At 41.1% G+C, this 72,089-nt stretch overlaps 2 protein-coding genes and 1 long non-coding RNA gene across 3 annotated transcripts; all 3 read right to left on the bottom strand.

Annotated features, from left to right (window-relative positions):
- Window positions 1–752: 752 nt before the first annotated feature.
- trpm2 (transient receptor potential cation channel, subfamily M, member 2) lies at window positions 753–25,086 on the bottom strand. Its single transcript, XM_042065324.1, has 34 exons — window positions 24,940–25,086; window positions 22,230–22,324; window positions 21,431–21,504; window positions 19,072–19,240; window positions 18,568–18,748; window positions 17,269–17,435; window positions 16,838–17,018; window positions 16,169–16,230; window positions 15,704–15,904; window positions 13,632–13,734; window positions 12,809–12,930; window positions 11,953–12,312; window positions 11,659–11,736; window positions 11,017–11,152; window positions 9,966–10,111; window positions 9,657–9,769; window positions 9,079–9,183; window positions 8,688–8,913; window positions 8,367–8,485; window positions 8,150–8,282; window positions 7,861–8,032; window positions 7,516–7,696; window positions 7,090–7,271; window positions 6,659–6,791; window positions 6,088–6,169; window positions 3,883–3,970; window positions 3,627–3,772; window positions 2,860–2,912; window positions 2,729–2,758; window positions 2,563–2,649; window positions 2,333–2,411; window positions 2,046–2,156; window positions 1,614–1,730; window positions 753–1,424 (listed from the first exon to the last, which is right to left on the bottom strand). The coding sequence occupies exons 1-34, from the start codon at window positions 24,974–24,976 to the stop codon at window positions 1,299–1,301; spliced, it is 4,395 nt and encodes a 1,464-aa protein (XP_041921258.1). The 5' UTR covers window positions 24,977–25,086; the 3' UTR covers window positions 753–1,298.
- A 10,841-nt stretch (window positions 25,087–35,927) lies between these two features.
- LOC121685096 lies at window positions 35,928–36,260 on the bottom strand. The gene is made up of 2 exons (XR_006023261.1): window positions 36,164–36,260; window positions 35,928–36,063 (listed from the first exon to the last, which is right to left on the bottom strand). It is a non-coding gene; the product is annotated as an uncharacterized LOC121685096 (long non-coding RNA).
- Window positions 36,261–47,086: 10,826 nt separating this feature from the next.
- LOC121685069 (transient receptor potential cation channel subfamily M member 2-like) lies at window positions 47,087–68,615 on the bottom strand. The gene is made up of 26 exons (XM_042065346.1): window positions 68,333–68,615; window positions 67,128–67,201; window positions 66,331–66,404; window positions 65,609–65,777; window positions 64,124–64,304; window positions 63,306–63,472; window positions 61,358–61,553; window positions 61,173–61,234; window positions 60,746–60,937; window positions 59,557–59,659; window positions 58,058–58,179; window positions 57,213–57,533; window positions 56,715–56,792; window positions 56,077–56,212; window positions 55,462–55,610; window positions 55,145–55,257; window positions 54,833–54,916; window positions 52,500–52,725; window positions 52,213–52,313; window positions 51,975–52,107; window positions 51,688–51,859; window positions 51,283–51,463; window positions 49,120–49,289; window positions 48,378–48,511; window positions 48,147–48,234; window positions 47,087–48,038 (listed from the first exon to the last, which is right to left on the bottom strand). Exons 2-26 carry the CDS (start codon window positions 67,197–67,199, stop codon window positions 47,902–47,904), a joined length of 3,561 nt encoding a protein of 1,186 aa, XP_041921280.1. The 5' UTR covers window positions 67,200–67,201; window positions 68,333–68,615; the 3' UTR covers window positions 47,087–47,901.
- Between the last annotated feature and the right edge of the window lie 3,474 nt (window positions 68,616–72,089).

The raw sequence follows: 72,089 nt of genomic DNA, 5'->3' as shown, positions 1-72,089 counted from the left end.
AATATTAAATAATTTTTTGTCCCACAAAATTCCGTCATTGGTGTTACTCTACACAAAACACTTTTATTTTGACATAATGCACAGACTCTTTGAAATTTCTCAAGAAGTGCAGTGGACAAAGGCATAATGTTTGTGAGATGCCTTACTTCATTTGTTTAAAATATCATGATTTGTTTTAGAATTTTAAGCGTGGCTTTTTATAGCTGTGTGGGTGTGAAAAAATATATATTAAAAAAGTATGTTTAATAATTAAGTGATTTTTATATTTCTGATGACAGGAGGTCTGTCACATGGCAGCCATTTTTGTAAAAAAAATCATTTTTTTTCTCGAAATTGTCATTGGTGTTACCGTCATTGATGTTACTTTCTGATCGGTAGCCTAATTAGAAAATAATACAAAAAATGATATAAATGAATTAAGCTCTACTTTTTGTGGATTCATCAATTTTACAAGTTAATTAATGCTATTAAACAAGTTTTGGGTATGTTTAAAGAAATAAAATTTTCAGGATTTTCATCACCCAAATTCCACCTTTTCTGTAGAATGACCCAGGTAGGCTATAGCTAATAATTACCAATTTTCCCCAAGTGTGAGTCTACAAGATGCTACTGGCCTACACCTTGTGAATGATTAGGCTATGTTATATAGAGGCCAATCCTAGATATCATAGGCTAGACTCATCCATTCTAAATCTGTAATCTTGTCACACGGATTTAGGCCACTATTTAAAAGAGAAAATGTAGACAAACAGTTTAGACCCTTTTTTATATGTACCTTTAATTGGATATAGGCTACAGGAGTATGCTGGAATTTAGGCCTATGACATCGACCAACAGAGAAAGACTATTGCCTTTGTGCTATCTAAGGTCGATATGTGTGTCCAAAAAGTAGGTTGTGCACACTGTGTAGGCAGGTTTATGCTGATTGTTACGCCAAGGGATGGCCTAAAAAAGTAAGGTATCTTTAAGCCTGGATGTTTTGTACGAACAGCCTTCATCTGTGTAAGCAAAGTGGCCTGAAGCATATATTATGTGTCTCATTTAATATTTGCTTTATCCTGCTCTCTGTACATCAGAGTTTCTAAAAACATGTATGCATATTCACATGATCCACAATATACATTCAGCATTTCTACATGATACTGTGTAAATGTACAAAATATAATGTTCTTTTTGTGTGGAGGACACAGCATTGGCTTTGTTACTGCAGTACAAATGTTTCAGCAGTGCTCTCCATAAGCAAAGTCAATAGTGCTTGTGATTGTCTTAAAATGTTCCATATTTTGGGCTTGTGCAAATCAGAACTGAGTCTGGTGGAGCTTGGCAACTAATCGGAGAGCTTCTCTTTGGTAAGTGTATACTGGTGTCTTGCTACTGACTTCCCTCCACTGAATCCGTTCGGATAACATTTGACTGGTGGCTACCTGGTGGATTGAAGGACAGGAAAAGGAGTCAGTTATGTCTGTCACAAAATGTTTCAGACATTGTGTGTTTTTGTGTGTGTGAAACTGAGTGAGAAAGAGAAAAATGGCAATGTTTGTCTACCATTCCAGATCATTACAAGTCATCTGCAGTAAGTGTATAACTGGTTAAAAAAAAAAAAAATAATGTACCATGCGGTTCAGTTCATTCATGAGGGACCCAGTACTGTCCAAGTGAATGTTGAGAACAGTGGTTTCAATCCAAGCATTGTCTGTGTTCCTAGGGTCATCAGCATATCCTTCATATACCTGGACAACACAAGAAGGAAAAGGTCCAATTTGGTCATATGGACAAATTAAGCTCCCAGACCCTAACCCAGTCCATTACTTCTTGACACATGTCTCACATTGCACCTTTGGCCTGACCAGGCCAGCCTTTATCGCTTGCTAAACTAATTATAATTTTTATCTGTTTTTAGTTAGTGGAGGGGGCAAAAACACAGCAAGAACAATCACACAGTCACACATTTGAAATCCATTTTTGCCCACACAATAATTGGCAAAAACATTCACATGGCCGTTATCATACAATAACTTTGCTAATATAGTAATTGGTTACTTTACTGTGTTATGCCGGCTGCCATCTCCTAGCTTGGCTTTGATTCTCTGATAGAGCTTATCCCCGAGGAGGTTTTTCAGCCTGCTTGGGAGGGGCTCCCCTGGTTTTAAAGCACCCTGTAAGAAGATATACACAGTATGAAGCATTGACTCCCCCAGTAGAACTTTCCAAACAGAAAGATACAGTATATTTACTTAAACTATTCAACACAGAATACTTTATTCCCCAGGGTGTAGCACAGTGATAATTAATGAGTTTGAATTGTCTAGTAAAGAGTTCAAAATGATCTTACCCCTGGCATAGACCAGCATCCTTCAACCTCATTCCAGACAGCTAGGAACTGAAGAACTGAATGGTCTTTGTCTTGCCAGCTACAGAAATACACAGTGTGTAAATAAATTACTCAAAGTACTTCCTCAAGTCCTATATAACCCGAACACCTCAATCTAATAAAAAATAATCTAGTATCTCAGTTATGATCTCAGTTATGGGATTAGCGTGTTATTCATTTGTTGAACTCACTGAGTTAGAACCGGGTCAAGGATGGGATTTGGGCCCAGACTCTGCAGGACTCCTCTCCCTCTTATCCCTGTGCGCCCACCTGGGTTCCTGTCAAATAAATTGGTGATGTGTGAACACGCTGGGGAACGGGACATGAAAGGAACAGAAAAAAGTGACATCTACTCACTTGTAATTGTCTAAGGTCAACTGTTCTGCTCTGTGAAAGAGAAAAGGCATACCAAAAAAGGGATGTCAAGCAAATATTTGTTATTTGTTAGCTTTGAAATATGGGTGAATTAAGACTCATTTTGAACCTACTCATTGATTGGCTCTGCACTGTAGACTTCAGCTATGTATGGGGTGAAGTCAACCTGGAAAGAGAGATACAGGATAATCACAAGCATCAGCATGAAGATGCCATTCATAAAATGGCATTTTCACATTCAGGAAAAGGTCAGATGTTGTCATGTTCCACAGAACCTCAATTTAAATGTTAATATCTAACCAGATGAGTTTTTCAAAAGGTTACAATGTAAATTATAGTCCTATTCCAGTCATATAACTGTTATCATTTATTCTAAACCTGATAGTTCCGGTCCTTGATTGTGATTGGCTGAATCACATTCGATGCCGTTGTAAAATCCAGCACAAACATACACCTTGCCCGCATCCATTCTACATTACTGCGCTACCTTAACTTGATACAAAAGTTAAAGTAGCTGTGTCTTAACGTTGCTTGGCAATCATTCAGATAGAGGAAATATATTTCTTGGCGGAAGAATGATTATCTATTAATAAATCGTTATATTTCTCGTTGCTTTGCCTTTACTTTATGAAACTTTGCCAGGTATTTATAGCAAGTTTTAGAAAAGCAATAAGCCACTCGAGTCCGTAGATTACACTGATTCTACAACAGCTAAGGGGGGTTTTATATAGGCACTCCACTAGCGAGTTGTGCCTAACAACGCCCCTTAGCTGTTGTAGAATCAGTGTAACCTACGGCCTCTCGGGGCTTATTGCTTAAATATAAATGCCTAGCTCAGGTGTCATAACCTTTATAGTGTTATGGAATGTTAATCAGGCACCTCCCAAGGCACTTTTTCCTCAGGTACAGGGAAGCGCTTCTTGTTGGTACCAGTGTAGAGGAAACTGCGGGCGTGGAAGTGGTACTGTCTCTTCTCTGTCTCTCCGTCAATCTCATGCTCATCCCCTTCACTCTCTGTGCTCCTAGCTGTGGATGTGACAGAGAGGATGCTGATGAGGAGAGGAACTTTACTTACTGACCCCAGTTAATCATGTAGTTGATTTGGGAAGAAGGCAGTCTAAAGCCACTTCACTTACACATGGAAGGCGGCTCTTCTTTAGATTGGTAACCTTGGGCTTTTAGGGTGTCCATGATCCATTGTAGTGCTTTAGCAGACTGGGAGACCTGCAATACAAGGAACATTGGAAAGTTGGAACACAATTCATGCCTGTGGGAACATGCATTATTCACATGGGCGTAGATTTAGGGTGGGACGCTCATGACTAGTCCTAACCAATATTTTAAGATGACAAAATTTTCCCCACCAATATTTTAGCGAACTCATTTGTGCTGCTGATCATTCCGACAGCCAGCACGACAGTACAAGAAACGTCGTCGTTTGATTGGCTGAAAAACCGAGGGGGAGGGGGAAGGGTTATCTGACACGCATGCTGCACACACATTGCTTTATTCTTGCACTGATAGTCAAGCGAGCGGGTGTGTCAACCATAGACATAATATACATAGACGCCGCATCGACCGCTACTCCTTACTAGCGCTGACGAGATGTGGAGCCGCCATCTTGGACCGGTCATCCACTCCACTCAGTGTAATCTGTTTGGCCGGTGAGATGAGCTGTCAGCGCACTTAATTAATCATATCTCACTGAATACCGAACAGGTTCTCACGTGGTTTTTTTTGCTGCAAAGGTCATACATGTAGCTATGATACAGGACACATGATTTAGCGTATTTTAATATTCATAGTGGGTTTAACAGTAATAGAATATTCTGATATATGATATAAAGTGACCTGACGTCCGATATCAAAACTGGGAACATAATCCATGTTTGACAGCATAGACAAAACTAGTTTGATACAAGTTTAATGAGTTAAATATAGTTCACAGTTGACAGAAAAGTTCCATCAACAGCATTATTCACAGTCCACAGACAGGTTCCATAAACATTTAAGTGAGATCAGTGACATTCAGACATCTGCGGGGTATTCCAAGTAGGCCTATGTGGTTTAGCGGCCGCATTTCTTGTTTCCAGCAGCCAATGCGGCGTCTATGTATATTATGTCTATGGTGTCAACGACAACGGTAAGTTACCAGGGCTGTCTGTCAATACATAGGCCTACCCAGAAAATGACGGGCTCTGGCCTACCCCATAAAAGGCCAGAGTGAAACATTTTGATATTCCCTTTTCCCTTCAGCATACATACAAACCCCTTTTTGTGGTGTGTAGATCAGCTATGCCACCCAAGAAGAAGAAAGGGGACATACGAAGCTTTTTCATAAAGCAGAGTGTAAGTAAGCAAAATAACTAGCCACACAAGCTAGCAGTGGTAGTGACCAGGCTTTCAAATTATGCAGATTCTATTATGTGGAAAAATAGTATTAACTGGTGATAGCATATGTTACCCAAGATATTGTTAAAGATAAACCTAGCTTCTGTAATCTTTCAACCAAGAAGTCGCGCTATCACAATTACCAAGTCACTGAATGTTAATTAGCCTACCTTAAGTTAGAATCTTGGAAGTCACAATAAATATTGGATCTGGACATTTTTCGTTTCTATTCTGTTTATGTTATGTATTTCTGAGTGTAGCCTACACAATGCAGAGAAATAAAAGGGAGACCCAAATTCGTTTGAAGGACTGTCATTGCATTGTTATGACACATGCTGTAAAAACGTGTTGGCAATGTGAATAAGTTAACACTGTTGGTTATTCAAATATAATGAATCATTATTTGATGAATAATATCCAAATAACACTATCATATACAATATGGTAGGAGGGTTAAACTCGCTAGCCAAAGGATAGGCTACAAAATGAATGAACCACTTTGTATGCAGGAAAGACAGCATCAAACCACTACAGATGGATGGCAGGTTGAGGAAACAGCATAAGGGCTTCAGGTGAGGTTCTAATTATTAGCCTATGTCAAATTGTCAATTCAGTTGGAGTCAGCAGCATGGAGTAGATTCACTTCTGTATTGTGATATTCTGTATTGCCAACAGTCTAAAATAACAAAGGAAATCGCCATGAAGGCAATGGTATCTTACAGCAAAAGAATTCCAATTACAGTTAAGCAAATACAAATATAATTTAGAGTCGCATAATTGCATAGACATATTCAATCCTAAACTATGGTGCATTTCCGTACTCAGTAACATAAATAAAATATTTATGTCCCCACCAAAGCTGAGACCAAACCTACGCCCTTGATTATTCACCCTTTTGTTCGGTTATTTATTTATTCTAAGGAAATAGAACAGAAACGACAGCTCTGAACCTGTTCCTCCAGCTGAACCAGCCGCTTTGCCGTGGTGCCCCGGTCATGCTCTCTCTCCAGCACCTCTGACATTGAGCCAACCCTGTGGAGCAAACCACAACAATTCAGAGGGCTGCTGGGCGTTTACTAAAAGACTGAGTCATTTATCCTTGTGTCCTTGCACAAAGTGAGTACACATTAAACTTCTGTCGTTAAGGTGCAATAGGAGATTAAACGAGGGATGCTCTGTAGGATCTGCAATAGCAGTTTTTTATACCAAGAAAGTCCTTCTGTAATGTCTATCAGATTTGTCACATGTTGTTAGACAGACAGACACATACACAGGCTTACAAACACACCCATACACACTTTCCCATTCTCCCTTCCCTGACAGGGTGATCACACACATATGTACACATACACACACACATGCATAAAACACACACCTGTCTGGTGTTTGATGTTTTGACCAAGTGGCATGAATAATTTATTAAATACGACTAATAAAAAAAATAGCACTATCTCTCTGTTGTCCATGTGGATTACCGGTGTCCAGAAAACATTTCTCATCTTGGTTCTGTGAGAGCCTTACCGGTCAGCCGTGTCCTGGATGCGACGCTCCATGCTCTCACTCTTCTCCTGACGCTGGGTGGACACGTAATTCTCTCTCATGAAAGTCTCCCATGACATCAACTCCTCCTCCTCAGTTTTAGACAACCGCTGCCCTGTACAGAAGCAGACCCAAGTCAGCCTTTCTGTATTGAACGTGTTCATGCTCAGTTGGTAATGGCTTTGGTATAGTCCTTGATTTTAGGTATGCATGGATGCTAAAGTAGAAAATTACTTCCAAAATGGTTTGGGTCATAAAAAAGAGGGCTTTAAAGAGTTAAGAGTAATAAGATAAATTAGCCTGGTTTGCTGCCAAAATAACATTGTTTTTTTAGCTGAAGTACATCACTCTACTAGCTGTGCATAAAAGCATCTGATTGGTTGATAAAGTTATCAGGTGACCATTGCACTCACTGAACTGCTTGTGCTTCTGGGGGCGTTGGCGCATAATGAAGCGCCTGAGCAGAAGGTAGATGTGGCTGAGGAGGATGAAGGGAGGGGGCGCAGCCGGGCGACTGTGGTATTCCTTAATCAGCTCGTATCTCTGGAACTTCCAGATTGTGTCAGTGTTGTCCTGCACCTCCTGAAATGTGTAGCTGTTGAAGCAGAAACAGTAAAAAAAAAACTGTGATTTTGTGTGAGGCAGCGATGTACGAAATATACTTACAGAAATATACAGTATATATCATTACATCAATACAATGGTTTAATTAAATCTCCCAAGGAAATGATATCACAGGCTGTGCAGAGCCTACCAACAGAGAAAGTGTGTAGTGCATGCAGTGTGGTTCAGGTCAAGAAGTGGGAAGCAGATGCTTCTTATGAGAAGAGTGAACTCACTTGAAGATGGCAATGAGGAGGTTGAGGAGCAGGATGTTGGCAAATAGAAGGTAAACACACAGCATGATGATAGTCAGCCACTCAGGAAAGGCTGGCATTTGGTTGGCATTGAGCATAGGGCATTTTGGTCGCATAGGGTCAGTGCCATTCACAGTGCAGGTGGATATGTCAAACTCAGCATCTAGATGGTTTGGGCACAATTGTACATGTAGTAATTTCACTGGATGAATATCCGTATAGAAATATACAGCCTAGCTATGTATATACTTTATCTATTTCTTTGCATACGCTGTTTGCAACCCTCTCCTTTACTGTGTGTTTAAATAACATCTGAATATGACTCACTGTCGATGTTGGTTGGGACATTGCCGAATATGATGAGGTAGGGCTCATACACAGCTCCTCTGATGATCCAGTCCAGTCTCTCCTCGTTGTGGATCAGAATGCCCTGTTTAGCCACCCCGTAGGCCACCACCCAGATACTGAGCAGGAACATGAAGAAGAACAGGTCCATCATCTGGAGAGAGGGACAAACCAGTGCACATAAGCCATCTGCTGTCGCTCATAGAGACAGAAACAGATTGAGATGGGATGCCTTGTCGATTGTATATTTTAAGCTAGGTATGCAACCCACCATCCTTTTGACAATGATGATTTTTGGGCCCAGGGTTCGGCTGATGGTGAAGATGGCCATCAGTCGCAGACAGAAGATGATGAAGTCGATACAGAGGATGACCTTTCCCGCATAAAACGTACTGCTGGTCCACCTGCAGGGGAGAGCAAAGAATTATGGGTAGTGACAGAGATGATACCTAGTGACTTTTAAAGGTATTATTACTGAATAATCGAACCTGCAGGCAAGACCAATGATGAAGAGCAGGATGGAAGCCACGTCTAAAATGTTCCACAAGTCATTAATATACATCCTGGCTTTCCTTCGGAACCCAAATCCATCCGGATCATCAAAAAGCTAAAGCGCATATAGGAAGATTGAGAAGAGTAGAGAAAATGAATCAATAACGGGACTTATACACAGGTACACAGTACACAGGGAAATTAATCATTCACAATATTGGCTGTTTATATGTTTGAGTGCATGCTGTCATTGTATTTACTCATAAAGAGGAGCAAGAAACAACCAGAGAGAAAGAAACAACTTGGTTACGTCTTACCTGTCTGACCTCTTCAAACACTAAAGAGGTCAACCAGATGTAGAGCAGATACTCCCTCCATGACGGCGTGGACTGGAAGTCGATCATCAGCACGATGGAGAAGAGAAACAGGAACCCAAAGTAGGAGGCGATGTTCCAGAAGAACTTCACCTGTGGGGCTGCGTAGAAGCTCCCCAGTCTGGCTCGGCAGCTCAGCGGCTTCAGCTCGTCACTGTCCTGAGGATCGCTGGAGGAGCAGATCTCTCTCAGTAAAGTTGTTACAGACAAACGGTCTCCAGTAGCAAACAGCACAAAGCATCAGCCCCACCACATGAGAGCGTAGATTAGTTCCCACGTGAGTGCATTTGATTGGACACTGAATATGTGGCTCTGTGGCTCATCTTGTTCTCACCTGAATATAGTCTTCATCCTGGCATCGCCCGAGCTTCCCGTCACAGACTCCATGGCCACCATCTCCTCTTTCCTCAGGGCCTCCCTCTCAATGTCCTCGTCACGTCTGGAAACAGAGAGGCCTCATCAGTTCATAACCAGGGTTTCAGGTTGTATTTTCAGTTTTGATCTAATTTATCCAGTCATAATATAAATAGTTGCTGCAATCTCATCTGGACATAGTTATTATGTGTTTAACAAACAACACATCACAACACAAGTTGTGTTATTTTTAACACATTAGTTGTAAGAGTGTACACAGTATAACAAAAGCTATGTGTTAGAAACCACGCAAATTGTGTTGTCCCTCTCTGGACATAGATATGTGTTAAAAACAACACAAGTTGTGTTATTTTCAGCACATTTGTTTTAAGAGTGTGGGTTTGCCATACTAGGTTGTAATAAGAAAAAGGTTGATCACAATAAGGAGAAAAGTACACATATGTGAATACAGACTGTCTTTAATTAACCACTGTAGCTTGGCAAGATGTGTGATGCGGTTTTATCCAGATGTATAGAAAAGCTTTCCTTTAAGTGTACCTATAGGTTATGAAGCCTGTGTAGACGAGTGGGGAGAACAGCATGCAGAGGAGTATCTTCCACGGAGGGGTGTCTACAGCCAGCTCTCCATACCAGATCTGGGTGAGGAGAGCCTGAGGCAGAAATACAACCTTATGTCAGATCAGCAGGCCACAGAAAACCAAGGAATTACAAGCCATACTTTCTTAAAGTAAAGGTCTCATGATATCCTTCAATGAAAAAAACAGTAAAACTCTGTTAAGAGCCATGGTTTAAATATTTCATTCACCCCTAACAGAGAGACAGAGGGAGAGAGACAGACAGACAGACCTGAACCCCTGAGTGTGCCACAAAGCTCTTGTCGTTCGCCTCCAGTGCCAAGCGCAGACATGTGGTTTTGCCCCAAGATGGTGAGATTCGGATCAGAAGTCTCTGGGCTCGCTGGTCATCCCAGCTATGGCACTCACTAAACACACCTGGGATATCAGTGTGTATGTGTGTGTGTGTGTGTGTGTGTGTGTGTGTGTGTGTGTGTGTGTTTGTGACAGAGAGAGACAAGATGACAAGAAATAGAGAGAATGAGAGAAGAGAATGGAATAACCATCTATCTAACAGAAATAGGAGAATTACTGCTATTCTATATTTAGCAGACATTATCTACATTCACTGATTAGAAAAGCATCCTCTGTAGAAAGAAGAAATAATGTTTAAAATGAGCTGAGTCATGTTGCTCATTCAAATTAGCGAGACATCTTTTTTTGTTTCAGAATTTGGCTCCTTTAAAGTGACAGTTGGCAAGATTTATTTTTAATCATATTTACTGAAACCAACACTATGCTCCGACAGAACAACATAAATCAGCCGGTTTTAGAAAAAAACCCGCACTTCTACCTCCACCTAGAGCCTATTATTTGTTTTGCAAAAATCCACAGCTCCCGGTTCTTCTGGTCCAATCAGAGCAGGGCTGTGTGAGATCTGACTGTCAATCACAGTCTGGTGCAGCCTGGTGCGCACTGACGAGCACAAACTCGATGAGAGGGTGTTCGGTAGTACTGGGGGAGGGGCATGAGAGTTGTAAACATTCAAAACATTTGGCTAAGTCCCCTCAATCTGTCAGACTTGACAACTGCAGCTTTGAGAAATATCAATGAACTGCATTGAAGAGGCCCCTTGAACCACATTGAACCATATTGTTTACATTAGTCATACATTTCATATCTAAAAAGAAACATGCAGCTCAGAGCGACTTCTGCATCAAGAGCTCCCGAAAGAGCAATGCGCGTGTAGGACTAGCACAGTGCTAAAGTGGGTAAAGTGGGCATGAAGCATGGGTTCACCAGCATGAAAGTCAGAAGACTGAAAACATTGCTTAGGGCTTTACCAATGGCCTGTTTCTCATAGTGGTTGGCAAGTTCTCTCATGTCGTTGGCATCTTCTTCGTCATCATTCTCAGACTCCTGTGCCAGCTTTTTCAGAATTTTGCTGGCTGCCAAAGCAGCAGCCGTGCTGTCTCTACACTGTCAAAACAGCACAACATTTCCATTAATAACGTGACAAACATGAACATTGGTTTTGAAACACTTGCTCAAGTGATTTATGGAAATGAAACATGCAGGTGATAAAGATAGCACGGATAGTTTATAGTTGAGTCAGTATGCTGCATAAACTGCATTTCCTGTGTTGATGCTATGAAGCATGTCTGCCATGTGCATTTCCAGTTTAATTATTAAAATACCTGCCTATGAGGGTTATGAAAATATATGAGCCAATTAAAAAAAATGCTGATATCTATGTATGCTGGATGAATCTGAAACAAATTCCCCTTTCAGTATGTCCATTTCAGTCCACCAAACGCATATATGTGACTCACTTTATCACAAGTCAATTTCCCAGTGTTCATGTGAATTGTTTCAATGGTTTAAATTGTTATGATAGTGGAAGACAGGGGGAGTACTGCAGTTGTAGGTGTTGCATTCAACCCATTCTCTTATAGAACACAGTGGTGTTTTCTGTTGTCCTGTACCTGTTCCCAGGCAATCTGGGCCAGCTCTCTGTTATTCTGCAGAACGGCCCACAGGAAGAAGTCTCTCCCAGGGTCTCTCTGAGGGATGAGACAGTTAACAGTTTTTTTGACAGTTTCTGGTGCACATCAGTTTCTTTTACCAGATATTTGCTCACCAGAAACTTTTTTTTATGCAAATGTCCCTTTAGGGGCTCCATAACAAACTTCTATTCATACACTCTTCATCCATTATCTAGATCAATGACACTTATTTTTTAATTTATGTCATAATTTATGCATACACTTCAGACTTACAATCACAGTGTTGTCAAGGTTCTCGTCGGCCATCTTGATGAGCTCATGCGAGGGCGGCAACGAGTAAATGGGCTGGGTAAAGCTGCCCAATAGCTGGCGCACCACTTCGGCCACAGTGGCTAACGACACCTGTCTCCGCTGGCACGGGCTGGCCAGCGAGCGCCGGCCCTTGTCACCCTGCAGCCGCTTGACCAGCTTGCGCAGGAAGAGGCAGCTGGGCATGGTGGTGTAGAGCTCGCACAGTGTCTCCTCTTCAGACAGGAACTGGGGGATGCTGACGCCGTTCTCCAGCAGCAGCCGCACAAACTCCGACTTGTGGCCCACCAGGGCCGAGAACATGGCCTTGTGCAGGTCGCCCGACTGCAGAGAGAAAGAGAGGAACAAACAATCCATGGGGCCATGCTGACTCTATATTGTCAGGACAGCTGCTTCACAAGTTCATATTGTCATGAGATCACTAAAGTATTTGGAGGGGAGAGGAACAAAAAATGCATGGAGCCCTCGAGGCTCCTTTAAAAAAAAAAAAGAAAGTGTATTCTGATCAAAATAATGTTATGCTGTTTCAGGATGTTGAAGAATATTATGTGAGAGGGAGCGGACATGTAGAATAAATTGCACCTTTCCACTGCTGTGACCTCGGATAGAGCTTTTTTTTATTACAGTAATTGATTTAAATATAAACATGGGTTGAACATGACAAACATAATGCAAATGTTTAAGGCTAAAAGACTGAAAGGCATCTTAAAAATAGTAAAGGTGAAATGTAAATAGTGTTTAACAGGCACTCCTCTACAACTGCTTCAAGCATTGCAAAAATGGCCTTATTAGCATGCATCCAACTGTGGTGAATGCCAACCTGCCACTGGCTCTCCTCTGTGAAGATTTCGCTCTCAGCAATGTCCACACGGTTCCAGGCCACGGCCAGCTCCAGCTGCCTCTCCCAGCCCCTCTGCCCTGCGTTCTCCTCACTCCTGGACGCTAATGGGGCACTCACGTTATATACACATTGTACATAAAAGGACAAACACCTCTACATTAGCGTTACAGTGGGCCTGCAATTAATCACCTCTCTATTTAACTCATTTGAGCAATTTAAACAAACAACCTAATGAAACAACAATTAACTGGCTACTAATCTATGTCGGCAATATCAATGTTTGTTTGAACGATTTAAACAATGACCTCTCCAGTCATGAATGTTTGTGCGTGAGAAACACAAAAATGCAGTCAAAAATGATGATGACTCTGCAAGACGTTTGCGAAGTTGAAAGATCAATAACAAATCTAATCATGTAGAAAGTGATGACGGAGAGTGGGTTGGCTCGACTGAGGGATGTTCACAGTAATGGGTATCTGTTGTGATGCTTTTCAGTTCCGCCTCAACTAAGTCTGGATCACTAACCATCATGTAATTCAGTTTGAGGATAGAAGCCACAATGGATGATACATTAGGCAAGTCACAGTAGCTTTACACTAAAACTCTTTCTAATACTTTCTAATACTTAGTCTCTAAGTGCATCATCTATTACTGCTAAAGTGACTTAATAGTATTTCAGTTTATATTAAAGTATAGGATTCCAAATTGAAATGCACTGAGTTGTTGACTTGTGGGATAAAAATACACATCTGAGTCAGGCGTGAGGTCTTAGGCTGGCACAGAGTGAGATGGGGATGGGCACCTTTCAGGAAGGCCTGGAGGATGGCCACATCTACATCGCTGTTCTTGTCCTCGTCCATACGGAACACAGTCAGGAGATGTGGCATCCTGATGATGTCCTGGATCTGTGAAACAGTTTCAGAGTTAGGTGTGTGTACTTACATATGCATACTGTATTAGATTAGATTAGATTAGATTCAACTTTATTGTCATTTAGCAGAGTACAGGTACAGAGCCAATGAAATGCAGTTGACATCCAACCAGAAGTGCAAAGAAGCACCAAGTGCAGGTAGAGTATGGCTGTGTAGACAATAGAGATTAATAATGTACAGTGTATAGTTGGATAAATACAGGTTTCCAGATGACAGATGACTCTATAAATAGAGTATATATGTTGAGTATAAATAGACATTCTATATATATATATATATATATATATATATATATACATACAAATATATATATATATATATATATATATATATATATATATATATATATATATATATATATATATATATATATATATATATATATACATACATGTAATATATGTACAGTATATTGCTCAGTTTATGGACAGGCTATGGAATAAATATGTGTATGTATATATATATAATAAATATAATGTAAATGCTAGACAGAAGGTAAAGTGTTGTTCAACAGTGCTACAGCCTCTGGAAAGAAGCTGTACCTGAGCCTGCTGGTGCGGGAGCGCAGGCTCCTCTATCGACTAGACTGAAAAGACCATGGTTTGGGTGGGTGGCATCCTTGACAATGGATTTGGCTTTGTTTTTACAGCGTTTATGATATGTGTCGTGGATGGAGGGGAGTTGGGAGCCAATAGTCCTTTGAGCAGATTTCACTACTCTTTGTAGTGCAATCAGCAGCGTTGCAGTTGCCGTACCATACAGAGATGCAGTTAGTGAGTATGCTCTCAATGGTACAATGGTAGAAGTCTGTTAGGATCCTAGGACATAGGTGTGCTTTCTTCAGGGTTCGTAGAAAGAGAAGGCGCTGATGTGCCTTCTTCACCAGACTGGAGGAGTTGAGAGACCAAGAAAGATTTTCAGTGATGTGGACCCCAAGGAACTTAAAGCTAGACACACGTTCCACCTCAGCACCGCTGATGTGGAGGGGGATGTGTGCCCTGCTCTTGGCTCTCCTAAAAATTCCACAATGATCACCTTGGTCTTCTGGGTATTGAGTGCCAGGTTTTTGTCTTTGCACCACAAAGCTAGGTGCTGAACCTCATCTCTATATGCTGTTTCATCCTCTTCTCTGATCAGGCCCATTCCTTCCTGCAAGGACTTTTACAGGCTTTTCCCAAATCACGGAAGAAACGTCGACGCAGCGGTATAGTAGCAGATAATCAGGCAAGTCTTATTTAAATAAACTCCTGGTGCACTTACAAACTTTCTAATGCCTCGTTATTTGACTAAAGGTCATAGTTGCACTACTGCAGAAGTTTTGTACCATTCAGGGCATTATTAGTGGGGTAATTTACGAGATAAAAGTTGGTTCCATCACGACTGCAGAACGTCATTAGTTTCTGACAGCGCTACTCGACCAGGGTTCGATCAAGGGAAAAAAGGTACTGGGAGGGTGTTTGGCTCGGGGTCATGGTGCAAAGGACCCTAGGGTGAAATTACTCCGAACCATCGCTTTAAATTGGTGCATTAAACTTACTACCAAATTGTTTCAGAAGTGCAGCAATCAAATCTTTCTTGTTAACGAAGGTTTTAAATGCAGTTGCAAACAAAATACACATCCATTAACCCTGTCGCCATCAGCATAGCCATTGCTTGTGTTGGATGCACTGCTCTATCTATCATATAAAACCCGCCCCATGCTGGATAAGCCATTGTGATTGGTGCCTGGGTTTTTGGAACATTTAAAGTGGGTGTCAATGGCCTCCTTGCCAGGCTGACCTGCAGAGCAAATTCAAATTTCAACAGGTTCATCTGCATTCTCCCAGGCTATATCCACCAATAACAAACATGCACAAACTTGTATCATCATGCAGCAATAACTAAATGACCACCAACAACACAGAGATAACCACCCCTATAACTCTAGACTCTTCTATATTACCTTTTTGGCCCACTCGATGACCTTGATCTCAGAAAAGCTTTCGTACTCCTGTCCAAAGAACCTCTTCATGTGCCTCTGGATCAGAGCCAGGGTGACCTGTGATACGGGCTTCCCGGCCACGTTAGCGATCACGTCTGCCATCCGGCCAGATCCCTCCAGAACCACACACGGGGTGCCGTTCAGCATGGCACTGTAGATGGTCTGTTGGGACACAGAGATGGACACACTCTAAACAGTCAACTCTGACGGTCAATAAAAATGATAATTATTAACATAACTTACTTAAAACTACTTACATTACACATTAAAATGTATTTACTTATAAATAAATTGCTAAAAATAAATTGCTTATAAATAGGAACTCATGGTATTGTAGATGCTGTTAGGACACACAATGGACTCGCAGCAATATGCTAGATTCCCCTACGAGGTAAATTAACTCCATTGGCAAACAGAAGCTCTTACATTCAAAGTGCCCTGCCCTCCGTCCAACACCACACACACTACAGGGATCTTCACATGACTCTCTGGAAGAGGTACGAGATGCAGTCAAACACACACAGGTTACTTCTTTATTTGTGTCCACAATTCAGAATAAATATTACATAAGGACAACAATTTGACGAGGACAATAATTGCTCACACAAGGTTCAGTCATGTGATTCTGTTGACAATAACAAAGCAGCAGCAGAGCATAATGTTATGGATACACACAACAACTCCTCCAAAATATGAGACTTTTACACACACACACACACACACACACACACTATAAGCAAAGATTTGCAACCATTTGCCTGATATCAGTGTTTAGTATGTTGGGGAGAGGTTATAATGTTATTTATTCCACTCCGCTTCGTGTCGGGGCCGTTTTACAACCTCGACCGTGCATTAACTTCTGTGAACAGACCACCGTGTCGTCCATTATCCCTTACGTATTTTGTCAATCACTTTGGAGAATAGTGTTCACCAAATGCATTAAGTTAGGTAACTTTAAAATTAACTTTAACATTAAGTTATTAATACCTCGCAATAAGTAAGTCATAAGCAAATAACTATATACAGTATTTAATAGTATATAGTCATATATGTCTAAATTGTCCATACAGTGAGTGTGTGTGTGAAACAGCTGACCTCGGTTTCCCAGGGGCTTCTCTCCGATGAGCTTCTCCAGGCAACTGCGCAGGCCGATCTCCACGCCGTACTGGCCGTGCGTGCCGTCGTCCACCAGCAGGAAGTGCGAGTGGTTGCTGTCCAGGCAGGAGAGCCGGCCCTGGCTCTGCTCATCCAGTGTGTAGTTGGCAGGGAAACAGCCCTAAAGAAAGACGGGCATAAACAAACAAACAAATAGACAAACAAACAGACAGATAGACAGACAGACAGAGAGATAGACTGTGAGACAGATGGATGTGTGTGGCATGAAGTGGAACAGCATAGTTCAAATGTGATATATAAGGTTTACATTTTGTGTATGTACATACTCTATATGTATAGTATGCCTATGCATCTACAGTACACACACTGGTGCTGGTGCAAAAGCCATATTAGCACTTGTTCGTCCATACCTCAGGGTGTACGAGGGACTGGCGTTTGTGTACGATTCCCCAGGGGGCCACCCCGATGGCCACGATCTCCCCCCGGGCAGAGCTGCTACTGAGGGTGTAGTCACGCACGGCCATCCCCACATGCTTCATCACCCCAGTGTGGGTGCCCCCAGTGATGATCCAGGCACCTGCCCAACCACCAGTAATACTGATAATTATTACAACCATACCAGATACAGGATACAGGAAATATATATCTTTATAGTCCAACAGCAGAGAGTGGGAACATGGATATGTGCTTCTGATGGCAGTTCGGATGGAAATCATAAGTACTTTTAAATGTATAATTTCATTACTTAGATTTAGATTTAAATCGGTGTGCCGATATCAGCCGATATTGGATATTTGCAAATTTATCGGCCGATAATTATTTTTAAATTAAGTAGGCCTAAAAGAAAGCCAAACAATGATTCATCTAAATTTCCAGCCCAACTGTAAAATAATGTTAGCAATGGTTGAGTGACGGATGCTTGATTGTTTGTGTATTTGTGAAATATAAACGCGGTTATACTGAGTAACTTTACTCAGTAAAAACCTAATGTATTCTCTAACTGGGCCACGTTTCCAGCACGGTTCCAGCCGATACTGTGGCTGCTGTAACCTGTTATGATGGGTGCCAAAATGAAAATCAACACACAATGGAACCGTTCTGCAGACGCAATCATAAAGCATAAAGTAAATAATTTTAAAGTTATCGTAGCGTTGGTGTTTATCACAGATAAGAACAAAGACCTGACGCTTAGCTATTATTCATCATAATGATTTTTTGTATAAGAACCTTTCATTAGGATATCAGATAGTTAGGCCTATTTAAACACAATGTCCTACCTTGATCAGAACTTTTCAATATGCTAAATGAGTAAATGTTTACATTGTGTCTATTAAAAATGTTTATCGGCCGATTTATCAGTTTTTGGCTCTACTTGAATTACAAATTGTTTCTGCAAATGCAATTACAAAACTGCAACTTAAAAGGTGTAAATTATAATTTATTATCAAATATAAGTCATTTTAATGATGTCAGTACAGTAATGATATACGGTCATAATAACGAGTCTATTTCATGTGTAAGTAGGTATAACTATGGTCTTCAGGGATGCTGTCAAGGGCTCTTAATGCAGTGATTCTGTTTAAAGGTTAAGAGATTCAAACTTGTGTGTGACCCCTAGAAACTGGCACTGCATATAGCTATAGATATGTTGTCCTGCTGTGTTATTAAATGCTGTATTTGAGCTGCTGTTGATAACGAAGTGTGCTGACCTGTGCTCTGGGCGACTTTGATGAGTCCCCTGCGGAACTTCTGCTTCAGGTGTGTCCTCATGTAGAAGTTCTTGGCCCCACCTGTGACAGAGATGAGCAGGTTCGGGGGGCGGAGCTTCCAGTATTCCGTAATCAGGTGGTACAAAACATCGGAGGGGGTGTCTGAGGAGACACGCACATACTGCATGCACACACATACACACACACACACACACACATGCATACAGTACATGAATAATTGCTCAAATCAACAATACAAGTGCACAAGGTGACATGAATGGAGAGGTTTGTGTTCATTCATACATGCACCCACCAACCAGGGTTTGTGCATGCTACTTTGCACACAGATTTGCAAACATAAAACAAACTAGCACATATATTCAAACTATTATTTAGAATGAGTATGATATAAGGCAAATGAGAAAAGCGCAATCAAGCTATTTGTATTTAAGAATGCAAAAAAGGCGAATACAGCAGGCAGACGCGGCAGGCAGACGTGTTCACCTTTCCCATGTTTTGGCCGAGGCCTCCGAAGTCGATGTCTCCAAAGGCGTCGGTGGGAACCTCGCGCATGTGCTTCTCTCCCTCCCAGGACTGTCCCAGAAACCTCTCTGGCGCGATGGCCTCCTCCACATGGTAGTCTTTGGGGTAGCCACATTTACAAAAGCCCTCTCTGCCAAAGACCACAGTGACACAGTATGGGAAGAGAATGATACTATGTAGGGGTTTCTGACAAAATGAAAATGTGTGCTGCTGTCAAAATTAGACAGGTTTTTGAGTAAATCAATGTCCTAATAGTTGTTCAGATCATAGTACCGATAGTAACATTACTGCCCTGTCTCTTGTTTAAAAGTCTTTGCCTCTCAGCAGGGCTGCAACAGTGCTGACATCCTCTAAACTGTAGTAACTGTAGTCATCAAAGTCTATTTTGGGAATCTTACATAAATTACCCCCATCAGGACACTACAGAATACAATGACAATACAATCCTCACCCTCATATGACCTGATTCACACATTCATGCAAATAGACATGTCATCCCACACTCTTCCATCAGACACACACACACACACACACACACACACACACACACACACAAACACACACCCACAACCACACACATGCACACCAGGGATGGAAATTAAATATTTTTTCTACCTGCCACTGTGGCTGGTGGATTCCCAAATCTACCAGCCACTCAACTTTTTTACCAGCCACTAGAGAAACGGCATGAAAATGTGATATCATGATTATAGGCTACCCAAAATGATCACAGTAATCTGCATTATTGTGATATGACTAAAATGTGCTGAGTTTTGCCCTAAACCTGTCCTCCAAGCACAGTAGCAACAAAACTAAAGGTCAACAGAACCACATTCATATGCTATAGTGTCTTGTCATAAAAGTGGTGTGGCTCCTTTAAGACTCCGTTTGTGTGAGTTCTGGAGCATCCTATAATCCAACTCTTCAGTGTTTCTCAAACTTTTTCAGACCAAGGACCACTTAACCAGTAAAAAAAACATCACGGACCACCTAGCTAATAGACACAATAGGCCTACTCACTGAACCACCTTGCTAATTGTCTTTGCACCTTACTTATTGTGTCAGAGGATTTATATGATTTAAATTGGCATAGCTTACATAGGCAGTGTTGCAGAACTGTTTGGATTTACATACAAGTTGGTTCAATATTGCAAACAACTCATCTATATTATGTTTTACCACGTCTGCCCGCGGACCACTTGGGATAGCTTGCGGACCACACTTTGAGAAACACTGCTCTACTTGATCTAACTATAGTGTACATCATCTGATTTAAATATTTACAGGTATCAAGGCTATATTTAATATTTAGCATTTATTTTCTATTTGGCCCGTAATGAAATCATGCACTGAACAATTTAAGCACAGCTCAGCTTTAAGAAACGTAATATGCATGCTTAGCATTTTGTGAAACTACATTGGAAAAACTCTGGTTGTACAGTTATCTAGGCGATATTGTTAACATTTATTTTGTATTTGGCCATATCATATATGACAAAAGCCCAACGCTGGAGACCGTGTAGACATTTCCTTCAATTTCAAAACCGGATTACTCGGGAACGGCTATAACTTGTATAAGGGAATGCTTTACACCTTTGCGTTCGGTAAGTTCTGCTGTTTATTCTGATACGGTTTGTAATTTCTTTGAATGAAAAGTTTGTGAGATATTCCATCACGACGAATGGGTGTGGAGATGTCCGTCTGTCTGCCTCTAAATAGCAGCGTGTCGCGGGCCGTATTAAAATACCTAGGCCTACGGGCCAATTCAAAATATAACTACGTGAGAATATTAGCCTGTGAAGATATAACGCAGATCCACAGATCTCACTAGATTTATGTCTATGCAGTCATCCTGAAATAATCTAGCAGTGGCACATGAAAGCATAGTGACAGTTTCTTAATGGTAGTGAAGTGAAAGTGAAGCGTTGCACCAGTGCCTATAGGATATGCTGCGGTGGCGGCTCACTACAAGTTGTAGAACTTCAAATCAGCACGATTTACCCGGCTGGTAACGTTAGGCTACATGATCCCTACAGACACTTTCTTATTTTTAACCGTCAATAAGTATGAAAATTAGACCGGATCTGACTATTTGTGGTACGCTAGCTATACCCGCCACAGTGGCTGGTAAGTTGACCAAATTCACCCGCCAGCGCACAAAACTACCCGCATTTGGCGGGGGGCGGGTGGTTAATTTCCATCCCACAAATGCACACACATAAAACTTTATCAGACCCTGTTCCACCAAAACATATACAAGGTTAAACCCTGCACACCAGACAACACCAGAGCAGACAGACAGACGGACCCACAGACCCACCTCTCAGTCTGCACGTAGAAGCAGCACTCCTTCTTCTTGATATTCTCCTTAATCCAGGACTTGAGTGAGCAGCGCTGCAGGGAAGGGGAGAAAGTCAGGTACTTGGGGGTCTTGGCTATGCTGGCAGCCAGCTTCTGGACTAGAGTGGGTTCACTTACACCCTCCATGTTGAATAAGAGAGAAAAAAGAGACAGAGAGCGAGAGAGAGATGGAGAGAGGGAGCACGACAGGGCGGCGCCGCAGTAGGTTGCCGTGAGGTTGCTCAAAGCATCAGTGCCATCCGTTCTGTGTTCTGCTGTGCTGTACTGCAGCGTCAGTGATGTCACATAGAGGAGACGGTAGCACAGGGGCTGCCGCTGAGCTCGGCTGAAATCCAAGCAGCAGTGCGCGAGCACACACTCACTCACACTCTCTCTCTCTCTCTCTCTCTCTCTCTCACACACACACACACACACACACCTGCTAGCAATCTCTCATGGAACAGTCCTGTAATCCCCATTAAGCAGTGTACTGTATTTTATGAATTATATATTGCATATGTTTCTAAATGTGGCTATTGTATATATTCTCTATATTATGTTTTACTCTACTGGGGGGAACACTGTTATGCATACCTGAGGTGAACTTTTGGGTGACTCAAGGTCAAATTTTCTGATCTTTACTCCCAGTAAGAAAAGGGGTCATGAAGAGAACACGGACAAATATAATGGTATTTTCAAAGATCTCAAAGATCAGTTATATTGCATGTTTAGTAAGATGGAAGGCAAGATGAAAGATTGAATTAACCCCGTTGTCTTACCCTGAGGTTGGATAGGAGATTGCTTAGTCCAATTTGGCCCAGTTGGAAGATATCTGGCTCATCTGGGTGGACTTTCTCCGATCTAGACAGCATTTCTGGTAAAAGATTAACATTGATTTGAGATCAATTACCTTTAGTGACCAATGGTTGAAAACTATCCTTAATCATGCTGCAGATCAGATATTAAAGCTGCAGTTGGCAAGATTTTTTTAATCATATTCACTGAAACCGACACTGCTCCGACAGAACAACATAAATCAGCCGGTTTTAGAAAAAAACCCGGACTTCTACCTCCACCTAGAGCCTGTTATTTGTTTTGCAAAAATCCACAGCTCCCGGTTCTTCTGGTCCAATCAGAGCAGGGGTGTGTGAGATCTGATTGTCAATCACAGTCTGGCGCAGTCTGGTGCGCACTGACGAGCACGAACTCGATGAGAGGGTGCTCGGTGGTAGTGGGGGAGGGGCATGAGAGTTGTAAACATTCAACATTTTGGCTGTCCCCTCAATATACGTATCTATGCGTACCATAGCCTATGCATAGATAAGTATAATAGATAAGTATAATACTTATTCCCGCAGGCACCCTTTACCCATGAAATCCCTTATCAAATTTCCATGAACACAAAGCCTTTCACTTTCACAACATTGGCAGTAGACTAAAAGCTTAGTGTAGGCTACACATGGCCTGTGTGGGATCATAAAATATAGGCTGACGAAACATGGTAAAGTATCAGCATTGTTTTACTGAGCTACTTGTCATTAGGTCTTGTGCCTATCCTAAAAAAGGCTGTTCCAGTGGTCACTGCGCATAAAGCAATATATTGCTTGAGGTCTGGGAATTGCACTTGAAGTTACTCAGTTAGGCTGGGAGGGCTTACAGTGCAGCATGTGTGTCAAGCCATGTTGGTCGTGCCTGTTTTGTGGCTGTCATACTTTGAAATGGCTTTGCAAGAAGTACACAAAACATAACCAGTCTTCCATCTTCTTTAAGAACCTCTCCAAATACGTCCCATACTTTACCCTGAGGAGTGTCTGTTATTATTTTGAATACTCGTGTCTCCAGGTTCTCTACGTTACCGTCTCTTCATCGTTCTTTTACACAGGTAGCCTATGTGGCAAGTTTATGCTGCATCATTAAAGTCATTTAGGCAATGATATCATTGATAAGCAATTATGAGTTAAATATTGATTTTAGTCTTTTTGTAAGAATTTTTCAAAAAACATATTTAATTAATCTGAACTGACTCGCCTTCAAATGACCCGAATATCATTTAAAATGTTTTTTTTTATGACTCGTAACTGTGGGTAACCATGGTAATTTTGGGCAGTCCGCGCCACACTGATGAAAACATGTTCCATTAGTCTCTCTTTGTCATTGCTCAGAATGTATTACTTAATTTACACATACACATTAATTTCAAACCAAAGAAAACACATAATTATGGCATGACATAGCTATTTCATAGGCCAATGCCAGGGGTGGACAGTAGCTAAGTACATTTACTTGATTACTGTACGTAAGTATGATTTTTGCTGTATTTTACTTGAGTATTAATATTTCTGAACTTGTGACTTTTACTCTACATTTGAAAGGCAAATACTGTACTTTTGACTCCACGTTTGAAATATGAGCATGAAGTACTCTTTACTTTTAGCCACATTTGATTCTTTGAATGCAATAATGCCATAGTATCTTGAAGTTCATTCTTTTCAATAGTCCAATTTGAACTTGACTGAATTGATCTACTCATAATTCAGTTATATGGTTTTGTATTCGGCAGTTAAAATGTTTTAGATTTGTGAACAGAGAATGAATAATGATAAATTATATTACTGCATCCATCTGAACATTTGCAAAGTTATGAACATAGGTAAAAAGGTTTTTGTTGGATGTAAGGAACCAAAGATCTGTTCAAGTCCTATGACTGACCAAAGGATGTACAGTATACCCTATTAAAGACCAAATAAAAATGACATTCCAATACATTGAAAAGGACAAATACTTGTACTTCTAAATACTTAAGTATTAAAAGCAAGTAGCGGTACTTCTGTACTTCAACTTAAGTAAAAATCTGACTCAACAACTTTAACTTGTATTGGAGTAATATTTGACAAGGTGTATACTTTCACTTAACCCTCTGAGGTCGCGGTCCCCCTGGAAAGGAACTGTGTACTTCGTCCACCTCTGGCCATTACTACAAATGTAATTTTACATCACAAACATATTACTCAATTACCCATAGTTTCGGCTAAGGAAACAGTGCTTCTTCAACCCCTAATGAATGCACAATGACTGTAGAGGTAAACATCTCTCTATGATCAGTTTAATTGCACCATAATCCACACATATATCACTACACAACGTGCCAGGCTTTAAAGCAGAGTAGTAAAAAAAGCCATACCTACCATATGTCCTATTTATCTCCATAATTAGGTCTGTGTAGATGATCTCTTTCAGCCATCGTCCACTAAGTGGCACAGACTTCCTCTAACATATAACACACCAGAGGCTCCTCCTTCTCCTGCTAATTATACACCTAGCACTATCATGCAAAATGCTATGAGGCCCCCACTAAACAGGCTCTGTAAAAATTCTGGAACCCGAATGGTTCAAAGGTCAAATGCAGACTGAGTACAAGAGCACCCATACTGTTATCTGTAGGCGAGGTGAAGGGAGGAGGAGGTGGAAAGCGCTTTAGGTCTCACTTACTTGTCTTGAAGTCAATCTTTTTGATCTTCACCGGCATGTCTCATGTCATTTATTGTCCTTTATCCCAGGCGACGACTTAGACGTAGCTAAAGTTGGTGGCCTCATCACGATCCACCTTTCCTTGGGCAGTTTACAAAAGCCAACAGTGGAAAAGAAAGAAAATGGAATGCTTCCTTCAGGTGTTGGAGTTTGACATGTTTGTCTTCAAGTTTCCTTCCGACGCATGTGTTCCTTACTCCTAGATCAGTTGTCACGGTAATCGTTGCCAGGGCACACCTGGGGCAGGTGAGAGGTAATTAGGCACGAGGGGTCCAGTTTCACCCCATGGGCATACGTCCGCACGCCACTGTCACATGAGCTCTCCATCCCAGAGCTCTACTGTGCTCTCGTCACATGTGTGTGTTCATCAGTGATTTATCACAGGAGGCTGTCTGGGATCAGAAACTAAGTGAGATATTTGATTTGTCTAATCATGTAAGTGAAAAATGTCTACATTGACTACATTACTTTCCTGTGTTCAAAACTGGCCATGAAAGTCAATGACAGACGTCCATGAAAGATAATATGTAACACAAAATTAAAGAGTAAGACATCTGATATGTCTGATATGTGATCAATATATTTATATAGCCACTGCTCTGAATGTATTGATCCCTCTGATTAAGTATAAGTATATACTCTTTTGATCCCGTGAGGGAAATTTGGTCTTGGTGCCTGCATCAACACGGCGCTCAGGAAGCAGTGAGGGGTTAGGTGCCTTGCTCAAGGGCACTTCAGCCGTGCCTCCTGGTCGGGGTTCGAACTGGCAACCCTCCGGTTACAGGTCCAAAGTGCTAACCAGTAGGCCACGGCTGCCCCAGAGAGTTGGTACATGATTAATTACAGGGAGGTGGTCTTTCTGCTGAGCCTTAGGCCTGTCACTCCTCCAATGGTGCCTGTGGTGGACTGTGCATGGCAGGGGCGTCTTAACCGGACCGCATACTGCATGGTTTTTCTGCACAGTCTTCAGCTGGGCACCATCGCTTATTGACTTTCGCGCCTTAACCCAGAACATCTCCTGGTAGCGGGGCAGTGAACAACCTACAGTAACAACAAACCTAATTGGATGCTACTCCCAACGCCTTGTCTCGTCGTTACAGCCAGACCCAGTGGCAGTTGCTTTCTCAGCTTCCTCAGAGAGCTCTTTGGTTGATCTTCTCAGAGAGCTCTTTGGTCGATCTGCCCACAATGCCTCTGGCTCCCACCTCCACCGGGTACAACCTTACACTCCATCCACTTTCTCTGCACTCCGCGACCAGGTCTGCATACTTCGCATTCTTTCTCTCGTAGGCAGCTTCCAGTCTCTCCTCCCATGGCACTGTCAGCTCGATCTGTTCGGTAGTGCTGCATATCTCCTGTGGGAACTGGAGCTGTCTTCCCATGGTCTACTTCCATCTTCCACCCCGCCCCTGGTGTCAATAGCTTGGCGGGTGGTCTCTTGCTGGTATGCATTGTGGGTTCCCCCTGCCTGAGGAAGTGGATCCTACTGTACATTAGCTCTCTGATGGACTGTGGTTGTTTGCCTGCCGATTTTTCTCCATCTATGCACTCACACTCTAAAATCTTCTATCAATAACACATATAATACAATTTCTTAACCATTTGTAAGTTTTTGGCTGCACTGTCACAGAACTGATCTGACCCTGGACACTATCCAATGCTCCCTGTGTGAGCCTTCTGACACCATTCTACAGCCTGGGACTATGTCAGCCATGTCTAGATGAAAGAGGAATTTGGGAATGAATGCCTCATATCTCATACATTCAAATGATACATTCAAATTCTGGTTTGTTTACAAGACCAACTTTACATTTATGGTATCTTGCCTGGGCGACTGCCTGTTAATCAAATGAGATGAATCCTGAAAAGAGTCAATGTACACAAACATACAACTATTTTCCATGTTCCCACTGTAAGTAAATAATGGTCAAATGATGTACCTGTGTAATTAACAGGTGCAATAACAGTAATGTTAATAGTTAATATTAGCAGTTAATAGTTAATAGTCATAGCAGTCCTCAAGTACGATACCTAGAGGCATAGCCTCTAAGCAGACTGTGGCCCCTAAGCCTCAGTCCCTGTCTTTCTAATGTCTTACTTTCACTTTCATGTCATCAACTTTCTGCTCCTCAGTCTTCATTATCTCCTTGCTTGTTGACATCTTATCATATTGTATTAAATCATGATCACTAAACATTAGATTCCTTTATTGTTGTCATCAGTGAACTTCATTCAACTGCGCTTGTGATTGAAGTACTGTATGCAGTCAGCTGCGAACGTTCACAAATTGTGGTAGGAGGCAGAGAAAGGCACCAATTACCCGATGAGATACAGGTATGATAAATAGCACGTAAACTGAAGATCCACTGCTTTTGCTTTTTGCGGTTTGGCCATGGCACTTATAGCACTACGTTCGCAAATGTACGTACATCTGGCCCTGTAAGTCTCCCTGGTCAGAGTGAAACTCCACGCCCCTCTTGCCCCAGAGTGTGTAAGCCTGTGCATTTTTACACCCACTGTCAAAGCACACTGACTTGTGGACACTTCAGCATATAATATAAAATCACTGGGCTGTGTTGCATCTTGGAAGAGCGTTTCTATTGAACATTTCTGTCTAAATGCTGGACTTTGTGCAATGCCTTTGCCCACAGTTATAGCCTGCATTGGTAGCTTGATCTCACGCACATGACTGACGCCCAACATGTTTTGTCTCAGTCTCTAATAGCAAGTGTGCTCAGCTTACACTGATCGCTCTGTGTTGTCGGCCTCACACTAGCACCTGCATAGCTTGTTGCTGCAGTTCTACGTCAGATGTGCCTAAGACAGCCTAGACACTAAGAGCTCACCAGGACCCTGCCTGCTTTGTGTTGTCGGCTCGGAGCCATCTTGTAAGCTAGTCCCTAGAAACATGTACGTATTCAACTTCTGCAAGGTTTTCAGCCTGTGTTCATGACTCTGATAGTACTTAGTACAAAACATGGTTGTCTGTTATCACCTGTGGGGCACTAGGCTATATGTGTTGCCATTGGTTAACATTGAGATTAAGATCTTAAACTGGTTCTAAATGAAGCAAAAACAAACTATATATGATCTTTACACGATCGAGAAAGTGTGACATTGATGGCTATAACATTTGTTCCCTAAATGGGGCACAAATTGAGTTTGTGTGAGATAGTTGTGTGTAAGTTTCTCAATACAAATATCTGGGCATTTGGCTAGATAACAAACTATCATTTAGAACACAAGTGCTTGATCTCACAAAAAAGGTAAAAATTAAATTAGGTGCACTTTACAGGATTAGGTCTTGCTTCTCTTTAGAAAGCAGAATGACCATTATTCAAGCAACTATAATGTCAGTCCTAGACTATGATGACAATGTGTATGCATGCAGCCCCTTCCACTCTGTAAAACATATATTTTCCATGAAATAGTCAAATTTGTCATTTTCAACATTTTTGATATGTTGTCCTTTTTGCTGGTAACTATGGGTTTACAATACTTTTATATTATCACATTCTGTTTTTATTTGCATTTTACACAACTTTTTATGATTTGGGGTTGTATATAGGTTCAGTTCATCACATGATCTGGTAACGTCTTATGATCTTCTTTAAAGAACTTATGGATATATTCATAACTTAGCAACATTTGCGTGTTTGAATAACATACAAATGTACAATATTGTTTTAATCAATTTAACTAGCACCAACTTTTTGCTTGTTTCTTTCTTGACTTAGACTTAAAAACGGTTTTGGGCAGCCATTATTTTTCATCATTTATGACTAAAGTGACTTTTACAGCTTGTTATACAGCAGAAATTGATTCAGCACCCAATTCCCTGCCACAATAAACATTGACATGCAATAGGACGCAATGGACCAGAATTCTCACCTGTAGGGTAAATAGCAGATTGGAGTCCTCTTGAAAAACTTGTCTTTGTAAAAATGTCACAGTTTTACTGTCATGTGGGTGATATGTTATCTGTAAGAATCATGCACAAGTATCTTTTACAGGACTGGAAACAAGTTCATAATTAACAAACTGTTATAGCTTGCATGCTGGATAGATAGTGTACCAATCAGGGCATTACCAAATTAGGGCAATAAGGCACTTGCCTAAGGGCACAGTCAAAATATTACTGTAAAACCCATCTCAACAAAAGATTTAAGTTAAAGGATAATTCCGGTGTGATTTTGACCTAAAGTGTCTTGAAACATGTTACCGAGTGTGAACGTATGTCTCATAGCTCACCTCAGCTTGTCCCCTGCACTCAGAAATCTGGCGCTAGTTAGCCAATGCTACCAGTGTTTTGTTGTGGTGCCTCGGGCATCGGCCTAGCCATGCAAATAAATCACTGTTTTACACCATTTACGAGGCTCAAAGTAGCTCCATACTTCATTGGTAGACTTCCGAGGACTTTGACATTTAAAACGAGACATGGAGAACTTTGAAAAAGCACTGGTAGATTATTTACAAGACGATTTATACAGACAGTATATGACCCTTAGGAAAAAGTACCATTAGGGGTTTGCACGGACGTCACGTTCTGGCCGGTAACCATGGCAACCCAGCACGCGCGGCCATATTGGCGATACTCAGTGGATAAAGTACAATGGAGTATTATGCACTTTGGATATCTTACGTGATTGTAGCCGTGTCTAAACAACAGAAAAGCTCATCAAAATGCGTGTAAGATGCAAAGGACTTGGACCATAAGAAAAGGCGCGATATTTCGAGAAATTACGGTTTATTGGCAGCGCAGATCCATATGAGTTGGGTGAGGGAGACGAAGTACCAAGTTCAACCACAAGCGCCCCCCTTCCTCTGATAAATTCTTTCATTATTCTCCTTTCTCCCTGGTTTTTTAATAACTTTTGGAAGTCGATACCTACACCAGATGTTTTTCTCAGTCTGACCTATTGGTACAACCTAAAACACGGCAATAATTAACCATTTTCCTTGACGATCTTAGGGATTTACTTCAGTGCCTAATGCTTTCTAATGAGGCGAGTATCTCCAATATGGCGACGTCCAGATCTGATGACACCCCTAATAGGAATCTTATAGTATAAGACTACTATAGAAAAACTATAGCAGTTATAGGATATTATAGAGTTATTAGTAGTACTTCTACAGTATGTCCCAAAATACGTATTCCTATAAGATTACTATAATATTTTGTCCCAAAATACTATAAGATTCCTATACTACTTTTTCATAAGGGGATTGCTCATGTGGTTAGAAAAATGGGCAACACCAGTACCCCTGTTGTCTGTATGACCCTGTACCCAGGATTAGAACCAGTCTGCCTTAACATAATGTACTCCCTTCAAAATGCACTAAACATTCGACTATGACGACTATGGCCCCCTGTGAGACAGAAGATATGAAAGGTAAGATAAACCTTTAGCCTAAAAGGGACAAAAACTGATGCAACTCCTAAAACTAATATACAAAACAGGTCAATTTTCAATAAATAGCTTTATTATATTTACATACAGCAGTGGTACTCAAAGTGTGGTCCGCAAGCTCTCTCAAGTGTTCCACAAGTAGATGTGGTAAAATATAATAGATGAGTTGTTTGCAATATTGAGCCAACTTGTATGTACAGTAAATCCAAACAGTTCTGCAACACTCATGTAACCTACAGTATGCCAGTTTAAATCATGAATCCTCTGACAGCATAAGCATGGTGCAAAGACAATAACCAAGGTGGTTTAGTGAGAAGGCCTATTGTGTAATATACTGTTGAAGTAGGTCTACTGTTTTTTTTTTTTGCTAGGTGGTCAGTGATCTTTATACAGATGATTATTATTGTTTAAGTGGTCCTTGGTCTGAAAAAGTTTGAGAAACACTAACAAATAGTAATATTGCAGTCTATTAAAATAATGCAAACACAAAACAAGAACATCCAAACTATGCACAGAATTAACAATGTCCTCTTTTTGCCAGACGATGCAGACATCTGGCCTACAGATCCTTTGTAAGATGGTGCTGGGATTATTTAGGGAAAAAGGTCTGAGTTGTTGTTTCGGCTTGTGTTGTCCTGGGTATCCGAAGGGCCAACACACAAAACACATTCGTTGGCTGTGATGATTCTATTACATTGCTCATTGATTGCGCTGGGCCATAGGTGGAGCCATCAGGTGTTATTGTGAAGATGTCACTTTCATCCTCCTCCTCCTCTTGATCAACCCAAGGTCTTCTAGCTGGCCTTGGATGAACAGGCTTGATGGGAGTAGAGGTAGCAGGCCCCCATGTCCATGGTGTATCCGAAGTGCTTGTATCAATACTCAATACTTTTCATGAAGTATTCTGTTTGGGTACCTAAAGTAAATAAATATATATTACTGTCAAGTTACAAGATACTAATAGTACACAGGACATTCACTATCTCACACAAAACTGTACTGGCACAATGGAAACAAAACATATTTTAGTGACTGTGGTCAGGTGTATGATGTACTAAGTAGCACACCCACAAGAAGACATTCAGTAATATCAATTATATCTGTTATGCAATTCATGGGTTTCATCAGGTCCATTTACACAGGTGTATTAATCAAGCACCATGCAGTCTGCATTCATAATCGAGGTACTTGATTTTATACACCTGTGGAAAGTGACCTGATGAAACCCAAGAATTGACTTTCCCAAACATTGACGAGCACATAAGAACCTGTATTAGCCTACTAGAAAAAGACTTCTAGAAACTAACTAGCACAACAATAAATGTTAGATCACAAACCTTTGCTTCTAGCGTGATGACCTAATGTAGGCTAGAAAGCTGTGTAGCCCAACATGAGGATGTGCTCTAGAAGACATACAAAACACTAAGTAAACAGCAAGTAATCAAACAAAACATCATTGTAGGCCTACTACATTAGACTGAAGTGTAAATACCTAGGCTCTAGTGATAGCAAATTAGCCTAATAGTGCACGGGTATTGTGTTTTTGATTTTCCCTGTTTAGACTAGAGCAATACCAGTCCTTAGTTGAGCATAAGATATTGTTGCCAATATTATTATTTGTGGTTTAACGCTTAGGTTAGAAGATTATAGGTTCAACAAGCTAAATCTCTGGGTAGTGTGGTCATACAGTTTCTTATGAGTGTAGCTACACCAGGCACGTAACTGAAGCATTCCGTTCGCGTTGCGTCTTCTGCAACAATTAGCTTCCAATAGGTCTAATCAATGGAAGTAGCTACACCTGGCGCGTGGCCTGTAGGCTACGTAAAAAAAAATAGACCATTCCTCTAATGGATTTTACCAGAGTCCTTCCTATTAGACATTCTCTGATTTTACACGTCGCGAACAGAACACTTCAGTTACGTGCCTGGTGTAGCTTCCTGTAATATAGGCTAGCCTAAGCCTAGCTTGTGCCCTTTTCATGCATGCTAACGTGAAGAATATGAACATGCTATTTTGTAACAGTCGTTAGGTGGAAAAGTTTGTTTGTACTTACAGCCTGTGAGCTGGTGGTCGATCGTCATGACGTACAGGTCCAGGTTTTCAGAACATCGATGCAAAACCACTTTCTAACTGTAGGCAGGCACAGTGAGTGTGGTCGAAATGATTGGAACACGTCCGAACTAATGTTGCACTATACTTCGGTGGTGGTGTTCCAAAGATAAATTCCAACCATTTCTTCCTCAACTCTTCTTTTTAAGGCAAGACATGCAACATTGATGTGTTATTGCCACAAATAACACAGGCACGAATTTGCTCCGCCATATTAGCAACTTGCTGTTAGCTCCTACTAGCTGCAGAGAGACAATCTCCTGGCCAAAATCTTCCTGTCTTCCTGTGGACGGTCACAAGCCAAGGTGGGCGAGGCCATGAATAATTGTTTTCCCTGCGGCGTCACAGGGAAGGGCTTTTTCTCATTAGCTTGTTTTTCCATGTATTTTCTTTCATTGGCTAATGCGGGCAATGGGGGTAGAAGATCATTTTCACGTGGAGCATGCATATGCAACTTGGAGTGAGCTATAGTATTTTGAAAGGAACAAGTATTAAACGGTTTCTCGGTGAATGAGACCTTTAAGTTTGCCTTGATTTTGTATGTGGATGACCTTGAAATTACTAATCCTCTTGGGACGTCAAGGGGATATTACAAAATGTGTGCCGTTTACTGGTCACTTGCCAACTTGCCAGTTAAAATACCGGTCTGCAATGCACACTATTCAGCTTGCCATGTTGTGCAATTCTAAAGATGTCCAAAGATTTGGATATGCCAAAGTGTTTGCACCACTGTTGAATGACTTGAAGATACTAGAACAGGATGGTGTCTATATTGTAACTTTGGGTGACTCGATTAAAGGGACAGTTTTCTCTGTTGTGGCAGATAACCTTGTGGCTCATTGGCTGGGTGGTTTTAATCAAAGTTTTAGGCCTATCTATAGTTGTAGATTTTGTCTTTACTCCAGAACGGATGTACAGACATTAGATGCAACCATTGATGCTTGCCAGATGAGGTCAACAGACCAACATGACCATCTAACACAAGAAATTCAGGAAAATGAAAATGCTGGGGAAACATATGGTGTCAAAGGTATTTGTGCTTTTTCTGACCAACTTTCATATTTCCATACCATCACAGGATTTCCACCAGACATCCTACATGACCTCCTGGAAGGTGTAGTACCTGTGGAATTGGCCCTTTGCGTGAAAGGTATGATTTCACTTAAATACTTCACCTTCGAAGATCTAAATAAGGCAATTAAGTAATTTCCTTATCAACACTCAGACAAAGTAGACCGTCATCATCCAATTCCAATGAGTTTTTCATCTCGAGAAACAATTGGTGGAAATGGCCATGAGAATCATGCTCTCTTGCGATTACTTCCTGTTCTCATTGGCCACAAAATTCCAGAGGGGGATAGGTTTTGGGAAGTACTAATGGCATCTCGCAGTGTCTCACAAATTCACAGAAGAAACTTTGCCGTACATGTCTTGCAAAATCTCAGAGCACAGACAGATACTCCAGGAGGTGTTTCCTAATTTAATGTTGAGACCAAAGCACCATTTTGTGGAGCATTACCCTCACCTCATCCGGTGCTTTCCATCTATGGACAATGAGGTTTGAGGAGAAACACAGGGTTTTTAAAAAGATTATACATGACACAAACAACTTCAAAAATGTTTTAAAAACCTGTGCAGAGAGACATCAACTGATGATGACGTATTACTTATCGTCACCAAGATTTTTCAAACCACCAGTTGAGACGTCCAAAGTCAAATCAGTCTTCATTGATATATTAGCCGCCGAGGTACAAGCCAGTGTTTCAAAGTTTACTAAAGACGTGACTGTCCTTAGTACAAATCAGGTCAGTATTGATGGAACATCTTTTGTGGCCGGCATGTTTGTCTGCACCGGGCTTCAAAACTCCTTGCCCGAGTTTAAAGAAATTATAAACATACTACTACTTGCAAATGGAATCACTCTTGTACTGAAAGATTATAATGCATTGTATGTTGAGCATTTACACTCATTTGAATTGACTGTTCATGAAGGAAATAGCCATGTTGTTTGCTGTGTCCGTCAACTGAAAGATCAGATGCCATTGTTTGCTTACAGAGTGTCTGATAGACTTATTCTTGTACCTAAACATTTGATCCCAGTCTCGGATGAAGTGGTAAAACTCTTCTTTGCATTCTGACTTAACATTTAATAATTTGAAGGCCAGGAGTGACATTCCTGATGTAAAAGGATGCATAATATTTTAGATACAGCAGGAAAATAATTAGTAAATACATTTAATCTGCAATGTGAGTGAGAAAGAGAGAGAGCGAGAGAGGGAGACAGAGACAAGTTTTTGCAAAACAGTGTAAGCACCAACAAAACTTTTTGCATTTGCTATTTCATAAATGTTGTTTGTGTTTGTTTGTTTTAGGCAAAGCCAACCTTTGACAGATGACCTCACCTTTGAAACTGCGTATCATCCTGGATGATCACAATGCAGAAAAAAATTATCTTGCCCTCTCCCCCCGAGACAGTTGATGACCTGATATCTGAAATTAAAACTAAATTCGACCTCTTGTATGATTTTAGACTTCAGTATGAAAACCCTGATTTCAATAATGCTCTCTGCAATTTGGTTAACATAGAGGACCTTCCGTCCATAGCAACTGTCAAGGTAGTTCGCTTGACCGATTTAGATCTCAGCTCTACCAGCACTGATGACACAGTAATCCTATCCTCACCAGAGAGAAGCTGTAGTTTGCCTGACGACTTTACTGTGCCCACTTTCACCTATGAGGTGGAGTTTATTCTGAGTGAAGGCAATACAGCTTATGAGCAAGAAGGAAAACCTCTGAAGCTAACTAAAGATCAAAAACACAACATATTGGAGGCCATGGCTGTTGATATGTATAAATACACAGGTTACCCAAGTGGTAAACAGTTTGGGAAAGCTGCTGAGGCATTAGTGAAGAAGCATGCATGCTTGATGGAAAAGACCGGAACAGGATATGATGGGTAGAAGAATAGTCTCTGGTTTAAGATGGGGAACTATAGGACCAAACTTAGCCGAGCAGGTGTTAAGAATGTATCAGTTAATGCAGGGAGGCGCAGTCGCAGCAATCCAAGCGCTGCAACTTCCCATTCTCATATCAAACGGCCCAGGAGAGGAGAAATTAATTATCTCCCAAACTATCCTGCGGGTGAAAGGATAAGGAGAGTTTAGAGGCTCAAAGAAATGAACTTTCCAGTAAATTCCAGAAGGTGTCTGCGGAAAGAGATGGACCCCTCATCTTCCTGTTGATGCAGCGAACATTTGCCTTGAGACGTGAGGAAATCATCATCTCTTCACGGCCCATAGCAGAGCTCAAAGAGTGATGGTCTGCCCTCTTTTGTGAAGCCCAGGTAAGTGAAAAGCTGATGGATAGTTATAGGGTAGAATATGTTCAAACACTTTTACACAGACATTCTCAAAATTAATGTTTTATTTGTTTGATGTTTTTTTTCACAGCTTTACAAGGAGTTCCACCGTATTACCAATCAGAACCTCCCATTCAGTTTTTTTGCATCGCTGGATAGATACACGCCACACCTCCTGACGCTGTACAAGCAGAAACAATCTGGAACCTTTGGGCATAAAATGGTTGCTCTTCTGTTAGACTACAGTAGACAGGTAAGCAACATGAATGTGTTGTTACACAATACTGTGTTGTATATAGTCGCAGACCTCACAAAGCTCTTTGTCCATGTCCCAAAACTCAACAGGATAAGAACGACGTCCAGGCAACAAGGACGGCGGTCCTTTTTGGTTTGGCACTGTATCTGAAAGAGGATGCATCTGATATCTTCAGGAGCTGCAAGGTATGTACCATATTCATTCATTCATTCATTCATTCATTCACTCACAACAGTTTTAGATTTTTTCGCTTTAATGTCATCGTCGTAACTTGTTCTTCTAGGCCGCGAGCTAGGGGGCCTTACCGTGCACCCCCCCCCATAATTCAACGTAACTATCTTTTTTTGAAAAGTCCAACCATGCTGAACATGAATTAGAATGTTCATATTGAAAATTTTGGGTTGCACTACCTGTTTCAGGTGGTCAATGCGTTGCAATACATTGGAATACATTGGAAATGCATTACAGGAACATGACTCTCCATGAAGATGTGACATCTGTCTTTGCATATTTAATCACATCTACAGGACACGTGCTTTTAGTAATTGTATGGTTTGAGTGGTTACTTGGCTTTCCCTAAATATAAAGACCAAAATGTAAAGTCTTTCTACTTGATTTGCCTTTGATACTTGATACATTTTCTGAAAGCTTGGGTCCTCTAGATGTGATTAAACATGCAAAGACAGATGTCACACCTTTCCCTAGGTCATTGAGAGTCATGTTCCTGTAATGCATTTCCAATGTATTGAAATGCATTGATTTTCAGTGTAAAACTATTCATGGGCCTGAAACAGGTAGTGCAACCCAACATTTTTAATGTAAACATTCTAATTCATGTTCAGCATGTCGGGCCTTTAAAAAAAAAAATTGGTTTCGTTGGATTATGCGGGGGGTGCACGGTAAGGCTCTCTAGCTTGCGGCCTATTCCCTTCTCGAACAATCATGCTGCAACCCCCCACCCCACCCCCTTTTTGACTCATTGAAACAGCATACACACAATCTTACACACACACAAACCTCCCTACACTCTCATGATGTCTTTTTTTTGTATACATACCTTTTTTTTGGGGGGGGGGGGGGGGGGGGTCAACTTCCCATAGTCTGGAGTGAGACTATCGTCGATTTCATGCGAGATTTATAGACAAGTGATTGGCCTCTCTTTGTGCTATTTTTGAAGACCTATCAATTGTTCCTGAGGGCCGGCTTTATCTCTCACTTTCTGTTACGCATAGCCTGCCTGCTATGACCTGCAGCAACGATATGACCAAGGAAAAAAAGAAAATGTTAGCTAACAAACACGGGCCACATGCTACACTCTCTCTGACTATAAACTCAAGGTAAAACATCATATTGTTAGGCTACTTTTCTCTTGCTCTCGGTGGGTTAAATGAAAGACTTGCTGAGGTGAGGTTAACAAGTGTTTACTCGCAAAATCACGTTCCCGCAGCTGGCCGTTTTGAATTGCTTTGCGAAACAAAACGACTCTGCACTGAGTGCGATTGTGAATTTAGCTCGGCTTAATAGTTTAATATTGTCTTGGAAAGTTATTGCTTGTTCACGAGTTATTTCATTTAGCATTATATTTTCCATGTGTCGATGATGGTTAGACATGACGTTCTCAGGGAGCGCAGACCTTTCCAAGGCCAAATGTAGTTATTTGCAACAAATCTGAAAGTGGACCTAGCAAAATAGTTTGACTTGCTCAGTGATAGGTGTTTAATTTGTTTGTTTTCTGTGTAGCATATAGATCATAATTCTTGATAATTAGCGCGCAAACAAGCGAGACCTAGGCTTCTAGAGTAGACTGACATAACGCACCTATTGCTGAGACCCGCCCCTTTAGTTGGAATGTGATCATTGCAGCCTCAGTAGACACGAGAGGAGCAGAAAGACACCAACATAACATGAGGGATAGATGTATTTCTTTATAAAAAAATATAAAATAATAATGGATTGAAAAGAGGTAGTAATAAACCAGACATGCTAGAATAGAGACCAGAAAATGGATATCCACAGTCCCTTTCTATCAACACCAGTGATTTTTATAGATAAGGATTAGGCTTTAAAACAGATTGTCAACATTTATGTTGTTTGATCTGTTTTTGGCTGCATACATGAAGGCCAAGTTGGGCAATGTGTTTTCCCTGGTTTGAGGTAATACTGACATTTCTTCAAGGATGGCAGGTCTGAAAATATCTTGTCCATCATTAAGTTATTCAATTAGGCTAAACATGGCCTTAACTCAAAACAGCTGGTAGGCCTACTATTAGGACTATGTCATTTTAATATGTAAAAGTGTCAAATGCAGCCATATTTAAATTCTGCTTATTGCACATTTATTATAATATAATATGATAATATTCATTATTGCAGGTCTACCTATGTGCATGTAATAGAAATGTCGGTTATTCCCGATATCCCTTCATTTACGTGAAAATCTTTTTCAAATCTTCTGCGGGGGGGTGGGTTGTTGTCTTTCGGAAATATGTCACCTTTTTCAGCCCTTCTGAGTTTGCAGGTATGTGTATACACTCACATGGCAATAATTCTTTGCATTGTCTTGCATTTCTCTCCTGTATTTTTAGGAAGCAGACTTTGACGAAGACCAAAGAGGAGCAGTCGCACTTCTGGCCGTTACAGATGAGAATACCTCAGCAGTTCCCTTCAGCTCGCAACATGTGGCTGTCATTCTGGAGGATCAGGTTGTTCTATCTCACCGATATTGGGCAGATGCACTTGTTATTGTATTTGGCCTGATTTATGTTCTTCACCTGGAATACCCAGAAAATTTGAAAGGATTCTTTGAATTCATTCAGATCGTTCTGATGAATTTAGATGATGGAAGGAGACAGATTAAGCCCAAATTGTTGTCACTTAAGAATGAGTTAGAACTCAATGTTTAGACAGGGCATCAGAAGACTTAAAATCTTGTAAAGTTGCGTTGGTGTATGTGTTGTGCACACACTCGTCTGTCTTTCACACACTTCTCTGTAGCACACACACTGACAAGCGTACACACACACACACACTCTTTCACTCAGTCTTGCACACACACTGACAAGCACACTCAAATCTCATGCACAATCAAACATACTCTCTCACTCACACGTGTGCATGCACATGCACCCACACACACACACTCACTTTGTCTATCAAACACACAGCTATACACTCAGCAGTCTCTCTGTGTCTGTCACACACCCCCTCTTAAATATTTCTTTCTTTTTTCTCAGGCTTTTTGTGTAGGCCAGCCATCACCAAATGGCGGACCGCGGTCCGAGTCCGGACCGTGACGTGATCCTATCCGGACCCAGACCATAATAGCCTAATTTAGATTTTCACGTAAGATTTCAAAGCTGCGCTAAATGTTTCGTTGGTTAGGATAACAGCATTTACTTCAGGAGCTTCAGGAACCATCATTTCGCTTGCTGCTACTCAGCCAGTGAAATCTGTGAATTTTGATAAAGTCGAGTCAGTGAGTAAAGTAGCCTACTATGGAGAAGAGACTGAGCGTGAAACGAGCGAGGATAGGAGACGGGACGAGAAACAATCAGATGGATACAGTGTTTCCCACAGAATTGGATTCAATTTGTGGCGGTAGCTGACTTGGACAAAGGGGGGGGGTTAATCGTCTTGGTAGTGTATAGGTCTAATTGAGTGCCTGTCACTTGAGGGAACCCTTGCAAATTGCAATTGTAACACAGTTTAAAGGCTGCTGATGTGTGGATGCAATTCATAACGTTTTCTACATAGTTAAAATAAAGGTTCGTACTTCTCCTTGGGACAAGCACTTTTGAGTTTTGAAAAACACTATTCCATTTACATCGGGATTTTGCAAACATTCAGTGTCAGAGTCAATAAAATGAGACCTTCAACGAAATTGACAAGCAGCTGTAAGTAGGCTAAGCATGCTAAATTCGGCATACAAACAGTATTCTAACGTTAGCTTTGAGATACTGCTTGATTGCATAACTTAACTTAGTTTAGTCTCTTCAATGTAGCCTACTATGTTGTGATAAGATCTTAGCAGAGTTAACTTCAATGCAGCAGTTTTGAACAAATTTGCGCAGCATGGTCACGATGCTAAGCGGATTTAATAGCAATTTAGCCAGATGTCTTCTATGCAATGCTTCTATGTGGCAACAACAATCCTTCAACAATCGTGAATATTTTGTTAAATGCACATGCAGAGGAGGGGCAGCGGGCTACAAGAGAGAGAGTGGGGCGGGGCAAGGAAAGGCTGCGTACATAAAAAGCGCAGCTCAATGGCAATGCAAGGATTTGATCTTATATTTAATTTAAATTAAATTAAACATTGAATATTTATGTGTGGCGGCCGATTTTTATTTTGTGGCGCCCCGCCACAGATTAGTCAATGTATGGGAAACACTGGGATATCTAAGTTAACGATAAGTAAGTTATTTTCAAATCATCGATTGCTTAAAGAGGAAAAAGCTAGACAGCGAGAACAGGGCTTTATATAACGATACGGGGGCAATACCACGCAAAACTGTCACGTCCGTAACGCCAACTAAATATGGATGTGACAGTTTTGCGCGGAATTGCCCTGGACCTCTTCGATATATTCTGAGACAGGCGATTTTAAGCGCCAATTTGAAGCACCTCTACTAGACAAAGCATATTGAGCAAGCATAGGGTAGGCTAGGCCCATTTCCCCTTGGTGATCAATAAAGTATCTATCTATCTACAACTAGGCTCCATCCATCCATCTTAATATTATACATACATACATATAGCCTAAACACGCACATTAAACATTATGATGCTCCGGACCTTTGCTTGAGGAAATTTTCCGTAACTGGACCTCGCTGAAGATTAATTGAATACCCCTGGTGTAGGCTATACACTCTTCCTCTTTCTTCCTCTCCATCTCTGTCCCTTTTTCACACGCACACATAAACGAACCCTCTTTCACACATGCATCCTCACTCACTATTAACCATAAAAAAAGTTATTTCTGCCGATGTTTCTAGATTAAGCTGTTCCTCAGAGTGCTAAGTTTAAGCTGCTCCTCTGAGCGCTAAGTTTAAAGTGTTTATAGAGAAATACCAGATGGTAAGTCGCCTGTGTTTTGTAAATCTGTTTTTTATTTTTATTTTTTAAGCTTATGAAGCTTTTGAGGTATATGGAATAAACGTTGAAATAATTTTAAAATGTTTATAGAGAAAAAACTGATGGTTAGTAACCTATGTTTTTGTGAATCTGTTTTTATTTTATTTTTATTTTATTTATTTCAGCTAGTGAACCTTTGGAAGTGTATGGAAGCTGTATGGCACAAATGTTCAAATCATTTCAATAAAACAATGTCATTGATCAGTGTCTCCTGTCAAATAACTTTCATAAGTTGGAATACCTCAAATAGTTTAAGGCAATCTGTTTCCTCAAATAGATTGAGTAGTAAAGTTGAAGTTCTGAGTAGTAATCACTTAAATGGTAGTGAACAAAAATCAACATAGAAGTTAACATAAAGCAAAATACACAAGTAGTGATAACTGCTATTCAACTTAAATGGTTTACGGCAACTGGTTTTCTCAAATGATTTGAGTTTAACTTAACTTGACCTACTTAAGTTACCAAACTCAAATGATTCAAGGCAATCTGTTTCCTTAAATTATTTGAGTTTAATCATCTTCTCAGGTTTTATCACGTTACAAACGCAGTACTCACTTCCCTAATCATATGCAGATTGTGCCAAATGTTATGTTAGCCTAAATCACGTCAAAAACAGTGTGTAGCTGCCTGCACAAATGTCGCCTGCAGTCAGTGAGTGAGGGCGAGCTATGTCGAAACATTTTATAACATCCAGACTATTCGTCATGTCGAGGTGTCATTTTAGCTTACGTGGTTAGCGTTTTCTTTTCTCGCAATTGAGCAGTTAGTCCACACTTCATCAACCCACAAACATGAAATCTACTTCTGTCAAAACTTTTGAGAGACACTAAAATTAAGTTTTGAGTGTAGCGCAGTAAGCCCACGCATACTTTAGTGTCTTTATGCAGAGCGCGAGGGCAATTGTGTTTGTTAATGCCTGGTATAGATTACAATCTAATGCAGACAAGGCTTACACGCTAAGAATATGACACGTTTTGACCAGAGACGAAGCTAAAGGTGAAGATATCTATCTCCTGTTACTGGATCAGCAGGCAAGACAGAAATAATCTTTGGTCACCGCTATTTACAGATTTCTGGCTCCCATTGAGTTCCATTCAACACATGTAAACAAAACGTCTATTATGTGGTTAAACTAACGCCGCTGACTTATGCCAGCAACCATTTCACTTTGATCATAAACTAGATTTTATATAGAGCAGGAATAACAGAATTTGGCTTAAACAGTGAGGAGACATTTTATGCAAAGTGTCAGCCCCTAAGGGCATTTTATGCAAAGTGTAACCCCTCATGTCACACATCAAATCCATTCTCCCCCTCCCCCTGGACCCCTTCCAGTTTGCATACCGAGCCAAACGGTCCACAGAGGATGCAATCTGCTCTGCCCTCCACCCAGCCCTCACCCACCTGGAAAAAAGAGACTCATGTGAGATTGCTGTTTATAGACTTCAGTTCTGCATTCAACACCATAATACCACAACAACACATCTGCAAACTTGACAAACTGGGACTCAGTACTGCAACTGGCTACTGGACTTCCTCTGTCAGAGGCCTCAAGTAGTACGTGTTGGCAACAATATCTCAAGCAGCATCACACTGAGCACAGGGGCCCCCCAAGGCTGCGTGCTCAGTCCGCTGCTCTTCACCCTGCTGACGCATGACTGCACTGCAACCTACAGCAACAATCACATAGTGAAATTTGCTGATGACACAACTCTGGTGGGTCTCATCACCAAGGGCGACGAGACTCAATACAGGTTGGAGGTCGACCTTCTGACCACGTGGTGCAGGGACAACAACCTCCTGCTGAACGTCAGGAGATTGTTGTTGACTTCCGGAGAGGTCACACCCAACACCTGCCACTGACCATCAACGGTGCTGTGGTGGAGAGAGTGAGCAGCACCAAATTCCTGAATTAGTGAAGACCTCTCTTGGACCACCAACACGGCATCACTGGCGTAGAAAGCTCAGCGCTGCCTCTACTTCCTGCGGAACCTCAGGCGAGCAAGTGCTCCACCAGCCATCATGACCAAATTCTACCGAGGCACCATTGAGAGCATCCTCTCCAGCTGTATCGCTGTGTGGGGCGGAAGCTGCACTGAATACAACAGGAAAGCCCTGCAGCGCATAGTGAACACAGCTGGAAAGATTATTGGTGCTTCACTCCCCTCCCTGAAAGACATTTACACCACCCACCTCACCCGCAAGGCGACCACAATTGTGAGTGATGCAAGTCACCCCGCTCACAATTTGTTTGATCCACTGCCCTCTGGGAAGAGGTACAGAAGCCTGCGCTCCCGTACCACCAGACTCACCAACAGCTTCATACACCAGGCTGTTAGGATGCTGAACTCTCTCCCCCTCCACCCTCAGCTACATAACATCCTGGACTTTGGACCCACAATGGCTGCCTTGCACTACTCCACTTGCACTATACTCCACTTGTACACTTGCACACTTTGCAACTTGTTGTTGTTGTCCTGAAAACAACACACTTCTGCTGCTCTTACATAACTTGCACCACTATGCCACTTGCTTACTTAGGTCAAACAGAACTACCTCAGCCATTTATTGGCCTGACTTTGCACTACTATATTGACTATGCACAATTGCACAATTTCAACCCAATTTTGCTGCTCTTATTTATTCATTGTATGTGCCTTCTTATTTACTTTTTATTGTTTACTTGAATGTTATTTTTGTCTGTGGACTTAATTGGTAAAATTATGTCTTGTCTCCACCATGGGATAGTGAGAAACGTAATTTCGATCTCTTTGTATGTCTTGGCATGTGAAGAAATTGACAATAAAGCAGACTTTGACTTTGACTTTGCCCATTGCCTAAATTTGTGGTCGATTGTCAGAGTAATTACATTCCAAAACGTACCTTAATGATACTCCATAGTTTATAAAGGAACGAAGTTTAAAAAGAAAAAATACAATATATCAGATGGATTACACAAATAATTGGCAAGGAAGTACAAGATTATTCGACGGTCGCTTCTTTTCTAATAAATGTAATGGGCTACATTACATATTTCAGGCCACTAGATGGCGGCATTTCACTGCAATTCGGGCCTTTTTTGGATGGAAACGCAAGCAGTGAAATGGCATCATCTGGTGCAGCGCAATAGTCATGAAATATTTAATTTAATAGGAAATTACGGTAGTTGGCTAATCTTGTTTTTTCTTACTAATTATTCGTGTAATCCCTCTGATATATTGTGTTTTTCTTTATTTTGGCAGCTAATTGGACGTTTTTCACACAATTTTGGACAGCAACTTTAAGCTGAAGACAGGCAAGCTGTCTGTCTGGCTCATCCAAGCCACACACTGCATGCGTGAAATAAACACTATAATGGAACTTGGACATCACAATAAATGAGGATACCCATAAATAAATCTGCACTGATAAGAGGTTTAATTGACAGAAATTAATTTTGTGTGTGTATCATCTAGATAGAAACTACATCAGAGTCTTTCTTAGCAGCCCATCGGTGGTGTGCTTTGGGGTTAGTGAGTCAGGCGCGCCTGCAGGTGTACGGCCGTACGATAATTAAAAGCAACACACACCTCCTTATGTTACGTTGTCGATAAATAAATAGGCTAAATATATCTTGCACTGTAGCTATGTGCAACTTAGAGGTCTGCGCGGGACTGATTTTTCAGTCCCGCTCCCGCCCGCATCTGTAACATGATGTCCCGCTAAAGCCCGCATGCAGGAGGGATAGCCTATTCAGTTTTTCTTTCTGTCTCATGAAAGGAGCAAACACACCTGAGAAAGACTCCAGATGTCAGTTTCTTGGTTCTGAATGTAGGCTAACAACTGAAGTAGGCCTAGTCTGGTGCCCTCTTCCTCTGTCATGCTTTCGATTTTTGACAATGAGCATACAACTCTGCAAACAGATCTATACAGGAAACCTACTGATAGGAATACTCTACTACGACAGGATAGTTTCCACCCCACTCCCCATTAGTCAATTCCATCATGTCAGGAAAATCTGTAGTTCTGACACCAGCTATAATATTCAAGCTATACTGACCTATCTGACAGATTTATAGAGAGGGGTTACAAACAGAAATGGGTTGAGGCTGCTGCTGACCAGTTCAGCGCCATCTCTCAGGATGAAACTCTACACACTTAAAGCTAGACACAAGAACACTAACTCCTCCATCTGTGTAACTAAATACTCACCAATGGGGTCTGAGTTTAGGAAAATTATCCTTATGGTCGAATCAGACCCGAGACTGGGAAAACATTTTGAGGAGCCACCTAAGCTGGTTTTCAGACACCCTCCAAATATAAGGGATCAGGTAGTGAGATCGTAGGCTACATATCTGGGGAAAAACACACTGGTTCGATCAACATTCTGGGTGGCAACTACATGCGGTAGTTGTGCACAGTGTGGCTACACCACCAGATGTAAGACATACACACACCCCTACAGTGTTAAAGTCGGGCCATAACCGGGCCATTACAGTGGTAAAGTGGGGCCATAACCGGCAACACCACTTTTGTTGTGTATTTGACCAAATGCCCTTGTGGTCTTGCTTATGTCGGCAAGACATGTATAGAGCCCTGCAGTCTGCACACACGCATCAGTGAACATCGGAGTAATATCAGATTTGGGGATGAGAGGAACTCTGTAGCGGCGCATTTCAAGAAAGCTGGGCACAATATCAGTCCCTTCGCTTGGACATTGAGAAAGTGGAACGCCACCTAGGGGTAATGATATAAAACCCTTTTTATAATTGTTTTATAAAACTGATCTGTTATCTGTCTCTCTACTGTGTTCGATGTTGCCATTGCTGCACAATCAATCCTTTAGTCTGCTAGAGGACATTGGAGACTATGGAATATCTACTTTTTTTCTTTTCTTCTTGATATATGAGGCACTTGTACAGATGTGAGGGATTGGTTTTATTTTTTTTCAATCTGATGTAGAATGATTTTCAAAATATTGAATTGATGCAAATGTAATACTTGGTGGGATAATGTAGGCCATATAGGCTATTTGGTCACAATTGTCTGATTCAGTGACACGAAGGACTGACTGATTGGTGGATATGGGGCATTGCTCACTATTTTGTCTATTTATATCCCCACCCACTCTTCTGCTTGATACCTGATGAAGACCTCTGGTCGAAACGTTGTAGCCTAATGGAACACTCTGGGAGCCTATATAACAGTGTGCGCTATGTGGGTATCTCTTTATTTTTTCATATGTTGGCTCAGCCTTATACCCAGCACCTGTTTTTTTTGTAGATGTGTGTGCATTTTCATTCAATATACAGATGATCCTTTGCAATCCAAAGTGCTCCTAATTCAGGGCTACAAAACAGAATGATTTTATATTTACAAAGAATGCCTAATGAATGTGTAAATGTTACAGGTATCATATTGCACAACATATTGGGGCCTGTTTATTTCTGTTATATTCTGAAACAATTACGTTTTTCTCAGTCGCTTTGGTGCATTTCTCAAAACAATTAGTGCAAACTGCACCACATAGTGGATAAACTGCAAAAGTGCATATCTTGCTCAAAAGCAAATATTTATCCCCCACGTTTATATTAACTCAATAAACAGTTGATGGCGACGGTCGACGGTCAGCTCAATCAAAATGGCAAGTTACAATACAGATATTCAAATATTTTTTTCTAGATGTCAATATAACAGTTTACTCTAAGTATTTTCTAATGAAAAATGTGCAAGGCAGCACTATTTCAAAGCTACAGAGTTATAAATGATTGTGTGTGGGGGGGGGTGGTTGATAAAACAGTGGATATGTTTCAAAGTTTTTAATGTACACAGACATTATGACTGTATAAAGAAAACCAAGGCTTTTACAGCGTTGTGCTAATGAAAAATGACCAGTATACCATAAAACACCCCTTGGTCAGAGCTGTTCACCACTGTACATCTTTCTATACATCCTGATGTTCCTGTCTGTCAGGTCACATATATGAACCTCAGGGCAGAGTGGTAGACTGAGTCCTGGGCTTTAAGTGTGCAAGCATTAGCATTTACATCACATCACTATAGAACATTAAAACTGCTTCAACAACTTGTTTCCTACATTCCATAGGGAGGTTGGCTTTGTTTCTGTAGAAGAAACCAATTTTTTGTCTCAGTTTTTTTTACTAGGATGGCTATATGGTAATTAAATGTGAGTTTGTCATCCAGCCATATACCAAGATATCTCAGAATCTCTATCAATACTAGAACCATTTACAGCGGTTATTTGCACACCATTAACCTCAATGGTGTATCGCTGGAAAAAGAAAACTGTTATCATAATATGAAAAATGATAATGTGTCCAAGTCATATTTTCAAGCATGTACTGGGAATCAAATACCACTAAATGGCAGGCCAGTGGTCTTGGATGCCCACTAGATCAGTGTTTCTTAAAGGTGCTCTAAGCGATGTTATACGTTTTTTAACTTGTCCCAAAGCTAGACCAGTTAAGAACCACTGCACTAGATGATAGGCCAGCAATCTGCCCATCCTCCAGTTTTGACAATTTTGATGAAAACATATTTTGAAAACAATTAATGTTATTATCTTAATATTCTGACAGAATATTATGATAGTCGACAGTGGGTCAGAGGTGGTGGTCCTATATCTGGAGGCCGGATTTCACTATCTGGGTTTTTGCTCACAATTTGGTCCCTTTCACTTTGAAAATATCTCCTGCGCCCCTGCACAAGGACCTTTGGGCGTGGAAGTGGTACTGTCTCCTCTCTGGATCGCCGTCAATCTCATCCTCATCTCTTTTACTCTCTGTGCTCCTAGCTGTGGAGGGGACAGAGGATGCTGATGAGGAGAGGAACTTTACTTACTGACCCCAGTTAACCATGTATTTGATTTGGGAGGGAGGCAGTCTAAAGCCACTTCACTTACACATAGAAGGCGGCTCCTCTTTAGATTGGTAACCTTGGGCTTTTAGGGTGTATATCATCCATTGCAGTGCTTTAGCGGACTGGGAGACCTGTAATACAAGGAACATTGGAAAGTTGAGGGGGGAAAAAAGAAAATTCTCAACTTATGCTTGTGGGGACCTGCATTATTCACCCCTTTGTTCACTTATTTATCTATTCTGAGGAAAAGGAAAGAGAATGAACTGCTCTGAACCTGTTCCTCCAGCTGAACCATGCGGTGTTCCATGCTCTCACTCCTCTCCGGACGCTGGGTGGCCAAGTACTTATCCTTCATGAAACCCTCCCTTGACATCAAATCCTCCTCCTCAGTTTCAGACAACTGCTTCCCTACACAGAAGCAGACACAAGTAAGCCATTCTGTATTCAGAAAGTTGCCAATGGCTTGAATTTAGGTATACATGGATGGTAAATTCAGGTTTGTGAAGTAAAAACATTATTTCCAAACAGATTTGGGTCATGAAAAGCGAGAGCTTTAAAAGTGAGTTCTTGAGCCAAGAGTTAAAAGTAATAGATATACTATCAAAATAAAGTTTTTGTTGTTTTAGCTGAAGTACATTACTCTATACTGCTATACGTTAGCCTAAAAATCTATCTCTCCGTTGGCTTGTGAGCTCCAGAAATCGAAACTTAATCAGGCCTTTGAAATCGTGTATAGAGTCGTTTGGTGGGCTTAACATAATGATTGATGGCAGAGTTGCAACGGTTTGGATTGAATTCCCTGCTACTTGAAAACAAATATCCTATTGCATCCTATTGCATGCAGAGGGAATTTGAAAGACAACTGATTATCCCGCCCCTCGGACTGAGCACTGCGAACGGTGAGTGCCCAGACCCTACATTTTAATGTGGGTCTGGCTCGCCAGGCTAGCTATACGTAGTTGTGCATAAAAGCATCCGATTGGTTGATAAAGTTATCAGATGACCGTTGCACTCACTCCCCTGCGGGTGGCAGCACATAATGAAGCGCCTGAGCAGGAGGTAGAGGTGGCTGAGGAGGATGAAGGGAGGGGGCGGAGCCGGGCGACTGTGGAACTCCTTAATCAGCTCGTACCTCTGGAACTTCCAGAATGTGTCGCTGTTTTCCTGCACCGCATGAAATGCTTGGCTGTTGAAGCAGAAACAGTCAAAGTCAAACATGATGCTGTGTGAGACAGGTGGCGGTGTATGAAATTTAATCACAGAAATAACTCTCATCAATACTATCAATACAGATCCGGCGCCAGGCCCGGCCCAGTCAGGGGGTGACTGAAATGTGAAGAGGGGGCGTGGCCAAAAACCCAATACCGTAGGCATGCAGCGTACATTTGCAGAGGCGGACAGAATACACAGCTTCATTACTTGAGTAAAAGTACAGATACCCTTTGCTAAATTTTACTCAAGTACAAGTAAAAGTACAACAGTCAGATGTCTACTTAAGTAAAAGTACTGAAGTACTTGTTTTCTAAGGTATTTGAGTATCAAGAGTACAAGAGTAGCCTACATTTTCTAAATATTGCATTACTACTGCCACAGTGCTTACATTTATGTACAGAATCGTCCTACATGGAGTTATGAAAAATTTTAATGTTATGTAACATCAAGTCATTTTCATCTTTTTACCATGTTGCCAGGGATGGGCAGTATTTCTAATACATGTATTTAAAATACGTATTTCAAATACAAAATACTATTCTGAAATTGAAATAGTCTGGCGAGGTGGGGCCACAGGTTGCCACATTCCCGGGATAGACCTGCTGGGTCTTCATCTATGGTGTTTCGTCCATGGTTTTGTCTATATAAATCTGACCATGGAGTTGACTTTGGCGGAAAGCTGAAGGTGATTGCTGATACTAGGCTGTCCCAATCAGTGGCGCCTGCACAATCCAATCACATTTGAGAGGGAAACAACAAATTGAGATTTTTCTTTTTTCCTTTTTTTTAGAAGTAGTAATGGGTACTCACGGTTATGGATAGAAATGTAGTGGAGTAAAGAGTACAATATTTGCCTCTCAAATGTACTTGAGTAAAGTCATGAGTACTCCCCCAAAATGATACTTGAGTAAAGTACAGATCCCTCAGAATTGTGCTCAAGTACTGTACTCAAGTAAATGTACTTCGTTACTGTCCGGCTCTGAACATTTGTAGCCGACAAGCAATTACCTGATGTAGTGCTATCAAACACATGCACACAGATCGCCGCCAGTACGCACAAGAACCGACAAAAAAACAATGCTATTTGAACCTCTATGATAATAACTTTATCATAGTTCCAATACAATGCCACAAAAGTAAAGGTAAATTAGCTGGCAATGGTAAAATATATAGCTTAAATAAGCAATATTGTTTGCAGGACAGGGCTAAAGTTGCTCGGGAAACTTCCCGTCTGCCTTCTCTAAATGACCTGCCTGTTACCAAAAAAATAATAATATATATATAGTCTATATAATTCAGGGATTAAAGTTATCAGTCGCTACGACAGATATCCATCATTTTATTTCTATAGAGGCCCTGATATCATTGTAGATCCATGTCGTAGAAAAACGAACTGTCGCTTTTATTTTTAGCCTACGTTATTTTGACATTCACATCATTCTCTGAGCGCAGATAGGTGCGTCTGAAATGTCAGCTGGAATAGTGATGTGAGTCGTGAGCAGAGATGTCTTTGGATGTTTCAAGTGGGCTACGTGAAACGTTGAACATTCAAATTCTGTTAGAAAAAACTTTGAGTAGCCTAGCCTAGTGCAGGTAGAAGCAATTTTTTTTCCAATGTCATTAACGTGAACAATATTAGACAGCTAACCTTATATGGCATTTTCCATGTGAAAAAATGATGTAGATCCTTTTCGAATCCCCTTTGTAATCCATTTTCGAATATCCATTTTAAAACTGGCCAACTAGTGCTACCTCGCTATAATGTCTAATAATGGGCTCTGCTATAACAGTAACTGCAAACGTTAACTGGAATCCACACATTTTGGAACTTCTATCTCCCCTGCACCTCAAATCAAATGGACTTGAGACTGTCACGTTGGATCTAAGAACTTCTGTTAGATTGAGTAGGGCCATTAATGTTTTGAAATAAGATGACTTATTATTTTGTACATGAACAGTGAACTCACTTGAAGATGGCAATGCGGACGTTGATGAGCATAAGGTTGGCAAGGAGAAGGTAAACAGACAGCAAGATGGTGGTCAGCCACTCGGGATAGCCTGGCATTTGATTGGCATTGAGCACAGGGCATTTTGGTAGCAGGGGGTCGGTGCCATTCACAGTGCATGTGGATATGTCAAACTCAGCACCTAGATGGTTAGGGTACATTTTGTACATGTACATGTATCATTTGTATCATATGGACATTTGTAAAAAAAAAAAAAAAAAGAACATGTATAGTAATTTCACTGGATGAATATTGTTATAGAAATGTACAGCCTAGCTATGTATATGATTTATCCATTCTTTTGCATATGCTGTTTGCAACCCTCTCCTTAACTGGGTGTTTAAATAACATCTGAATATGACTCACTGTCGATGTCGGTTGGGACATTGCCGAATATGAGGAGGTAGGGATCATACACAGCTCCTCTGATTATCCAGTGCAGTCTCTTCTCGTTGTGAATCTGAATGCCCTGGTTAGCCACCCCGTAGGCGACCACCCAGATACTGAGCAGGGACATGAAGAGGAACAGGTCCACCATCTGGAGAGAGGGACAAACCAACGCACATGAGCCATCTGCTGCCGCTTATAGAGACAAAGGAAAGTAAGGTGAGATGCCTTGTCTATTGTATATTTTAAGCCAGGTAAATACCCACCATCCTTTTGATAATGAGGATTTTTGGGCCCAGGACTTTGCTGATGGTAAAGATGCCAATCAGTCGCAGAAAGAAAAAAATGAAGTCGATGCAGAGGATGACCTTTCCCATGTAAAATGTACTGCTGATCCATCTGCAGGGGAGAGCAAAAGATTTTTGGGTAGTGACAGAGATGATACCTAGTGACTTTTAAAGGTAATATTAGTAAATAATCGACAGTCTGAGACTCAAATCCAACCTGCAGGCAAGACCAGCGATGAAGAGCAGGAAGGAAACCATGTCAATAATATACATCTTGGATTTCCTTCGGAACTCAAATCCATCCGGATCATCAAAAAGCTAAAGCACACATAGAAATATTGACAAAGTAGAGGAAAGCAAGAGATTAGCGGGACTCGGGTACACAGGGAAATGAATCATTCACAATATTGGCTGTTTATATGTTTGAGTGCATGCCGACATATTTATTCATAAAGAGGAGCAAGAAACAACCAGAGAGAAAGAAACAACTTGGTTACGTCTTACCTGTCTGACCTCCTCAAACACTAAAGAGGTAACCCAGACGTAGAGCAGCCACTCACTCAGTGACGGCGTGGGCTGGAAGTCGACCATCAGCACAAAAGAGAAGAGGAACAGGAACCCAAAGTAGGAGGCGAGGTTCCACAAGAACTTCACCTGTGGGGCTGCGTAGAAGCTCCCCAGTCTGGCTCGGCAGCTCAGCGGCTTCAGCTCGTCACTGTCCTGAGGATCGCTGGAGGAGCAGATCTCTCTCAGTAAAGTTGTTACAGACAAACATCTGTCTGTCTCCAGCAGAGCCGGACAGTAACGGAGTACATTTACTTGAGTACAATTTTGAGGGATCTGTACTTGAGTATCATTTTGGGGGAGTACTCATGACTTTACTCAAGTACATTTGAGAGGCAAATATTGTACTCTTTACTCCACTACATTTCTATCCATAACCGTGAGTACCCGTTACTTTTTCAAAAAAAAAAGGAAAAAAGAAAAATCGCGGAAACCCTCAATTTGTTGTTTCCCTCTCAAACGTGATTGGATTGTGCAGGCACCACTGATTGGGACAGCCTATCAGCAATCACCTTCAGCTTTCCGCCAAAGTCAACTCCATGGTCAGATTTAGATAAGAGACGAAACCATGGACGAAACAATGGATGAATATGCAGCAGGTCCATCCCGGGAATGTGCCAACCCGTGGCCCCACCTCGCCAGACTATTTCAATTTTCTGAACAAGTGTTCTTCAAGTGTTTCAATTACAAAATAGCAGTGGTGGAATGTAACGAAGTACTTCGTTACTGTACTTAAGTAAATTTTCCACGTATTTGTACTTTACTTAAGTAAAATTTATAGTGCATACTTTTGACTTTTACTTCGTTACATTTTACAGCAATTATCTGTACTTTTACTCCGCTACATTTCTACAACACCATCGTTCCTTTTTACGATACATTTTATGATCAGTTTTTTTTTTCTCTCTGACAAACACGTTTGTTTTACCGGGGGGTTGCTACCAAAGATTCTGGAGCGCTACGTGCATTCTTAGAAACATAAGCTTCTAGTCTAGACCAGGCAAAGCGTGAGCTTGTAGCCATCTGCATTCGGTAGGCTATATTCACCAGACCCATGGCTACACTGTACATGCAACTGTGTTCTGTGCCTTTCTCTGTCTGTTATCTGCAGCGTTAGGGCCTCCTCTCCGATGAGATTGCTATCCGCGGATCAGCGAAGTTACAGGCTATGCCCATGCTTCTGTCACACGTCTGATCATTTGCGGCACAAATGAATGGTAGACTATTAATGAACCGGTGGCCGGAAAAAACGTAACATTTTCCAGATTAGGAAATATTCCTTAATTGTGTGTGATTAAATAAAGATGCATAGCCTACAATTGGGGGGTAGTAACGTGAGCGCTCATTCAATGTCTATGCGTCTGCGCAAGTGAAACTGAACCTAATCATAAAGACACCTTTCTCAGCAACTTTTCTGTTCAATCAGCATAATTGGCATTACGATCCACCCGACGTTTCCCTTGTCTACCCCGTTAAACTTCAGGCTCTCGTGTTTTGCTGAATGATATTACTCAGCAGATCACCCTAGTAGATAACCAGAATTACAGTCTCTAGAATTGTAGGTCAGAATGTAAACTGGGCCACAGATGGTAAGCACAATTGCATTAACTTAAAACTATCTAGTCGAGTATAACCTAAAACTAGCTTAATTAAAATGCCACAGCCCATACTGATTTTTCCTTTTAGAATATAGATATTAAGAGAATAAATCATTATGCAAATACTTTTACTTTTAATACTTAAAGTACATTTAAAAGCAGGTACTTTTTACTTTTACTTAAGTAGGGTTGTCATTGTGGTACTTTTACTTTTACTAAAGTAAATATTTCTCTGTGTATTTGTACTTTTACTAAGTACTGAGGTTCAGTACTTCCTCCACCACTGCAAAATACTATTTTGTATTTGAAATACGTATTTGAAATACATGTACATATAAATGCAATATTTAGAAAATGTAGGCTCCTCTTGTAGGCTACTCTTGATACTCAAGTACTTTTAAAAACAAGTACTTCAGTACTTTTACTTAAGTAGACATCTGACTGTTGTACTTTTACTTGTACTTGAGTAAAATTTATCTAAGGGTATCTGTACTTTTACTCAAGAAGCTGTGTACTCTGTCCACCTCTAGTCTCCAGTAGCAAACAGCACAAAGCAAATAGCTTATCAGCCCCAGCACATGAAAGCGTAGATGAGTTCCCATGTGAGTGCATTTGATTGGACACTGAATATGTGGCTCTGTGGCTCATCTTGTTCTCACCGGAATAGAGCCTTACCTGATATCGGTCCAACTTCCTGTCTCAGACTCCATTGCCAACATCTCCTTCCTCATGGCCTCCTTTTTAATGTCCTCGTCACATCTGGGAAGAAAGATGCTTGATCAGTTCATAAACAGGGTACCGGGTTGTGTTTTTAGTGTTGACCTCAATCAGTCACAATTAAAATAGTTGCTGGGTTTGTAATACTGGGTTGTAAAACAAAAAAAGTTGATCATAACTTTTTAATCAATTAAGCTGATCAATTAAGAGAGCTTGGTAAGATGATACTGTTTTATCCAGATGCATAGGACATCTTCCCTTTAAGTGTACCTATAGGTTATGAAGCCTGTGTAGATGAGTGGAAAGAACAGCATGCAGAGAAATATCTTCCACTGAGGGGTGTCCAGAGCCAGCTCTCCACACCAGATCTGGGTGAGATAAGCCTGAGGCAGCAATATGACCTTATGTCAGACCAGCAGGCGACAGAATACCCAGGAATTACAAGCCTCACTTTCTTAAATTAAAGGTCTCATGATATCCTTCAATGAAAAATACAGTAAAACTCTGATAAGAACAATGGTTTAAATATTGAATTCATCCCTAAAACACAGAGAGAGAGAAAGAGAGAGAGGCATCGACAGACAGACCTGAACCCCTGAATGTGCCACAAAGCTCTTGTCTTCCGCCTCCACTGCCAATTGAAGACATGTGGTTTTGCCCCAGGATGGTGAAATTCGGATCAGAAGTCTCTGGAGTAGCTGCTGGTCATCTTTGCTATGGCACTGACTGAACACACCTGGGATACCAATGTGTGTGTGTGTGTGTTTGTGACAGAGACAGGAGACAGGAGGAAAAGAAAGAGAGAGAATGAGAGAAGAGAATGGAGTAACCGTCTTTAATATCTAACAGAAATAGGAGAATTACTGCTGTTCTATATTTACTGTAGCAGACATTATCTACATTCACTGATTAAGGAAACTCCCTCTATAGAAATAAAATATAATGTTTAAAATTAGCCGAGTCAGGCTGCTCACTCAAATCTAGCATGACCTCTTTTTCTGTTTCAGAGTTTTGCTCCCTTAAGAAATATCAATGAACTGCATTAAAGAGGCCCATGAACCACATTGAACCATATCATTTCTATTAGTCATAGACTTCATATCTAAAAAGAAACATGCAGCTCAGATAAAGCGACTTCTTTATGAAGCATGAGTTCACCAGCATGAAAGTCAAAAGACTGAAAACATTGCTTATAGTATTACCAATGGCCTGTCTCTCATAGTGGTTGGCAAGTTGTCTCAAGTCATTGGCATCATCTTCGTCATCATTCTCAGACTCCTGTGCCAGCTTTTTCAGAATTTTGCTGGCTGCCAAAGCAGCAGCCGTGCTGTCTCTACACTGTCAAAACAGCACAACATTTCCATTAATAACGTGAGAAACATGAACATTGGTTTTGAAACACTTGCTCAAGTGATTTATGGAAATGAAACATGCAGGTGATAAAGATAGCACGGATAGTTTATAGTTAAGTCAGTATGCTGCATAAACTGCATTTCCTGTGTTGATGCTATGAAGCATGTCTGCCATGTGCATTTCCAGTTTAATTATTAAAATACCTGCCTATGAGGGTTATGAAAATATATGAGCCAATTAAAAAAAATGCTGATATCTATGTATGCTGGATGAATCTGAAACAAATTCCCCTTTCAGTATGTCCATTTCAGTCCACCAAACGCATATATGTGACTCACTTTATTACAATTTCCCAGTGTTCACGTGAATTGTTTCAATGGTTTAAATTGTTATGATAGTGGAAGACAGGGGGAGTACTGACGGTTGTAGGTGTTGCATTCAACCCATTCTCTTATAGAACACAGTGGTGTTTTCTGTTGTCCTGTACCTGTTCCCAGGCAATCTGGGCCAGCTCTCTGTTATTCTGCAGAACGGCCCACAGGAAGAAGTCTCTCCCAGGGTCTCTCTGAGGGATGAGACAGTTAACAGTTTTTTTGACACTCAGAATCAAGAAACATTAGAAGCCCCTAAAGAAATATATGCAAAAAAAGTGTGCACTAAGAACTTTCTTGTCCTCACCTAAAACTCAAAGCCCCTGAGAAGACATGGACATTTTCTAATGTTCTGGTTCATTCTTCTGGGCTTCTGGTGAATGAACCAGAACATTTTCTAATGTTCTGGTTCATTCTTCTGGTAAGCTTCTGGTGAGCACCAGATAGTTTCTTGTGCTCACCAGAAACGTACATGCTCTCCAGAAACATGTTTTTTTTATGCACATGTCCCTTTAGAAGCCCCATGACCAACAACCTCTATCCACACACTGTGCATCCATTAGATCAATGACACATATTTTTTATTTATCTCTGTCTTGACACTTCAGACTTACAATCACAGGGTTGTCGTCGACCATCTTGATGAACTCGTGCGAGGGAGAGTAAATGGGCTGGGTGAAGCTGCCTAGTAGCTGGCGCACCACCTCAGCCACCGCTGCCAGAGACACCTGCCTCCGCCCGCCCTTGTCGCCCTGCATCTGCTTGACCAGCTTGCGCCGGAAGAGGCAGCTGGGCATAGCGTTGTAGAGCTTGAGCAGCATCTTGTCCCCAGACAGGAACTGGGGGATGCTGACGCCATTCTCCAGCAGCAGCCGCACAAACTCCGACTTGTGGCCCACCAGGGCCGAGAACATGGCCTTGTGCAGGTCGCCCGACTGCAGAGAGAAGAGAGGAACAAACAATCCATGGCATGAGATCATGGGGGGGGGGGGGGGGGGGGGGGGGTCGCGGTTCCAGCCCACGCCATCATTGAGTGAGTGGAACTCACTCTGTCATTCGGTTTTTGTCATGACAAGTTAGGGTTAGGGTTATTGTCATTCAGTTTTTGTCATGACAAGTTATGACAGTGTCATGCCACTCTTATGTAGATACCGTCAAGTGAAGTGTTATCAAAAACTTTTGTGTGATGTGCTTCCATCGCTTAACTAGGATCAACAAGGCTCTGGGTTAGAATCCCTGGGAGCGCACATGTAGAATAAATTACTCCTTTCCACTGCTGTGGCCTCGGATAGAGCTTTTTATTTAATTAATTTAAATAGACTTCGGTAGAACATGAGACACCTAATGTGAATGTTTAAGGCTAAAAGACTGAAAGGCATCTTAAAATAGTAAAAGTGAAAAGTAAATAGTGTTTAACAGGCACTCCTCTACAACTGTGCCAACTGTGGTGAATGCCAACCTGCCACTGGCTCTCCTCTGTCAAGATTTCGCTCTCAGCAATGTCCACACGGTTCCAGGCCACGGCCAGCTCCAGCTCCCTCTCCAAGCCCCTCTGCCCTGCGTTCTCCTCACTCCTGGACGCTGAAAAAGGAAAACCAACGTTATACACAAATTATCGGAACGCCCCCTATTACCACCAGTCCCGTGTTTCCGTCCTCTTGCGTGTATGTGTCACTTAATATTCATTTCTATACAAACCAAGACGGTGGATTCCTAAAGAAACGCAAGCACCCACACCATTGGTGTATCTAAATTAGCTATGTACCAAAAATGACATTTTACCGTGACTCGAAGAACTGTAAACAGTGTAAACAGGCTGCGTGTACAAATCTGCTTGGAGCTCCAGTGGAATTTTGAAGTAGCGACGAGAATTCTCAGTCTAACTGTTCATGTGCCATGCGAAAGGGTGGAAGTAGATGACCCACCAGGCCAGCACTAACCTCCGAGCGTGGTAAACACAATCGGATATTTCAGGCAGTAAAAGCCCCGGTAAGAACCAAATCAGATTTTGTTCAAATCTACACACCTATGGCTACTGAAAAATGTAATGTCATTTATCAAATGTTATTTTGAAGTATTAAAAAACATTGTTGTTTTAGGATTTTCGAACGAAATGGGTGATAATTGGAGGTGTTACGATATAGATATCAGCAATCAGGCTTTTTAACGAGAACTACTGACTAATGCTGCTGTATAGTATCAGTGTTGTTGTTTTTTTGTCACGTTATTCATTTATTTTTCGATTGCGCTCTTCCAGTGTCTATATCTGGTGTCATAATAAATATTTACTGTTACTGTGATGTACTGTATCTATCTATCTATCTATCTATCTATCTATCTATCTATCTGAATTTGGCACACACCTCTACATTAGCGTTACAGTCAGTGGGCCTGCAATTAATCGATTTTACATTTAGGTAATTTGAGCGACACACAACTTAATTAAACAACAACAATTAATTGCCTACTAATCTGTAATTAATATCAATGTTTGAGGATATTTTAGAAAAACAATGATGACCTCTCAAGTCATGAAAGTTTGAGCGTGAGACACACTTAGTGATCCCAGTCAAAAATGATGATGACTGCAAGGAGTTTGCAAAGTTGAAGAGATCAATAACACATCTAATCATGCAGAAAGTGATGGCGGATAGTGGGTTGTACGTCCATGACATCAGTTTCCTGTCGACTGAGGGCTGTTCACAGTAATGGGCATCCATTGTGATACTTTTCAGTTCCGCCTCAACTGAGTCTGGATCGCTAACCATCATGTAATTTAGTTTGAGGATAGAAGCCACAATGGATGATACATTAGGAAAGTCACAGTAGCTTTACACCAAAACTCTTTCTAATACTATTATTTAGCCTCTAAGAGCATCATCTATCATGGCTAAAGCGACCTAATAATATTTGAGTGTAAATTCTTAGGCTGGCACAGGGTAAGATGGGGATGGGTACCTTTCAGGTAGGCCTGGAGAATGGCTACGTCCATATCGCTGTTCTTGTCCTCATCCACGTGGAACACGGTCAGGAGATGTGGCATCCTGATGATGTCCTGGATCTGTGAGACCGTTTCAGAGTTAGGTGTGTGTACTTACATACGCATACTGTATGTGTAAAGTCTTTCCATCGCTTAAAGGAGAATTCCGGTGTGATATTGACCTAAAGTCTGTTGAAACATGACACCGAGTGTGAATGTATGTCTCATAGCCCATCTCGGCTTGTCCCCTGCACTCCAAAATCTGGCTAGTAAACTGGTAGTTTACTTACAAGACGATTTATACAGACAGTATCTTCACAAAGTTTAGCATTTAGTCACGATAAGTCAAGCGACGAGTATGATACAGGTATGATAAGGGATCAGATTCCAAAAATAATTCTGTGGAAATGCATGGATTCCAGTTGCTGCTACTGGAAGAAACTGGAATCCATGCATTTCCACAGAATTACTTTTGGAATTTGATCCCTTATCATACCTGTTCATTCTTACTCGTCGCTCGACTTATCGTGACTAAATTCAAGATGGCTGCAAATGCTAAACTTTGTGAAGATACTGTCTGTATAAATCGTCTTGTAAGTAAACTACCAGGGCTTTTTCAAAGTTCTCAATGTCTCGTTTTAAATGTCAGGGCCCTCGGAAGACTACCAATGAAGTGTGGAGATACGTTGAGCCTCGCAAATGGTGTAAAACAGTAATTTATATGCATGGCTTGGCCGATGCCGAGGCACCCCCATTGAAAAAGCTTTTGGTAGCATCGGCTACCTAGCGCCAGATTTTGGAGTGCAGGGGACAAGCCGAGATGGGTTATGAGACATACGTTCACACTCGGTATCATGTTTCAACACACTTTAGGTCAATATCACACCGGAATTCTCCTTTAACTGAAGTAATATGTAGACAATTCCCAGGCTCTGACAGTGCCATGCTGTACATATATCGAATACCAACCAACCAATGCTGTAACCAAGGATAAAGGTGTCTGTGTCTCTTTTCAGAGGGAGGTGTATGTACCATATGCCTATTATGATACTTCTGAACATGTTAGAATCTTGCATCATAATTCAGCAACTGAACCAATCTACCAATAACAAACATGCAAGAACCTGCATCATGCAGCGATAACTAGATGACCACCCTCTGTGCTACCTTTTTAGCCCATTTGATGTCAGAGAAGTCATTGTACTCCTGTCCAAAGAACCTTTTCATGTGCCTCTGGATCAGAGCCAGGGTGACCTGTGATACGGGCTTCCCGGCCACGTTAGCGATCACGTCTGCCATCCGACCCGAGCCCTCCAGAACCACACACGGGGTGCCGCTCAGCATGGCACTGTAGATGGTCTGTTGGGACACAGAGATAGACACACTCTAAACCCTGACAGTCAATCAAAATAATAATTATTAACATAACTTAATACTTATTAAAATACTTACATTACACAGTAGTTTTAATTTAATTAAAAAAATATTGCTTAAAAAGGATTAGGATAGGTATTATAGATGGTTTGTTAGGACACACAATGAACAATATGCTACAGTAGATGCCCCTACAAGGTAAATTAACAGAAGCGCTTACATTCAGATCGTCCTGTCCTCCATTCAATAACATGCACACAGCAGGGATCTTCAAATGACTTTCTGAAAGAAGCAGTCACACACACACACACACACGCACACACACACACACTATAAGCAAACATTGCAACTAACTGGCTGATATCAGCATTTAGCATGTTGGGGAGAGGTGATTGAGAATATTACTTTGATTTTGCCTGAGTCGGTTTCCCAGGGGCTGCTCTGCGATGAACTTCTCCAGGCGGCTGCGCAGGTCGATCTCCACGCCGTAGTGGCCATGCGTGCCGTCGTCCACCAGCAGGAAGTGCGAGTGGTTGCTGTCCAGGCAGGAGAGCCGGCCCTTGCTCTGTTCGTCCACTGTGTAGTGGGCAGGGAAACAGCCCTAGAGAGAGAGGCAAAAAACAAACAAATACAAATAGACAGACAGACAGTGGGACAGATGGATAAGGAATGTGCCATGAAGTGGAACAGCATAGTTCAAATGTGATATATAATGTTAACATGTTATGTTTAATGTATGTAACCCAAATCAGAAAAAGTTGGGACGTTGTGTAAAATGCAAATAAAAACAGAATGTAATAGTCTGCCAATCTTGTAAACTCATATTTAGTTGCTGAAAGGACACAGACAACAAATGTTGAATATTTGACAAATATGGAAATGACAAATTTGACAATTATATGGAAAATATATGTTCATTTTGAAGTTAATACCAGCAACACATTTCAAAAAAGTTGGGTAACAAAATGCTGGAAAAGTTGTGTAATGATAAAGAAAACAAAAGAAGGAATGTTTCTTTTACTTAAACTAATTAAGGTAACTGGCAACATGATTGGGCAATAAAAAGAGCATCCCAGAGAGGCAGTGTCGCTTAGAAGTAAACATGTACAGTAGGGGTATTCATCACTCTGTGTAAACCTGTGTGGACAAATGATGAAACAATTTCATTTGGTGTTTTAAGCCCCCAATGTCGTCTTCTAGGCAGCGCTGCATGGAAGGTTTAGGGTTAAGGTTAGGTGCCTTGAAATCGACGGTCGCAGCACTGCCTTGAAGTCAACGGTGCAGGCTTAAAACACCATCAAGCCTTTTGAACCTCAGGTGGCACTGCATTAAAACCAGACCTGTTTCTGTAAAGCTAATTATTGTATGGGCTCAGGAAAACCTCTGATAATCATTGTCTATGGGCATGGTTTGATATTCATTTAGAAATGCTAGTGCAAACTTTACCATGCAACAGCCAGAATTGTATTAAGAGATAATACAGAAATACCACCGTCTTATCTGGGCCTGAGCTGGTTTAAAATTGACAGAGGTAAGGTGGAAAAAGGTCCTGTGGTTAGATCAAAATGTGCCATTCTTTCTTGGAAATAATGGACTCATCTGGGCTAAAGAGGAGAGGTATCCAAGTATCCAACCTATCCAACTTATTTTACTGCTTTGTTCAAAACCCAACATCTATGACGGTGTAGAGGTATATTAGTGCCTACAGCATAGGCATCTTGCACATCTGGCAAGGCACAATCAATTCTGAATGATGTATACAGGTGCTAAAATGGCCTTTCTGCAGCCCAGACCTGTCAAATTAGGTGCATCATGGAATGAAAAACATGATTGATAATACCTCATACTGTTGAGCAACTGAAATCCTATATCGGGCAGGAATGGGACAACTTTTAATTCTCAAAACTCTAGCAACTGGTCTTCTCAGTTCCTAAACATTTACAGGATTTTGCTAAATGAAGATGTGAAGCAGCACAGTGGTGAACATTCCCTCTCCCAACTTTTTTTAAAACATGTTGCTGGCATGAAATTCAAAATGATCATATATTTTCCATGAAATAGTTCATTTTAATTCATTTTAGTTTAATTAATTTTCAACATTTGATATGTTGTCTATGTCCTTTTTGGCGCTAAATATGGGTTTACAAGACTTGTACATTATCACATTCTGTTTTTATTTGCATTTTACACAACGTCCCAACTTTTTCTGATTTGGGGTTGTACAAATACGTACAGTATGCCTATGTACAGCATGTACACAGTGCATGTACAGTACAGTACTGGTGCTGGTGCAAAATGGTAAGAAATCAGATGATCCTTAGTTATAGCCATATTAGCACTTGTTCGTCCATACCTCAGGGTGTACGAGGGACTGGCGTTTGTGTACGGTTCCCCAGGGGGCCACCCCGATGGCCACGATCTCCCCCCGGGCAGAGCTGCTATTGAGGGTGTAGTCACGCACGGCCATCCCCACATGCTTCATCACCCCAGTGTGGGTGCCCCCAGTGATGATCCAGGCACCTGCCCAAACACCAGTAATACTGATAATTATTACAACCATACCAGATATACAGGAAATATATATCTTTATAGTCCAAGTGGAGAGAGTGGGAACATGGATATGTGCTTCTGATGGCAGTTGGGATTGAAATCATAAGTACTTTTTAAATGTATAATTTCATTACTTGGATTTCAAATTGTCTCTGCAAGTGCAATTAAACAAATGCAATGCAATTCAAAAAGTGTAAATTATATCACAATGACAGGTGTCATTTGTTGTTCTCTCTAACAAGCACATGGTAATCCAGTTTAGATGACTCAATTTCATGTGCAAGTAGGTACTGTATTACTACGGCCTTCAGGGATGCTATCAAGGGGTCTTACAATGCAGTAATTCTATTTCAATCTATTGTTAAACATCACAGGTTATTGAGGAATTAGGCTACAGTGATGATGATCTGTGATCTGGTCCACAGCTCAAGGGTAAGTCATCCGCCTGCTGCTGCCCAAAAGACCCAGGCTTGAGTCCCGATGATCCCCTTGATGCCCAATCCCAATTCCCAAACACACGGTGTGCCCATGCTCTAAAACGGCTTGGACGCCGTTCATTGTCGTTTGCGACTATATTTAAATGCTGTATTTGAGCTGCTGTTGATAATGGAGTGTGCTGACCTGTGCTCTGGGCGACTTTGATGAGTCCTCTACGGAACTTCTGCTTCAGGTGTGTCCTCATGTAGAAGTTCTTGGCCCCACCTGTGACTGAGATGAGCAGGTTCGGGGGGCGGAGCTTCCAGTATTTCGTAATCAGGTGGTACAAAACATGGGAGGGGGTGTCTGAGGAGACGCGTACATACTGCGTGCACACACACACACACACATGCAGACAGTATATATAATTAACTGCACAAATCACCAATACAAGTGCACAAGGTGACATGCACAGCCACACCAATGGATTTGTGTGTGCTACTTGCACATAAATTTGCAAACACAAACACAAACAAACTAGCACATTTCCAACAGCGTTCAAAATGGCCTGGGTAACACCGTTACTTAAGAAAGCTACTCTCAACCCTGCTCAAGTTGAGAACTACCGCCCTGTCTCACTCCTGCCTTTCCTATCTAAAGGCATGAAACGAGCAGTCTCCAAACAGGTCTCTGACTTCCTTTCACAGAACAACCTTCTGGATCCAAATCAGTCTGGGTTCAAAAGCGGCCACTGTAACAGAAGCCTTAAAAGAAGCCAGGGCGACCGCTTGGTCATCAGTACTCATTCTGCTGTTCAACCAACTGCACAACCAACTAACCTTCTCAGATCATGTTGCCTCAGTCGTCCGGTCATGCCGTTTTGCACTCTACAACATACGGAAAATCAGGACTTACTTGACTCAAGATGCTACCCAACTTCTGGTTCAGGCAATAGTCATCTCACGACTCGACTACTGCAACGCCCTCCTGACAGCCTGCGCAGTGAAACCCCTTCAAATGATCCACTACGCGGCGGTGCGCCTGGTCTACAACCAACCCAAAAGGGCACATGTTACCCCGCTGCTCATCCAGCTACACTGGCTACCTATGGCGGCCCGCATCAAATTCAAGGCTCTAACACTTGCCTACAAAGTAGTCTCCGGTTGAATGCCCTCATACAGACATACGCTACCTCTAGACCGAGACGCTCCTCAGACGAACGATGGCTAGCTCTACCACCGGTACACTCAGGCCAATCCAAACTTTTCTCATCTGTTGTTCCTCGTTGGTGGAACACACTGCCAGTTCCTACAAGGGCAGGGACATCCCTCTCCATTTTCAAAAAACTCCTGACCCAGCTCTTTAGAGAACATCTCCTCTCATAGCACCACTTACAACAAGTCTTGCTGATCCTAGCACTTACCAGCCGTCTTGAACTAACACAAAACTGTTAAAAACAGCACTCACTGATGCACTTATTCTTACTGTACTCTAGCATCCTAAAATTGTTGAGAATTGCTTTAAAACTTAAACTGTTTACCATGTTGTTAGTCGCTTTGGTTAAAAATGCGTCAGCCAAATGTAATTTAATATAAGGCAAATGGCAGGGTGCAATCATACCTTTAAGTATGCAAAGATCGGAAGTGCAATTAAATACACACAGAGTCTGAAACGGGTAAATGTGTTCACCTTGGCCTTGTTTAGGCCGAGGCCTCCGAAGTCGATATCCCCAAAGGCGTCGGTGGGAACCTCGCGCATGTGCTTCTCTCCCTCCCAGGACTGTCCCAGAAACCTCTCTGGCACGATGGTCGCCACCACATGGTGGTCTTTGGGGTAGCCACATTTGCAAAAGCCCTCTCTGCAAGGACCAAAGTGACATAGTATGGGAAGAGAATGATACTCTGTAGGCCTTAGGAGAAGACTAACGTTTCTGAAATGGCTTTTGAGTAAATCTTGCAATGTCCTAATAGCTGTTCATAGTTATCTAGGCCTGTCTCTTGTTTAAAAGTATTTGCCTCTAAGCAGGTCAAACTATAGTAGCTGTAGTCATCAAAGTGTATTTCGGGGATCTTACACAAATTAGCCCCATCAGGCCACTACAAAATACAGCAGCAAAAGAGACCTCATTCACATGCAAATAGACATGACACAGACCACACTCTTGCTCACACAGACACATATGTGCACACTAAGGATGTGACATCTCAAATCAGCGTAAAGCTTTCGAAGCAACGCAGCCAGCCAAGGACTTGAACAAACTTCTTCTCCGCTACAAAGCATTTGACAGCTTTGTTCTACCATATACGGCACTGGGGTGTCGGAATTGCACACACACACACACACGTTATCAGTCCCTGCACAATACTACTAGCCTGCACACCAGACAACATCAGACAGACAGACAGACCCACCTCTCAGTCTGCACGTAGAAGCAGCACTCCTTCTTTTTGATATTCTCCTTAATCCAGGACTTGATCAAGCAGCGCTAGAGGGAAGGGGAGAAAGTCAGGTACTTTCCAGGCTGGGCTGAATGAGAGAGCAAGAAGGAGAGAGAGACAGAAAGAGAGAAGGAGAGAGAGAGAGAGAGAGAGAGGAAGGAAAGACAACGGGGCGGCAATACTGCAGTAGGTTGCCGTGAGGTTGCTCAAAGCATCAGTGCCATCCGTTCTGTGCTGTGCTGTACTGCAGCATCAGTGATGTCACATAGAGGAGACGGTAGCACAGGGGCTGCCGCTGAGCTCGGCTGAAATCCAAGCAGCAGTGCGCGAGCACAGGTGTCTTTAAGGTGTCACACAGGTGTCTTTAAGGTGTCACACAGGTGTCTTTAAGGTGTCACACAGGTGTCTTTAAATGTAAAATTTCATTTATAAAAGCAGTAAAAGGGGAAATACTTTTTATATGCACTATCTACATAATATACAAAATACAGTATCCTACCCCGCTTAATGGGGATTAAAGGACTGTTCCATGAGAGAGCACCAGTGTCTGTCTGTGTGTGTGTGTGTATATGTGTTTTTTTTCCCTTGGGGATCAATAAAGTATCTATCTATCTATATAAATTGTGAAATGTGGCAAATTTCCTGACATATACTCTCAGTAACAAAAGGGGTCATGAAGAGAACATGGACAAATATGGTATTTTTTTATATAAAATGGTTGCATGTTTAATAAGATGGACAATGACTGATTAAGTTATCAGTTATCTTACCCTTGGGTTGGCTACGAGATAATCCTGGAGTTGGATAGGAGATAGTTCAATTTGGTGGATGTTTGGCTCCATTTCTGGTAACAGATTAATATTAATTTGAGATTATTTACCTTAAGTGACCAATGGTTGAAAGCTATCCTTAATCATACTGCAGCTCAATAAATCATCATGTTCACTAATGTTTTTAATTAAACATACTTTATCAGAAAATGTGCAGTCTGCTGTATATGATGATGAAACTTACCTAACCGATCTTGCTTAAATTATGTTAACACAAGGAACAATAATAAATGCTACAAATATTGCATACCCATATTGGTAACACTTTCTATGAAGGTTGTATTTATAACGCCCTATGAATGCATTCATAATGTTTTATAAGGTGTCTATAAAGCATTGTAATGCTTATTATTACCATCTATATGTATTCACAAGTCATCATAACCAACTTCATGATGCATTATGACAGCTAATTATGAATGATTATACTACTTTGCTTTGCTAAATGCGTATAGTGATGCATAAAGACTACTGTAGTCCTATATATCTATAGCTATAAGTATATGTAATAAAGTTATAACAATTTATACATCTCCGTACAGCACACAATTATAAACAGCTATGCAATATCATAAGTGTTATTTGTCAGCTCTAAGTAAAGTGACAAGAATATGACCCTATTATCCTACAATGAAATGAGAGCCTGGACAGTAAAGGCAAAAGGAATGCATTTAGTTCACTTTATTTTCATTTAAACCAACACACATAATCAGACTGATTATCAATGCTCTGAGCACATTAAACAAACACAATGAGACAGGCCAAAAAAGTGGCACGGCATGGTCCTATATTTTGTGGTGGTGGTTATTATTGGAATCAAGGGCGTAGGTTTGGTCTCAGCTTTGGTGGGGACATAAATATTTTATTTATGTTACTGAGTACGGAAATGCACCATAGTTTAGGATTGAATATGTCTATGCATTTATGCGACTCTAAATTATATTTGTATTTGCTTAACTGTAATTGGAATTCTTTTGCTGTAAGATACCATTGCCTTCATGGCAATTTCCTTTGTTATTTTAGACTGTTGGCAATACAGAATATCACAATACAGAAGTGAATCTACTCCATCTCATATTGTACAGCAATGCTGCTGACTCCAACTGAATTGACAATTTGACATAGGCTAATAATTAGGACCTCACCTGAAGCCCTGATGCTGTTTCCTCAACCTGCCATCCATCTGTAGTGGTTTGATGCTGTCTTTCCTGCATACAAAGTGGTTCATTCATTTTGTAGCCTATCCTTTGGCTAGCGAGTTTAACCCTCCTACCATATTGTATATGATAGTGTTATTTGGATATTATTAATCAAATAATGATTCATTATATTTGAATAACCAACAGTGTTAACTTATTCACATTGCCAACACGTTTTTACAGCATGTGTCATAACAATGCAATGACAGTCCTTCAAACGGATTTGGGTCTCCCTTTTATTTCTCTGCATTGTGTAGGCTACACTCAGAAATGCATAACATAAACAGAATAGAAACGAAAAATGTCCAGATCCAATGTTTATTGTGACTTCCAAGATTCTAACTTAAGGTAGGCTAATTAACATTCAGTGACTTGGTAATAGCATCTATTGTGATAGCGCGACTTCTTGGTTGAAATATTACAGAAGCTAGGTTTATCTTTAACAATATCCTGAGTAACATATGCTATCACCAGTTAATACTATTTTTCCACATAATAGAATCTGCATAATTTGAAAGCCTGGTCACTACCACTGCTAGCTTGTGTGGCTAGTTATTTTGCTTACTTACACTCTGCTTTATGAAAAAGATTCGTATGTCCCCTTTCTTCTTCTTGGGTGGCATAGCTGATCTACACACCACAAAAAGGGGTTTGTATGTATGCTGAAGGGAAAAGGGAATATCAAAATGTTTCACTCTGGCCTTTTATGGGGTAGGCCAGAGCCCGTCATTCTCTGGGTAGGCCTATGTATTGACAGACAGCCCTGGTAACTTACCGTTGTCGTTGACACACCCGCTCGCTTGACTACCAGTGCAAGAATAAAGCAATGTGTGTGCAGCATGCGTGTCAGATAACCCTTCCCCCTCCCCCTCGGTTTTTCAGCCAATCAAACGACGACGTTTCTTGTACTGTCGTGCTGGCTGTCGGAATGATCAGCAGCACAAATGAGTTCGCTAAAATATTGGTGGGGACAATTTTGTCATCTTAAAATATTGGTTAGGACTAGTCATGAAAGTCCCACCCTAAATCTACGCCCATGATTGGAATAAAACTCACAATGCCACTGAAATCTATGTTGGGTCATTATGAAAGATCGTTTGAATCAAAATAGGCCTTTGGTTTAAATGAAAATAAAGTGAACTAAGTGAACTACTCATTTCATTGTACCTTATATCTATTTATAACAACACCTCTACCTAAAGCTGACAAATAACACCTATGACATTAACATAGTAATTTATAATATTGTGCATATGGGGTAAAGATGCTAGACTTGGTACTTAGTTCATTGCACCCTTTAATTACTCCGTGAACTTATATCTGTTAATAATAGGGTCATATTCTTGTCACTTTACTTAGAGCTGACAAATTATACTTATGATATTGCATAGCTGTTTATAATTGTGTGCTGTACGGAGATGTATAAATTATTATAACTTTATTGCATATACTTATAGCTATAGATATATATAGGACTACAGTAGAAGTCAAAAGTCTTTATGCATCACTATACACATTTAGCAAAGCAAAGTAGTTATGATGCATCATAAAATTGACAAGTGAGTAGGCAGATCTTGACATATTTATAATGCATTCAGATTAAAATTATAAACATTCATAATTAGCTGTCATAATGCATCATGAAGTTGGTTATGAAGACTTGTGAATACATATAGATGGTAATAATGAGCATTACAATGCTTTATAGACACCTTATAAAACATTATGAATCCATTCATAGGGCGTTTTAAATACAACCTTCATAGAAAGTGTTACCCAAATAGGTAACCTTATGATGGGGAACACTACATTTGTTTCAGATGTCCATTCCAACACAACTTGGAAGTATACATATCTAAGAACGCTCAATGACTAGTTAACTTTAACTTTAAGACCTTATGAAACACAGCATTTACCGTCTGAGAAACTAGGGGAGACCGGGGCTGGTTGGATCACTCTTGGTTATATTTCTCCGTCTTACATGGTTATGGTTATAGGATTTGGCAGACGCTTTTGTCCAAAGTGACTTACAAATAAAACAATATAACATTTAAATGAATAGTGAACAGTTTTAAAAAGTTGGTAAGACTACATTAAGGAGAATATCAATAATAAAATATAGCTGCTAAGCAGCAATGAGGGGGGCAAGCAGAATGCAGATAACTGACCTGCCAAGATGGCAGATAATTGACATTGCCAAGGTCTCCACTGCATCACCTGCCCATTGCCCAGGGTCTCTCAACTGCACTGCCTACCCAGGGTCCCTCCACTGTGCTGCCTGTCCATTGCCCAAGCTTTTGGAAAGTTTTCACCTTGGCCTGTTGGTGGCGTTACAGCGAGCATGGTAAAGTCTTGTAAATTGGTGGGTGGGGCGTTACCTTTTGTCCCAATCCACTGAGTTTCAGTTTGATAGCTCAAAGTATTGTGGAGATATTTGCATTAATGTTATAAAAAATATATTGAATTTTGACCTGTTGGTGGCGGTAGAGGATTAGACCTAGAGTTGTGGAAATTGGTGTCCATGCCCTGACACCTCGTACCAAATTTGGTTTCGATTTGTGAAAGGGTTACTGACATGTGAGTTCACTTGCTGTTTCTCTAGCACCGCCCTAGTGGTCAAAAATGTCACAAGTAACTTGTGGTTGTCTAAAGATCACGTGTGCAAGTAATAATAATAATAATAATAATAATAAGCTTTATTTGTATAGCACCTTTCATACACAGAATGCAGCTCAAAGTGCTTTACATTTGAAGCATGTAACACAATAATAGTCAGTCAGTCATTATCAATCACTTTTCTTTGCTGTTTATGATCTACTCAGCAACATATCAAAAATATAGAAAATGACGTCATAAGACTGGCAGCCTTAACCCTCTTACCTTTGGGTAAGCACTTTGGGTACGATTAAAAGATTAGAATTGGATGATCTAAGTTTCCTTTGTGGTTGATAAGATATTAAAAGCTCAGAGATATATGAAGGTGCTATGCCATTCAGAGCTTTGTAAGTAATTAACATAACCTTAAAATCAATTCTATAGGAAATAGGGAGCCAGTGCAGTTCAGCCAACACAGGGGTGATGTGTTCTCTCTTCTTAGTCTTAGTTAAAAGTCTAGCCGCAGAGTTCTGTATGAGTGCCAATTTCTTTAGATGTTTTTTGGGAAGACCAGTGAAAAGTGCATTGCAGTAGTCTAACCTGCTAGTGATAAAGGCGTGAATTAGTTTTTCTGCATCTTGTTGAGTTAAAAAGGGCCGCACTTTGGCAATGTTTCTCAAGTGGAAATAGGCTGTCTGAGTAACTTTACTGATATGGGGCTTAAAACTTAACTCTGCATCTAAGATGACACCGAGGCTTGTTACTTTTGGTTTGACCTGGTGTGCCAAGTTCCCCAGATTACTAAGAATAATATCTCGCTTAAGTTTTGGTCCAACCAGAAGTACCTCTGTTTTGTCATCATTTAGTTTCAAAAAGTTTTTGCTCATCCACTGATTAATGGAGGTTAGGCATGCAGTGAGGGAGCAAAGGCCAGACATGTGGACTCGAGTCACATGACTTGGACTCGAGTCAGACTCGAGTCATGATTTTAATGACTTCAGACTTGACTTGATAAAATTCGGCATGACTTGCGACTCGACTTGGACTTGAATACTATTCACTCGAGACTTGACTCGGACTTTGCCTCTTTGACTTGTGACGACTTGAC

This window comes from Alosa sapidissima, chromosome 2 (assembly GCF_018492685.1).
Source record: "Alosa sapidissima isolate fAloSap1 chromosome 2, fAloSap1.pri, whole genome shotgun sequence".
Taxonomy (NCBI): domain Eukaryota; kingdom Metazoa; phylum Chordata; class Actinopteri; order Clupeiformes; family Clupeidae; genus Alosa; species Alosa sapidissima.
This window is presented reverse-complemented; position numbering and strand designations above follow the sequence as displayed.

Bases quoted from the DNA above. Each gene is read 5' to 3' on its own strand.
- trpm2 (XM_042065324.1), bottom strand. From the start codon at position 24,976: ATGCCGGTGAAGATCAAAAAGATTGACTTCAAGACAA. The intron at 12,313-12,808 runs GTTGGCATTCAC...TTCTCTCTGCAG, and splicing joins CAGAGGAGAGCCAGTGGCAG to TCGGGCGACCTGCACAAGGC. The intron at 8,914-9,078 runs GTGAGAACAAGA...CTGCTCCTCCAG, and splicing joins AGGATGAAGACTATATTCAG to CGATCCTCAGGACAGTGACG.
- LOC121685069 (XM_042065346.1), bottom strand. From the start codon at position 67,199: ATGGAGCCAAACATCCACCAAATTGAACTATCTCCTATCCAACTCCAG. The intron at 58,180-59,556 runs GTACCCATCCCC...TTCCTTTTTCAG, and splicing joins TCTCCAGGCCTACCTGAAAG to CGTCCAGGAGTGAGGAGAAC. The intron at 56,213-56,714 runs GTACAGGACAAC...CTGTTTTGACAG, and splicing joins CCCAGATTGCCTGGGAACAG to TGTAGAGACAGCACGGCTGC.